Source organism: Carassius auratus, chromosome 42 (assembly GCF_003368295.1).
Source record: "Carassius auratus strain Wakin chromosome 42, ASM336829v1, whole genome shotgun sequence".
Taxonomy (NCBI): Eukaryota; Metazoa; Chordata; class Actinopteri; order Cypriniformes; family Cyprinidae; genus Carassius; species Carassius auratus.
This window is the reverse complement of record NC_039284.1, coordinates 9,447,943-9,509,713: the sequence shown is the minus strand read 5'-3', so window position 1 is coordinate 9,509,713 and position 61,771 is coordinate 9,447,943. Positions and strand designations below refer to the sequence as shown.

The 61,771-nt window shown below is 36.7% G+C and overlaps 3 protein-coding genes across 4 annotated transcripts; 1 reads left to right on the top strand and 2 right to left on the bottom strand.

The window, feature by feature from the left end:
- Window positions 1–1,200: 1,200 nt before the first annotated feature.
- LOC113060578 (probable E3 ubiquitin-protein ligase RNF144A-A) lies at window positions 1,201–32,413 on the bottom strand. Of its 2 annotated transcripts, none has more exons than XM_026229599.1 (8): window positions 32,305–32,413; window positions 13,693–13,843; window positions 12,383–12,487; window positions 10,982–11,042; window positions 7,961–8,171; window positions 5,549–5,696; window positions 5,267–5,356; window positions 1,201–2,549 (listed from the first exon to the last, which is right to left on the bottom strand). In XM_026229599.1, the coding sequence occupies exons 2-8, from the start codon at window positions 13,825–13,827 to the stop codon at window positions 2,418–2,420; spliced, it is 882 nt and encodes a 293-aa protein (XP_026085384.1). In that variant the 5' UTR covers window positions 13,828–13,843; window positions 32,305–32,413; the 3' UTR covers window positions 1,201–2,417. The 2 variants fall into 2 exon arrangements, with proteins under 2 accessions (XP_026085384.1, XP_026085385.1); XM_026229600.1 differs by lacking the exon at window positions 32,305–32,413 and adding an exon at window positions 17,690–17,946.
- A 1,950-nt stretch (window positions 32,414–34,363) lies between these two features.
- LOC113060577 (radical S-adenosyl methionine domain-containing protein 2) lies at window positions 34,364–38,196 on the bottom strand. Its single transcript, XM_026229598.1, has 6 exons — window positions 37,787–38,196; window positions 37,429–37,590; window positions 36,183–36,412; window positions 35,944–36,093; window positions 35,652–35,684; window positions 34,364–35,288 (listed from the first exon to the last, which is right to left on the bottom strand). The coding sequence occupies exons 1-6, from the start codon at window positions 38,124–38,126 to the stop codon at window positions 35,124–35,126; spliced, it is 1,080 nt and encodes a 359-aa protein (XP_026085383.1). The 5' UTR covers window positions 38,127–38,196; the 3' UTR covers window positions 34,364–35,123.
- Window positions 38,197–38,330: 134 nt separating this feature from the next.
- LOC113060575 (UMP-CMP kinase 2, mitochondrial-like) lies at window positions 38,331–43,913 on the top strand. The gene is made up of 5 exons (XM_026229596.1): window positions 38,331–39,513; window positions 40,242–40,356; window positions 40,544–40,745; window positions 41,974–42,207; window positions 43,102–43,913. The coding sequence occupies exons 1-5, from the start codon at window positions 38,932–38,934 to the stop codon at window positions 43,286–43,288; spliced, it is 1,320 nt and encodes a 439-aa protein (XP_026085381.1). The 5' UTR covers window positions 38,331–38,931; the 3' UTR covers window positions 43,289–43,913.
- Window positions 43,914–61,771: the final 17,858 nt, after the last annotated feature.

Below are 61,771 nucleotides of genomic sequence, written 5' to 3'. Positions count from 1 at the left end.
TATACAGGCCATACATTTACCCACGGTCTTAGAACCTGCTTGGCATGATTGTCAATATATACATGTATATATAAGCATTACTTTATATTATTCTACATGAAATGGCCAAATGTTGTAGAATAATGCGAGTACAATTAGATTCAGCTTGATCGAGTAACTTGTGTGCTATTCATAACTGACAATGATGCTGTGCTTTCATTTAATCTATCATGCTTGTCATAATCAGAAAATAATGAAGCAAAATCAATTCTGAGATGTTATTACTATACTATTTATCACGGCCATTTCATGTACAATGTACAAATAAAATAAAATCAAGCCCTCGGCTACAGGAGAGAAAACCAGTGAGGCACTCAAATACGTTAAGGCTGAAACGGGATAATGCTACCAAAGTATGGAAGTGACGAACATCAAATATTCACCAGAAATCAACTTTATGTATACTGTGAGTTTCAAAAGGGCAAAGAAATACTGTATTACAAAAGAAAAAGAAAAAACCCAACAATATTCGTTTTGTCACATCAACCTCCGATATGGAACATTTCCATTACACAGCAATAACAGAAAAAAAAACAGTAGATCAGGGAAAAAGATTTTAAAGGAACCTTACGAGCTACATATGATCCAGCTACACATATGGCAGGTGCTTTGATCTTAATATTTCTGAGTTACTTATGATGGCACAATAGTTTTTGAACATATGCTTGCTAGTTCAGGTGGTGCAGGCAAAATGTTGACATTCAGTAACATACCTCGATTTTAAAATCAGTCTATTAAATGAAAGAGATCATTTAAATGTTGAAATTGTAATGGCTTTTCAGAAACTGATCAACTCAGTTTTGAACATAAGTTGAGATTTTTTTCCTTTTTTTAACTAAGTTACACTAACTTGCCCATTGCAACCATTCAGTTCAAGACAGCAGAAACTATATATTTTTTAATCTTCAAGTTATTTGAACTTGCATAGAAACAGTGCTAGACTTGTAAATATGTTAAGCCAAACAGTCTTGAAATCTGCGTACAATCCCAGCCAGAATTAAGGACTGTTCCAAAATGTCAAAATGTTTTTGTTATAAAAAATGTATGCAAGTTTCAAACTATTTGACAAAATTTACAAGATGAGCAGACGTCACATTTCACTGGAAAATTAAAATAGAAATAAACAAAATGTAATTAAAGACAGGTTAAAAAATGTTTTAGTTGGTTTCTGTATTTTGACAGTTCTGGTTTAAGCATTGGGTGTTCAGATAAGGTTAAAGTATCGTTTGAGTGACACTTTCAGTAGCTCAATATTTGGCATTGCAACTCACAGAACAGCCCTACTTTGGAATCATATTTATGCTTTAAATGCAGGGAGGTCAGTGACTCAATCTGAAGGCAAAAAATTACACTTAAAGCAACACTATGAACATTTTGGCGCTCTAGCGGTTAATAAACAGAACTGCACGCATCCCGCGGAAGAACATTCGAACCGGAGCTACTTCTCCAAGTTTATGTCTAAGGCGATTCGCGTAGGTATGTGTTACTCCGCAGCGGTGACGATCCGACCAGGCTACAATAGTCCACAAATAATCACTTATTATAAATTAACCGCAGTGATGTGAGATAAGACAAAAAGGCGGTTTGGTAGATTAATTTATGATGTACTCGCTCATTATATACATTTAGCATATTTTGAACGCAGAAAAATTTGCATAATGTTGCTTTAAGTGCACTGAGCGAAATTTCAATGGTAAATATCATCTGATGACATCAACAGCCAAAATATCTGCCAAATTAAACTAGGGTTGTCAATAGTTTCAGACAGAAAGACAATAACTTGACATGAAAATACAAACATGCTATTAAAAAAAGGCTAAATTTAGCTGTAAATAAACATTTAAAGTAGCATTTTAGCTGTACATTTGACCCCAAACTGAAATCTACTGACTTTAGAGCATTTAAAGTGACAAAAAAGCCCCGTATCTGTGCAAAACATTTAATAAAGAATATGCTGTGTGACTGAAATGCTACTATGCACACAGAAACAGACATAAACACATTGAATATATGTTCTATTAGAACAGAACCCTCCTGAACAGCCACATATGAGAAACATTCACCAAACAAACAAGCGCCCGGATGGAGCAGCGCTGTGCTCCTTCAGTAACATCCCTTTTGTTACTGCGGAGGGAACCCCCACCTCTCGAATCCTCCACCTTAGCAAGCAGCAGGCTTATGAAGTCTCCTTTAGTCCCTGGCAGGATGGAGCCTACTGTCAGCTGTGACAGTAACCGTGGCGTGAGATGGCTCGTGTTGTGGCTTCAAATGCGCAAGTCCCACCAGTTGATGAAGAGCTCGAAGGCGGAGGAGGAAAAGAAAAACAATTAAAGGAGATGACCGGAATTCCTGGTACAGGGACTGCTCACGCCGGGCTGTTAGGTGGGTAAAGGGTCATCGTCACCTTTACTGCACTTGCACTTACAGCACAGCACGAATGGTGTAGCGAGCAGCAGGAACGGAGAAGCCACCAGTAAGAGGAGGCCGAAACCGGCGAAGATACCAACAACCTGTGGAGAAGGAGACGAAGACAACATATGAGTGTCAATCAGATATAAGATAAAAAAATAAAAAAAAACAAACAACAACAACAACACACACTACAGGACATGTACCAAGTTATCTTGTACTTGTATTCTTCACTGTATTCATATTGGCTTTGAAAAAACCTTTATATAAGACAAGTTTAATGCCATGTGGCTTAACCATCAAGTAAAAATGTACATTAATGTAAATGTACATTTCTTTACACATTAAAAACATCTGAGTGTATCTCAATCTTAAGATAAAAAAAAAAAAAAATTAATATATTTTTCAAATATTAAATCTATACTTTCTTTTTAAACAAATATAACTTGGAAATAAAATATTTTTTAATCATATTATATGAAGTATAAGAAGCTTTTAGGAAATTGCACCAGTGCTAGTGCTAGTCTCACCTTAAAAGGTCAAATTATCTGATATTTTAAGACAATTTGAAGCAGTTTTTTCTTCTTAAAAAAATATCAACAGACGTAATAAAAAGGCAAGATTTTAGATTATTTTAATGTGTTTTTCTTTATTACCATATCAGGACATGCCAATATATTTTAAATAAAGAATATTTATTTTTGATCTTGAATTGAATTTTTAAATATTGTTAGCTAAATTAATAGTTTATTTTTTTGATTGACACTTTGTCATTGATATGATCATATGAACTGTCGTTGTTTTGAAACAATGTGAAAATGATTCACGATAATCTTTTTTTTTTGTTTTTTTTCGGGGAAAGCAAAGCTATATATGAACACATCCGTTTCCTAATTTTGCTACCCCTTCTTCTCCCCATCATTTTTCTGCACTCTTTCTACTCTGCTGTCAATCAATAAACTGTGAACCCTGCACGCCTATAGAATAACTGACACCAAAAATCCCACTTGCAAAAAACATTTATTCAGAAACATTTTGAATCAAAATACATTTTACGTTGCAGAATAAATGTAGATTTTTTTTGCAAGCTGGAAAAGTGTGCATGTTTTTAGTTCTACTATGCTATCAATAAAAGTGAGAAAAGATACGAATAAAAAAAAAAATTGGGCAAAAAGACCCAAACAAACACATTTTTGATGTAGCATCATCCTCCACCACATAGGGGCATCAGATCCTAACAACTGATCACTTTTACAAACCGGAACAGAGACCGAGTTCATTTCATGCATGAACTATATATTTAAAAGCGGTCACGATCATGGGCCAACAAAATTCCACATACTCCACATGACTGTAGGGCAGAGCACCATGTAAAACAATTTCTGAACAGGGAATAGGATACAACTGACCTCTATCTCCAAGCAGAATCTTCTCAACATTCCGAGGAAGACAATTACACCCATTTATCATGGGACAAAGTTCAGTGTTGCACACTATTTCTGTTTCTATGTAAATTGCCCTCAATTTATTTCTCTCTTCCTCAGAGCAGAGAATGGCAGAGCAGCATAATGAAGAGTGTTGGCAAACCCGGGACCGGCTGAGCCCACCAGCTCCATCTTTACTAATTCATAAAGAATCTAATTTCTGATGCTTCTTGGCTGGGGATTTATAAAATGTAAATCTTGTGCGCTCTTATGAAGCTTAATATGACTCACTCCTCCCTGCAGAGCAACAGATGTCTTTGTGCAAAAGTACTGAAAGCTCCTCACAGTTTCACGGCCATCTCACCTTTATGATATTATGTTCATTATATGAAATGATGAGTGTGTGAAGAATCTTTCTGACAGTTCAAAAGATGAATAAGGGATTTAGAATTACACCTCAAAATTAAAATAAAAAAAACATTTTGCATAAAAGAAAATTGACAGTTAAGGTTATTTTAGATTTTTTTACATCTACATTTCATAATAATTAAGCAAATTTCCCCTTAAAACTGTCATTATTATAAATGCAAAAAAAAAATAATAGTAATTTAATACTGAAAAAAAAAAACTGATACATGTTTTTTATAATTATTATTATTTAAATCCAATTTTAGGTTACACCATTACAAATGGCACCATGATGTATATTTATCTTCACACAGAAATAATATTACATAGTATATTCATTCTGTTTCAAGAAAGAAAATTAGGAGCGAAGTTCCCAATTTGCAAAGCAAAGTTTTGGAGGACTGTTTCAAACCCCATGTTTCTCTCAGTTCCTAATGAAATCGCTTCGAGGCTTTTCCCAACGCTATTTGTGCTGATCTCTGAACCATAAGAAAATTTATTATTTCAAAGCTATTAAGAAATACATAATGGACAGTGGGTCTAATGAGCCTTATGTTGAAAACTGTTGAAAACTGTCTTTCATTCAAGGACGAAGTTGGCGTTATTAGTATACTTTCATAAAATTAGCCTTTTTCAATGTAATATTCTCCTATTATTATTTAGTCTAAGAAATGAAACCCAAAGAGAGGAGGGAGTACCCGAGTCTGAATTGCTCTTCTAAATATATGTCTGGTTATACTCCTCTTCTGCATCATTTGATGAATAATTTTAGTGTCTTTGTGCCAAAGTGACCATCTTGCATTATAATCTGCTGTGAAACAGCAGGCATCACTTGCTCGAGAACAGACATCCACTCACTTCCTGAATAAACACTGTCTGAATGGATGCCTGTGACTCCGTCACGTGTAGGCACACGTGCATTCATTCTGATCTCAGAGGAGAAAAAAGGGGGAAGAAAACGTGTGCTCCTTCCCGTGAGCGCCCACCTGCGTTCTGTGCCAGATCATGGAGGCTCTGGAGTGGCCTAACTTGTTCCGGCAGGGTCCTTTGTCATAATGGATCAGGAGGAAGTCGTCCTGTCAAACACACAACGTTACCAGAGGCCGGTCATTATTTACGTGGGTGTTCGCAACAGCTGTGTGAAGGACACTGATTGCATTCACGGCCTTGATTGAAGGACTAACATGCAGCAGCCACTTGACCATAAAAAACACAGTAAGATAACAGCACGATGTTACTAGTGTTAAGCTGAGTTATTGAGCACTTACGTCCAGAGACTCCAGGCAGTACCAGCAGAAAGCATGCTTGCAGTTCTTACACATCATCTGGGCACAGCCCTCGTCTCTTTCTATATAGACTTTACATTTGGGACAGCGTTTGATGGGGGCGTCGTCATCGTCAGCCTTAAAGAACGAACTGGGAAAAAATAAGTAATAGTAAGAGTTAAATTAACCCTTTTCTTGTTTTGGGTTGTGGGGTGCAAGACAAAACACTGGTACCCATCATATAGTGCACTCATTTTCCCCACCCAGACAGGTCCTTCTCTTGTATATGTACTAAAGAGTTGTGCGCCAGGGACAGTGTTCAGTGGTAATGGAGAGGCTGACCCACAGGGACCGAGCTGACAGGTACAAGCCCATTCATTTCCAGGACAGTTCCCAATCTATTGATCTGAGGGAAGTGGCACTGTGCAGCAAGCTTCTCACGGCCTGTTAAACAGAGTCTGACTCAGTACTGCAACACTGCAGTCTGGTAAAGTACAGTAGTATTAGTGATCATGAGAATACTAGCAATATGATTATTTCTGATTATATATACACTGCTGTTCAAAAGTTTGGGGTCAGTATGATTTGGTTTATTTTTTTGAAAGACATTGATTCAAGGACACCTTAAATTGATTAAAAGGTGTCATTAAAAACATTTATATTGTTATTTTAAAAAATATTTGAAATAAATGCTGTTTTTTTGAACATTCCATTTATCATAGAAACCTCAATCCACAAAAAAACATTAAGCAACATGATAAAATATTAAGCACTATTAAACTCATTTCTTGAACACCAAATGAGAATATTAGAATGATTTCTGAAAGATCATGTGACACTGAACACTGGAGTTATGGTTATATATTAATGGATATACATTGAGGACAACATTATATGGCATGTGAAATGCATTTAAATGTAAACCTTTATTTTTTTTGGAGGGGGGTGGGGGAGATATTCAGCAGGAAATCCTTTAGGGTTAAGTGAGCTTATGAACTCTAATAAGGTAAGACATTATTGATATTTGTTCTCTGCCCACACAGCCATAGCAGGGCTCAACAGTAAGGATGGCTGCTGGCCTGAGGCCAATGTGAGAGAGTTTTAGGCCAGTTGCCAATGAAAGTTTTACATTTACTGATCTTGTTCATCCATTTTTAAGCACTGTGATCTATTGTACAATGTTGATGCAAATTCTGTTGATTTGTCATCCAGATAATGTTATCCAGCTGGCTAACACAAAAATGACCCAATGATCCTGAAGAATGTATTATTTGAGTAATGTTTGTCAGTGATGTTTTGAATTGCATGCCATTATTTTTCACTAAAAAGTGCTGTATAATTTCCAGTTTGTTGGAAATTTAATTTTTGTGTGGATTTTTTATTTTTTTTTAATGGATAAATTAATGAATAGAAAAGAAAGCTAAACATTTCATTAAAAAGTGAAAATGTTAGTAGAGCAAGTAAAAATGTCACTGGCTAGTCTGGGTCAGCCAAAAATATTCATAGTTGAACCGTGCTTTTTTTGCTTTATTATTTCAAAATTGAATTTAAAAATGTTTTATAAAACTATTTAATATATTTAAATACTTGAACTTTTTTAAGAGTCTGGTCAGCTCACAGTTCCTTAAGGAACCAACAGCCCGTTTAAAGAGTAGATGGAGTCTAATTTGATTTCATGCTGTCTAAAAACGGTTTATTTCACGCTGAGATATACTTTGGAGTTTAGGCTCAATCTCAAACATGAAATGATATAAAATTAAAAGGCTCTCTGCAGTATTATCACTAGTGTGCATTATTGAAGCAATTCACTTCAGAGCAGGGGAGACTGTTCAATTCCTGTATGACCAAAGATCAAGGATCAGAAACTCTGCTCAACGATGCTTTTGGTTTTGAATAAAGTGTGCATGTGACAGGAATGTCAGATAACACCTGTGCATGAATCTCTGGCTTACTGAGCAAAGAGAAAAGCGCTCTTCAACAACCAGAAGCAGAAGATCCATTGTTAAGACTGAATGATGAGTACGTTCAATAGTGCAGAAAAAACACAGACGGATTACAGTAATTCATTTCAAATCTCATGTGGACTTATCAACATTGAACATCATTAGACGGAACATGCCTCATCGTGACAGCTGGATCCACATAAGGACCAGTCGGGAGGATGGGAGCGTTTAAATGTACATCAAAGAAACAAAACTACACCGAAGCGCAGCTGCTGATGAATGAGGAGGAGAAAGATTTAAAGGAATATTCCATGTTCAATACAAGAAAAGCTCAATCAACAACTACTGTGGCAAAATGGAAGTCAAAAGATGATTATTATTAACTCATCCTTTGTATTTATAATACAAGTGAATCAATACAACTGATTTTGCTTTAAAGCAAACGGGTTAGAATTTTAACTGGCCGCAGTACCTGCTCTCTCCAGGTAGAAATGTGGTGATGGGAAGGTTCTCTTGGCAGTCTTGGTCCGGGTGCCAGCTGGCCTTGCAGACAGAGCAGAACTCGAGTGTGCAAACGCTGCACCGCACCAACTGTGGAAGCGCCGTGTCAGACTCCTTCAGCTTGCACACGGCCTGGCACGTGGAGGACGGGCACCAGGTCCGGCTCGGGTCCAGCAACACTTCTGCAGGGGGTGAGAGATGAGAGATCAGACGTGGTTTCCGCAAGTGTATTTTAGGCTGCTTACTAGAGACGGAGGGGTGATAGGAAAGAGCAGCTATGGCCTCATAAGCCCCTCAGGAACAAGATACCAGAGCTATTACCAATCATAGCTGTGCATAATTTCAGTAGATACATTAGATTTCATTAAAACAAAAAGCTGCATGAGGTCTTGGCGTTGACATTCTATAAGAATGTACATTGATAGTGTACGTATAAGTCACGTCGCTGAAAACTGAGTAATCACTGTCCCAATGTGTAGCAAGCCAGGGTCTTTAGCGTTTCCCAGATTCATGTACACGATATACTGATTCACGAGCTTGGGAGCTAGGCAGCCGATTGAGAAGCAGCCATTGTTTCTAGGTTGTTCTTGGTGGTTGCCAGGTGACCTGGGTTTGCATCAGAAGAGCCAACCCCTATGTCCCTATGATATTCTGGTCTCTATATATAGCTTTGAATGATGCCAATTCAATAAGAAATTAGAGACATAATTATACGTTTCATAATGGTTTTACAGGTTCTTCTGCCAGACGAATGCATAAAAGCTTTGTTAGTGATATATGGCTAAGTTCGGTTATGTATGTAATGTGCGGTTGGGGGTAATTACGTTAGAAAGTGGCCTTTTATAATATCCGCTGACTGCCATTTTTAGCTGTCTTGTTGAGTCAGGAAGGCATGCATTTTCATCGGTCCCCGAGTGCACGGTGAGGATCTCACAAACCGAACACACTCCCGCTCGTCCTCTCCATCTGACACGGCTGTCCACGCATGGCTCTTGGCTCAGTTTCTGGGAGTGTGGTTATGTTATAGCCACCATTCCGCTCCAGTTTTCTGGAACACTGATTGGCTAATGAACGCATTTTAATTCTCTCTCTCTCACTCGCTCTCTGCAAGTCTCTCATTTATGATGATGTTGCTGGAATGGTTCTCATACGAAAGCATGAAAACCTTGAATTCAAACCAAAGAGACACAGAAAGGGAGGATCACAGCATGGGACCTCGTAACTACATGTATTTTTTCTCCCTTTTCAAAAGCAATGGAATGACCTGGAAGGGGGTGAACAGAGAGTATATCTCAAGCAAAAGTATCCTGTGGTGAAAAACTACTGGAGACTATCAGAGTCTAGAGTCTGGGATCCCCTACTGATGGAAATAATGAAAGAAGATTCATATGGTACAGAGCCTCTGGTCTTTTCTGTTTAAGGGAACATGCATGCAAGCGTATCCAATTAACACGGGTTTAATTTACTCTAAGTTTTTAATCTTGCAGATTTCTGACTTGAAGCTACATTTGTTAAAAATGTAAGGCATTTGAGGTCAGTACACGGACCGATTCAGATACAGGGATGGAACACAAAGACTCTTCATTTTAACTTCACTTAATTCTTTTTAAATCCCAGGTTAAGTCCACCCTGAGTTTGACATTTGTAATTTTGACAGAGGGCTTAAAAGCTTTAAATTCTGGATAATGTAGCCAAGAAATTGCACTGCCAAAGCTAGCCAAAAAGATGGGCCTCTTGCACTTCTAAATTGTTAGCCAAGGATAATTTTTAACCATAGATTATTGTGATCCTGGGTTTTAACACTGTTCAAAGTTTACCTTGGGTTACAAAATTTCAGAAGAACTGGCCAAGTTAAGGCTGCTCTCAGCGGGTTCATGGGTGCTGAATGGCCGCTGACGCCCTGGAGCATCTCCCAAAACTCTTAAAGCTACATTCCGTGACACAAAAACAGTATTATTTATAAAATGATAAGTGTATTTTTCCCCCATGACATGCTGTGAGAAATACTAAAAAGCTGAGTTATACAAACGGTGAAACAGTTGGAGTAGTTTTATCACTAGAATATGAATTTAAATAGGCAAATTAATATAATAGATTCACTGAGGTATATACCACTGTGGATCTATCAAAATATTGCCATTTATCCTGACGTCATCCTGACCAGCTTGACATGGCTGGCTCAACCAATGGTATAAGTTTGGGGCGGAGCTATTTGCTGTCTGGGGGAGTGTTTTAGAAACCTGTTTGAAAACAATCATTAATCACTCTTCTGAAACACAATTTCCACCATCTTATTTTTAACAGAAGAGCAGGTATGGCCATTTCTAGCTTGAATGTCAGTTATGCTTCTTGATATTGCAAGCTGGTATTTGTTACTTGTATTATTTCAATGTATTATTGGAATAATCATCACACTGGTTTTTAGCTATATCTAGTGTTTTGTGTCCTTATGTTATTCTTCTAGTTATTTACCTATACTGGCTAATGAATCAGAAGTTTCGCACATGCTCAAGAAAAAAAAAAAAAAGATGGTTAGAATATGTTTTAAGATTCAAAACTGAATGTCAGGAGTGTGGTATGGTTGTGTCAGCATTAGTTTTGAAACTTCGGTGTTCATGTGGACAAAGCAGGTTTTAATCTGGCATTTGGTTTTTCTTTCACGCAAATGATAAAAAAAAAAAAAAAACAACAACAAAAAAAAAAACAGTTAACACAATGAAGCAGAGTTAAATCAGGTGTCGGCAGGTGTTAAATCAGGTCTCATTGTTAAAAATGCAGAGAGCACAGGTAAAAGCCTCCATTGTGTGCCAGCATGAGGTCAGCTGGACATAAACAAGTCCACTCACATCCCTTTCATCCTCACATGTACACCTGTGCCGGTCAATTTGACAGTAAGCATGGAGCTCACCATCAACAAACACACACGTGCCTCATCTGCTGCTTTCTGATACTAATTGCCCCCCTGATGAACAGACATCTGCTTTCCACTTACCCTTCTCAAACTGCAGCTTCCTGTACCTCTGCATTATCTCTGCGGCCACCATGCATTCAATCTGAGAGAGAAACAGAGAGAACAATCAATTATGAAACAATGTGGTCTGCCGGATCCGAAAGCACTCTTCGTTTCGCACTTAGCATTTCAATTTGATCTGGATAAACACACAGCCAACATTAAATATGGTGTTCAATCTAATCACTGTCTCAAGATCAAACAACACAGCAGGAATATGCTTAGTGAATTTTTGCAGTTGAGTTTGGTGATGCTAGCGGTGCAGAAATGACATGCTTCAGTTTTTAAGGATAGCCAAAAGACACTTTAGTGGCTCATCTGGGACTGACTCATCTGGTTTAGCTGCTTTGAAACGGAACGAGCCAGCCATCCTCACAATGAGCCTGCAGCGCAGAGGAGGAACCCTGCCCTCCGACTGACCTCATACATGGAAGGATTTTGTGGTGCAAGCCAACGAGGGGAGAGTCCGACAGGAGAGGTTTCAGCATCCAATTTATACTAAAATGGTTTTAATCTCCTCTTGATGAGATACGGATACGTTTTTAGATTTTTATTTGGAAAGTAATGTATTTGTTTTTTATAATGTGTGTTTTTTTTTTTTTTTTTTCAGAGGCTGTGACTAAAGCAGGGTTTGTTGAAAAAAAAAACTGATTAGCATAACTACAGCATAAAATGTTTAACAGATCATAAGCTCTGTATTTTTTAATGTATTTTAGTTCTTATAATTTGTATTTTACATCTTCAAGGCCTCCTAAAACTGATTTGTTGAGAACCCTGGTGCTAAAACTATAAAGTCCCTGCCATGAATGCTGCTTTAAAAAAATTAAGTAAAATGTATACAAAATTCATGATTATGTAGACTACCATTTAACATTTGGGAGCAGTAAGAAAAAAACGTTTTAAATGTATTAAAAGTCTCTTATGCTCATCAAGGCTGTATTTATTTGACCTAAAATAAGAGTAAAATAGTAGTTTTGTTAAATATTATTATATTTTAAAATGTCATTTATTCCTGTGGCAAAGCTGAGTCTTCAGTGTCACGTGATCCTTAAAAATCATTCTATGTTAATTTAATGCTCAAGAATCATTTATTATTATTATTATTATCGTCAATGTTGACAACAGTTGTGTTACTTAATATCCACAAATGGTTTTTTTTCATTATTGTTTGATGAACAGAAAGTTGAAAAGAACAGTGTTTATTTGATTAGAAATATAACAATGTAGACCGGTTTTACTTCTTTTTTTTCACTTTTGACTAGTGCAGTTAATGCTTCCTTCCTGAATAAATTTAATGATTTCTAAAAAAAAAAAAAAAAAAAACATAATTGTACCCACAAATCACGACCTACTCTTATGAACAGTAGTGTATGTTGACATTACCTCATTTTCTTGTAAATGTCCACGTTTTGGACAGGCTGAGTCTGGACAGCTGATGGCTGTTTCGAAGCCCTCCTTGATGAGAAGTTCCACATAATGCTTCAGGCACTAATAAAAAGACATTAAAAATCCGTTAATAAAAAGAAAATGTCAAAAAAATATATTATGGGTAAGCAAATTCAGCTTTTAACGACCTGTTTAAATTGCTCAATATGTCTGTGCGAGTGTGAGTACAGAAGCACTTAACCACTAGTAATGAACTGTTAACTTCCTCAAAACAATTACGATGTGTAACATCTCAATTTAACGAAGACGCAGTCACTTGTCCAAGACTAATTATCCTTCAGTGTTAGCAATTTGTGAACACACTGTTTTAATAGGCTGAGGTTTTTTTATGCTTCAGGAGAGAAAAAGAGGTAAATGTTTTTCTCTTTCCCACTCTCTCTCTAAACATAAAATACAAAAAAATTAAATTAAATTAAATTAAAATATCAGACAAATAACATTTCGATCCAAACAGACCAATAAACTAAATGGATTTGAGCTTTTAGGAAAGCTCGCCAAGGACAATTCTGAGGGAGTTGTTTCCATAAACATTCTTCGCTTAAGACACAAAGGCAGTTTTGTCTTTAGTGAGCTCACACACAACCAAGACAAGGCCTCTAAGAGTCAGACGAGGAGGTGATTTCCCTTTACCCTACTTCAGAAGATTCCCTTTCCCCAAATGTTGCTTGTAACCTCAAGACATAAATAAAACTGGCCTCAGATCAGTGTAAGAACACAGCAAAGGGAAACTGCAGAAGAAGCCTCAAATATTTATCAATGGACTGTGAATCACATTGCAAACCCCCCCCCCAAAAAAAAACAACTCAGCTGGCCTGTAGAGAATCTGTCTATAGCTGTGATCTCGACTTAAATATAGATATGGTTTTTTTTTTTTTTTTATGTCTGAAGCTTATGTAAGGATCCCACTTATTTATTTGTAGCTGTTCTGTACCTAAAACAGTGAAAACTAAAGACAGCAATAAAAGAATGAAATAATCCAGAGGATTATCCTTCATTCTTAAAATAAGGTAAAGAAATTTAATAAAATAAAGCACAAATTATTTTAAATTTTTATTGGAATCACTCAATTACTTTTTTTTTCAGCTTGTATATATAACTTTATCTCTTTATTCATTATTTATGTTACTTAACTTTGATAACATAAAATTACAAATAATTCTTAATTTATAATAATTATTAATATTGTTAATCAATCATTTCTTGAACCTGTTTTTGACCCCTGAAATCCATGTTTCGATGTTACTCACCAGAGTGCAGAAGACACATTGGCACTGGGTGATGGTGGTCATTTGCTCCAAGGGAAACTCTCCCAGACACAGTTTACAGGACACTAGCGGGTCCAGGGCCAAATCCCAGGTGGGACGGTACCTAGCTGTGGTCATGACGCCTGCCGCAGAGCTGAAAAACCCAGAATAGCTGCTATTAGAGAAAGCCCACACTTTAATACACCTATGCAACCAGTGCAAAGCTTTTAACCGCTGTCAATCTGAAGTGCCGACTGCTGCTGCAGCCACGATAAGTGCTTTTGTGATGCTCAGCGCTAATATCCAAGGCATCACAAACACCAACCCTCTAAATGCACATTAAATTAGCCATATTTCGTTTAGAGAAGGTCTAACAGAAGCGGTGCTGAAAGGGTCAGATACATTTACCCCCATTTATATTATATAGGCCTGGCCACAAAGTGCTTTTCTGAGATGCATTCGCGAGTCTACTCTGACTGTAATGGAATGAGAAGTCAGGACGGATAGATGAAGCAAATTTTCCTCTCCTGCTGCTGAATGAAAGATGACTTCACGGTGTGGTACTCCATAAATGAGAAGGTCGGGAGAGAGAGAGAGATAGAGAGAGAAAAAAAATCGTCCTTTACTCTCTGCCTACGTCTTTCCTTTTTACAGTTTTTCAGAGGGGGCTATTTTTGGAAGTCTCGACTATGAGACACTTCCATTTTCTGATGCTGAAGTGGGCTGTTTTCACAGAGAGTGTTTACAGGAAGTGCCTGTGAGGACATCACCGCTCTGCCTTGGCTGCTAGGCAACAGGGGGATGGGGAATGAGGAAGATACGCTTCTGCTGATGGTGGTACGAGTATTTAAGGCAGGTGCTGTTCTGCACTTGTGGCAGGATGAGGGAAGAAACTTTGGTCTGCATTTCAGGTATCTTGTGCTGAGAATCATTTGAGTCAATGCTGAAGTGGTTTGGTGAAGTGGTTAAGGTTTAGTACTAGCTACCGAAAAACACTTACTGTCACACCAGGTTATGCAGGTGCTGTTCTCATTTTATATGGAAATGTGGCACAATTGTGAGCAAATTGGTTGTCAAAGTCTTGTAGAGTGCAATAGTAATGCTCTGGATGTAAAAATGCCATTCATTTTCTCCCCAGGGGAACTGATAACTATTTCTTATAAACCGTTAAAGACAGTACTGTGAACTACAAGGTCATTGATCAATGGTAAATGCTTTTGGTGAAGCCATCAGCCTGTTATTTAACCATATTTTTTAAATAATAACTTTTAACTGGGGGAATATTGGAAGGAAACATCATTACCCATGATTCTGTGAAAAATCTCCACCCATATCAACTTTAGCACCCACCCACTCTTATGAAACACTTTGAAAGATTTAATAGTTTCCCCACACTCTCAAAATACTTCAATATTTAACAATAAATGTAAAATATGATCTTTAAAACTAGTTATTTCGCTCATGTAATCCACTGAGTACATGGGGTCATTCTGTCTTTTATTCGTATACTTGTTTTACTTCAGATCAAAGCTTGTAATGTTATGATTTACCTCGTAGCTGGTATTTTGTTTGGTGAATAGCTTATAACTCTTTAATAAAGAATTATTTTTAAAGTCCTAATGGGAAAAAGAATTGAAAAAATACTTCAGGAAAGTGGTCAGGTATAGATGTACATAGCGCAACACAACAAATTTTAATACTGTACTTAAGCACTCACCTTAATAGCTCTCATACGGAAAGCAGAAAGCTTTTGCATAAGACAATCAAATGTTATTTACTCTGAGCATAAGCACAGAATAAAAAAAAATCCCTTTAGTGCTACAGAGGTGGAAGTGTTCTTAAGATCTCACTCATCATTTCCACAAAAATTCTAGGCTGTTTCCACTTGATAAGATAAATGGGATGAAGTATTGATGGCTTGATAATGCACCAGTGTAGCCTCCTGTATCTCAAGAACAGAGATGCCAATGAAAGCAGATTTTGCTTGGTCTCGCTTGGCCCACATCCATCCATCAGAATTTTTGGCCAGGGAATCATATATGTGTGTGTGTTAGATATATATATATCTATATCTACACACACACACACAATGGGCCTGTTGAATGCTTGAATCTGGTTGGTTGATGAATGTTCTAAGTTGTGCAATTATTTATAGTAGTTCTGGGCAGGGCTTGACAGCATTATATGTCCATATTACTTCGCCAAATGATTTCAGTTATTTCAAAGGTCTTTACAAACTACAAAAGCAAAACAACCAAAACCCACAACACAAACCAAGTAATTATAGTATACAACAATATAAAAACACCAAATTATTTGCATGTTTTTGCCACAAAAGTATGTTTTATTATGTATAGAAAGCATACCCTAATTCTCCCACTCTCTCTACCTTACAAAGGCACACATATACAGTACGGACACAAACACACAGACACTCACACAGAATAATAGATCAATAACTTCAATTGCTACATGTCATTTCTCATAATCGAGTTCTTGAAGCAGATAAACTTGCAGTTTCGATTTTAGTAGAGTCGCTGCTGCCGATCACGGTTGAGAGATGCACAGAGACTCACAGAGGTAATTCACACACGCTTAATCTCGCTCTCTCACCCTCTAATAACTGTATTAATTGCTGCATTAGTCAGCTATCAATGGCTCCAGCCTCTGTTACTAGGTCTAAAATGTCATTTTGGAAATGGCAATGGAGGCTTGGAAATGAATCCTGCACACAAGTGTGTTTTAAGGACAAAAACCTGATGAATGTCTTGAAATGCTCTGCATTATTTGAGTTGTGGTAACCATAGTATAAGTGGAATAATTGACTCCAGTTCGTTGAATTATTAGAAAATAATTCACACTCCTCTTTGCATCGTGGCTGTATCACCACTTCTAATAATTCAATGGTCGTAGTCTATTAATCCTTACGATTGTGTGTGCATGTGTGTGTTTAGTACATACTGTACTAAATACGTGTGCTTCTGTAAAAGCACTAAAAGAATCTTTAATGGAATCATTAACTAGAATAATTAATTCCAAACAATTCTTATCCTACTTCACTCACCCTTTACATCAATCATCAAGGTGACAAATGTTCTGTGAGAAAAGGTGATGCATGGGAAATCTCCCTGAGCTGCGTTTCTCAGAAAGCAATTACCACTTTCCAACACTGAAACAATAACAAGGAAATACACAAGTAATCCACACAAAGCAGCCTCTAGAGAGAACATCACTATGACCTCGTCTCAGTTTCTTATCAGATCACTGAACAAAGAAAACAATCATTTATCATGAGCTCAGGCTGCAATTTGATCTACAACATTATGAAATAACTTACATTAAGGGACTGTTCACACAAAAATGACAATTCTGTTATTTTCTCACCTGCATATCAATGAAATGCATTTCTTTCTTCTCTGGAACAGAAAATGAGATTCTTAAAAGTGAAGAAAAATAAAAAGCTTTTTTGTCCATACAGTGAAAGACAGAAGGGTCTAGACTTGTTTTGGACTCCACTGACCTTAACTAGATGACAAGACAATCTTCACTATATATTCTTTTGTGTTCCAGAGAAGAAAAAAAGTCAGAGGATTTAGAAGACATGAGGGCAAGTAATTCAAGACAGATTTTACATCTCAACGACTTGTGACAGCTGGATGGACCATTAAGTGAAACCACACTCATTATTCAGGGTTTCAAGACCAAATTAGCCATCCAAATTATCTTGATTGGTTTTGAAAATAGCACATAACAGTTTTGTACGTAACAGTTACCACAGGTTTCATCACAATACCACACCAAACATTGCGGTTACTATCATAAACCAGTGGTAACTTTCTAAAACAACAAATTAAACAATTATTTTTACATATTTCTAAAGAAAATGTCATGTTCATCCAAGCATCAATAACTAGGGTATTCTGGCTGACAATATGATTTCCCTGATATTTGCTATTGCTCAGATAGTCACAAACATACAAGTAAATAGTTATTCTATTACCTTATCTTCTACTACACAGTTCTTTTTCTTCTTTAGACGTTCAGATATGAAATAGGTGCAGAAGGTGGAACCTCTCAAAGGTGCTGGTCTCCAAATCTCCCCTCCATTATTTATTCTCAGATAGAAATGGGTCAGTCTCACAATGAAAGCTGAGCAGTACAGCTGCCTGAATATTTCAAGATATGGATGTCTCAGTCCTAGCCTCCACAAACACGAGCACAGTGTTCCCTCACTTAACTTTATCTGACTTATGGGCTCTACTCAATCATTCTTGAAAATAGCAGAAGCATTTACCTGCCCCACAGGCTCAGTTCTTCCTCATTTATCACAACATAAAAGCATCATATTTCACAATCAATCATTGTGTTGTAATACTGTAGGGTTTCATAATGCTGTCAGACAGATAACTGCCCAAACGAGATCAGACAGATGCCAAAAAACACAGCAGACTGGGATGGGAACAGATAAAATGTAATGCTTTTCCCATGCACATTTAACACTGAAGAATGAACTGGCAGGGATTATTTGATTATTACCCTGAAACATTAGGCACAGAAAATAGGCCTAAGTGTCAACATCACATCTTGATCTTAATTGAAGCTTTATAAGTCCAATGTGGCTTTTTTAAATGTCGTTGAGTTTTATTTCCTTCCACTGGAGGTTGTAATGACCTGCAAGATTTCAAGATTTCAAGATCTGGTAAGGTCAAACTGAACTCAACATTATTTTTCACTTTGTTACTTTTGAAAAATCCAGCATGTCATGAGTTTAACCATTTACTACCATTAACAGTTTATGCCATGTATGCCAAGTATTTTGCTCAGAACACCTAAATTCACTAATTCCTTTTTTCCCCAAAAGTTTTTCAATGATTATCAGTCTTCAATTGTTAATCAAACACTGGTGTTTTTCATATTGCTAATAAAACAGAAATACAATAAAAGGCACCAAGGTTCAGTGAATAATTCAAAAATTACTAATGATAAGAGTCACAGAAACAGTTTCCCCATTAAGTAATGTTGTTCATTACAGCCTAATGCTGCATTCACATCATATCAGAACTACTGTAATTATAAGATGACAAGAGATTCCACTCACAGTGGTTCACTCCTTTGGACTCCAAATTATTTGCTTCTATGACAACAGTAAAATATTTAAATCATCACATGAATTCATTAACTCCATGCTATATGCTCTTGTAAAATAATAAAGAATAAAGAAATCTCTCCTGTTAAGAGGGTATAATAAAATTACATGACACCTAACTTTAACTTTGGAGGCCGCTGTCATTTTTGGTAATTTTACATGACATCAGGACAGTCAAATCAGAGCTTTACGTGTGCAAAGTGGACTTGAAGTTATACTTCAGTTTGCATATCTGTAGGCTTTGTATGTTTGCCAAGAAGCATAGTACTTTAAAATATAATTAGATTGATGTGTGCATATCAAATAGCCTTGAACAAGGCTCATCTAATCACATTTTAGAGTCTGAACTGTCTGATCTGTTTAAATTGAGCTTTTTAGATGTATCCACCATAGACCGTATAAAAACATGGACGTAGTGTCCGTGACGTCACCCATAGGTTTCTGAAGAGCGTTTTTTTAAAGCCAAAAGTGTGCAGAGCGGGCTGTCGCCATGTTGGCAGCACGTCACCGCGCATCCCTCCGAGGCAATCGAAAATGGCCAATAAGGCGGGAGCTGGTTGCTGAAGCCACGCCCACCTAGTGCCCCTGCGGTGAAAGCAACCGCAATCCACCTGTCACTCTAGTGACCACGCCCTTAATTATGCAGAACTTTAATAAAAATAAAAAAATCACCCCCTCACAGTTTTCATGAAGGGCAAAATTAGCTAGATATACTGAAATCATTTTTTGCACCAGGCTGTAAACATTTTTTTTTTTTTTTTTATGCTGTAAAGTTGAGCATTTTAACATGGGGAGTCTATGGGACTGACTCACTTCTGCAGCCAGCCTCCAGCGGCCAGTCGATGAATTACAGTTTTAGTCACTTCCTTGTTGGCCTCACGAGAGACAGCGGGAGGTTGCCGCTCGGTATCGACATTCAAATTCTGACCAATATTGATCAGTAACTAACACTTTCTGTAAAGCTGATTTGAAACAATGCGCATTGTGAAATGTGCTACATAAACTGAAATTGACAAGTGATATTTTTTCATGTTATGGCTGATAAAACACTGATTTTAGAATTCTATATTATTTTATCTAAATAAATGCAAAAATGAAAAACTAAAAACTTAAATTGTTTCTATTTGCATCACATAATTACAATGAACAGTATATTTGGATTCTGAAAAGGATTTGATGTGAAAAGATGGGAATGTCCCTGAATGGAGAAACCCTGGTGGTTTTTCTTTTAGCTGCATTGCTCTCTGACTGCAGGCTGTGTGTCCGCCCACTGAGGTGGGATGTCAGCAATGAGTCTGTCTATCTGTAAAGGTTATTCCTGGACTCCTGAAAAAAACTATAACCCCATTAAACCGCCACATTATCGATTCTGAGCTTGTTTTTTTCCTGCATATGACACGTGTGTGCTAGACTAGAGACGATCGTGGAAGGATTCATTTCACAAGATATGTGCTGTGAGACACGTGCTCATTGCTTGACAGTGTGTGCATCCCCCCTCCATTATTTCAGCATTTTAATTTAGAGATGCTTCCATTTATATCGTTTTGAACGCAGTATGAAATAGATGCACGAAACTCACGTACTGACAGACTTTCACGTGCGCTTTGTGTTTGTTGTCCTGACAACAAACACAAAGATTGAGGCTGTGGTTAAATGCACGTGCATCTCTGAATACTTTTATGATACGAAACTGATGTAAACAGTCAGATATGTTTTTAGAACAAGGCAAATCATATATGTCGAAACAGATCTGTGCATTAGTGTGAATGCAGCTGCCACTGTCTAAGATGTCATTAGTAATAATTTCACAGCAATAATGCTGAGAAAAAAAAGAAAAACCCATATCTATGATTGTCTGTAAACTTTCGGATACTTAAAGCACTCTCAGATACTGAAAGTACTTTTTGTTTATCACTTGTAATTGTATCCCCCCCATTACTTTTTGCTTGTATGTTTTGAAGCTATATTTAGTTGGTTAAATTCTTAACAATTGTCTTAATATTATATATATATATATATATATATATATATATATATATATATATATATATATATATATATATATATATATATATATATATATATATAATTTAATAAAGGCACAAAATACATTTTATATAAAATTTATATGAAAATGTAGCCATGTACAGTAATATTTCAAACTGAGGATGCAACACATTGTTATGCATTATGATATTGAATTGAATCGAATAGCTGACATGAATCGCAAATCGAACAATATTTTTTTGCTTTTTTATTTTTTATTCAATACTCTTTACGCAACTGGTGCGATGAATAAGTAAAATATGACAAAAGTATTCGTTGATGACTAGAGGAAGCCATGTTCAAATGTATTTGACAGATGTCACAAGTCATTTTTTGGAGCATGTTCAAATAAATATTCATTTTAGACTAAGCAAGACGTTTTAATGGACGTTTAACGGTATGAAGACCTCTTGTAAGTCAAAAGATCAAAAAAATGTATTTGTGATGTAATGAACTCTTTAAGGCAAATCAGTTCACTTAGTGGCCATCTTGCAGCCATTTTCTCAAATTCATATCAAGATATTTATTTCACAGTTCTTCCAAGAATGCAACCGTAACTGACTAACACTAGTATAAGTAAAAACAGATTTTAGAATTTGTCCGAATTTACATGGAAGACAAGAAATTAGTGCATAAAAGCTAAAAACTTCAAGTCACAGTAACCCTGTGCAGACCCTGAGCTGTAAGTTCAAAGTGAAAAGCAAGCACATGTGCAACTGTTCCCTCACTGTTTGTTTGCCCTTGCCAAATGACCCACATTTATCACCCCAAGTGATTGAGTGCTCTTTTATTTTTGGCTCTGTGTTTATAAACTTTGGGATCCCAGAGGTGAAGCATTCCCAGTGCGCACAGAGACTATTATCTTCCGCTCCCAGCAGTGAGATCAAGACTGAAAAATCTACAACAGGCTGCTTTACTGAGACGATACATCAAGCCATCATCCTCCTCTTCATTCATCAAGGGTTATTTTGTAGTTCAGTGACTCAGACAAGGCTACAATAACAAGCTTGCATGAAAACAAGGGCCAATGCCAGCCTTCAACCCTGGCATGCGTCATTTATGACACCAACATTTCTCTCAGATTAGTTTCCTTGAACGTCATGGGCTAGATTAATAGTCAGCACTTCCAAAAAACTAGTCTAAATAAGAAGGTTGTGTTTTTGAGCGCTCTAGATTGTAAAAACATTTTGACTAAATCAGTTCATTTCAAACTTCATTAAAGATAGTATCCTTTTTGGGAATAAAGCATAAAACCAGGTAGCTGGTTGAAGCTGGTTCGAGATGGTTCAGGAGTTTGATCAATTGGGTTAAAACTCAAAAGGGCTGATATAGACCTAGTTATTGGAATGAGTCAAGATGGCCAATTAGTCATGCAACAACTGTCTATTAATTTAGTGACGTCCATATCCACACACATTGAAATTGGGTGTCTTACCCTGCATTTTGTACTTTTTTTTTTGTCCAACAAACCCCAAGAATTGTCTTCTCTAAACAACCCATAACAAATAGGCTACATCAGATCAAGATCATGGGAACACAGAACAAGTTCATACAAGCTTCTACAAGCTTCCCAAAGACAGATTACTCATTTAGACAACCCACCGACTAGTCAAATTCAAAACTATGCACTTTTGTGCATGCCTACTTGGTAGACAAAGGGTGTCCAATCCTGTTCCTGCAGAGTGTAGCTCCAACGATCTCCAACACTACCGTCTGGAAGTTTCTCATGAATCTGAAGACCTCGATTAGATGGTTCAGATGTGTTTGACTGGGGTTGGAGCTAAACTCTGTAGGACAGTGTCCCTCCAGGAGCAGATTTAGACACCAATTTGGTAGACAATCTTGGTTGACCTGATCAGACCGTGGCTCCAAAATTGGTTTCAAAATTGACAGACCGGCTAAAATAACTTAACCTGGTATGACCAGGTTTCTCTAGCAGTGTAAGAAGGAGAATCAAGATGTGTTGATCAAAGAAGCGCAGTTTGAACATTTCAGACAAGTACTGACTTGGTAGAAAAAACAGCTGAATAACGAGGAAGAGCTCTCAGACAGCCTGAAGGAAGAATATCTTGGAAAGCAAAGACAATCTGATTAAAGTTACAGGAGTATGTTCTGTAAAGGTCAATCGTCCAAAATAAGGACAGGATTTCTCTAATGTTCTGAGGTCACTCTGCCTAACATTTCCAGATGGTCGGAAACATTTTCCAGTGTGACTAAAAAGCATACCATTATCTCCAAGGATGAATATGGTTAAAGCAGAATTAAAACAGTGAGAAATTTAGCCTCTATGTAGTGTGAAAACAAGGATTTGAATGAAAAAAAAAACATCAGCTATGTCAGAGTAAAAGTAAATCAAAATATGAAGAGACATCGGTCTTCTCAGAAGCCTTGTGGCACACCATTTGTGCCTGAATAAATAAAAGGATATGACAAGCATGCTGCGGAGTACTTATTTCTATTGACACGATCAGAGACTGAGAGCCTGAGGTTATCTATGAATTCCATCTGTTGTCACTCAAGGTTCTGCTCCTCAAAAAAAGAAAAAAATAAAAATGAAAAATAAAAAAACAAAAAAAAATTACGTTTTATCCATTAAACTTCATACCAAGAACATTTTATGTGAGAAATAGAGAAAATAAAGCATTTAGCCAACAATAAAACATAAGACATGGACAAATATGTTTGCTTTTCATATAGAAAAGGTCTTTTCACCATTCACATGCTTCTTTTCTCTACCTTTAGTTGGAAAACACAGTTATGAAGTGTCGCCCATAGACAGTAGTTATGAATAAGCTTTGAATCACAGATGCTGAGGTCATGACATGCCCAAACTTCTATTCTTCAGCAAACACACCCACACTGGAAAACACTTCATACACAATGTACTGCATTGTCTTGGATTGACACTCCGGACACACACGTCCATCTCATAGTTTTGCTGAAACTGAAACGAGTAGCTGAAAATAAAATTATTTTAACATTATTGTACAAAATAATAAGCTGGCACAAAATGTTCTGCGCCATTAAATAATGTATTTTTCTTTTGCAGCTTAACGGATAAGTCAGGCTTCACTAGTTTGCTGAGGCAATCATGAAAAATCTTCATGTTTTAAAAGTTATTGAGGAAGGTTATTGTAAAATAAAGATATTAGGAAGTACAGTGACTACGTAAGATAAAAAGCTACAAATGTGAGATCAGAGTCTGAATTATAATATATAAAATTGCAATTCTAACAAATTGTTACATAATAAGATAAAAACTTACCATTTACCACCAAATGTGAGATCTGCAAAATCTAATCAGTTCCATACGTCAGTGGAAAGCTTATTTATTCAGATGATGTATAAATCTCAATTTAGAAGAATTGACACTGAAGACTGGTTTTGTGGTCCACGGTCACACACACACACACACAAACACACACACATATATACTCTGCCCTCCATAAGTATTGGAATAGTAAAGACAAAATTGCTTTCTCTGCTTAGGAGTCAAGACATTTGCAAATATGATTAAAAGATGAATATGTGACAAAACTACAGAATGTCAAATTTTATTATTAGGTCTTTCGATACATGCATGCTTTACCAAATAAAAAAGGACAGCACTTTTAGAGTTCATCCCACTATTTGATGTGAGCATAATTATTGGAACAGCTGAATTTAAGGCAGATGTAAAAGATTAAAAGCTAATATTTAGTTACCGATCCCTTGCATGTAATCAGAGCAACCTGCAACCCATAGACATCAGCAGACTCTTGGTCTTATACTTTAATGCCTTTAATGCAGCCAATTCCAACTGTTGTTTTGGGGAGTTTCTGTCTTTAGTCTCCTCTTCAGCTGGTGAAATTAATGTTCAGTCGGATTTAAATCTGGAGACTGATTTGGGGCCACCTCCACCAAGCTTTACAGATGAGATATGCTTTGCAGTTCACTTTTTTTTCCACACTTTTGCTTTCCAATCACTTAGATAAAGGTTTATCTTTGTCTCATCTTGGTCCATCAACTCTCACATTTGTGAAGAATCTTGCCTTTCTATTTTTGGTGCTGATCTGAGGTTTGCCTCTTGCTGTGTAGCTTCTGTAATTCTGTGTCAGATTCTCCTGCTGACTGTAGATTGACAGAGCATCACCCCAGCGTTCTGGAGGTTATTGATTTTACAGACATGTATTTTAAGGGTTCGTTTTCACAGCTTTTATCATGATATGATTCATCAATCATCAGCCATCAACTACTGTTGTTTTTCTCAGCCAATAAGGTCACTGGTTGCTGATGTCGCTGGTAGTTTCCAAACTCTTGATTTCTCAAAGACCTTTGTTGTTCCTATAGTTATAATTGACAATAACTTTTCTTTTAGCATCCAAATTGCATGCTTTTCTTTCAGAGTCAGCTTCCTGTCTCCATCCTGGTTAGTCTGTGTCATCGCCGAATGCAAGACTTAGAATGTAGAATCAATGGATATAACTGATAAGACACATTCCCTGCTTTTAATATCTGAAAAATTAAAGCAACAGGACACAGCTGAACTCGTAGAAAGACCTGTGAGGCATCTGTTCCAATACTTGTGCTCACATCAGATAGGGAGATGAAACTCTAAAAGTGCTGATCTTCTTAGCTGGTAAAACATCTTTGTGTTGAATCACCCAATAATAAAACGTGACATTCTGTAGTTGTGTCTCATATTCATCTTTTAATCATATTTACCGATTTCTAGACTCGACAAAAAACAGAACAATTTTGTCTTTACTGTTCCAATACTTATGGAGGGCACTGTATGTCCAAGTCACAATTGTGAGCTGTAACGTTGCAATTCTGAGAAATAAGTCACACTGTGAGATAAATTGTTGCAATTATAAGAAATAGAGTCTTAAAATGTGAAATATTAAGTTGCAGTTAAAAATGGTTATGAATGATGGAATTTGGTGATTCAAAAACACGGCATCATGTATGAACATACCATTTTCTTTGCACTGAACTGTTGCTGAATTATTGGTACATCTACCATCATTGTGGTACCAAAATGTTGTGCAGTGCTGTATAATGTGGCAAAGCCCTGCAAGGTTGCAGCCCTCAATGCCTGATGAGTTCACACATTGCCATCAAGCTACTAACATGCAAATGTCTCATTTTATCACCAGCCACATGCGGCAATGCTTGATTCTACAGGACAGGGTGAGCTGCCAGGTTTTGAGTGGGTACCGTCTGTGAACTGGATGAATAAAAAATTATACCTGTCAATTAGACAGGTACTGCAGTTTAAATTCACATCAGACAAGCTTGAAGCAAGCTTGCTTAACAACCATCATACACAAAATTAACAGGTACTAGTCAGTTACAAATATTAAGTTATCAACTTGATAACAGTGGACAGTGACTGATCCAAACTTGACTTGTATGAGTCTTTTGGTGTGACTCGTTTATTTTTATTCTTTAATGAATCCCAAAGTGGTCTTGGCATGCTCACTTTGGAAAATCACCTTGTGCATAAGCAACTTTTATACACGATGCTACTGGGACTCATCCTGCAAAATATCTGACTCAATCAGATGTGATCCCAGCTGAGGTCACCTTCTGCCATGAGCCAGCCAGTCTCCTGATGCATTACAGTGCTTTGCGTTAACTGCTTTCTCATCCACAGCTGGTGGGCAGCAACAATGTAGCTTTTGATATCACAGATAGGAATAACTAACAGAGAAAACCATGGTATGTGATTAAGAGGCTACATTTAGGAAATACTCAATTTCAGAAAAAAAAAATCTTTACCATCTTGTGTGATAATAGCAACACAGATTGGAATCCGGAGGTATTCAGTACAACTGCTACGGAATCTTTAAGAAATTAATATATGATTGGAAAAGCTAATTGTCATTCATTATTTATTAATTGGTAAGGCAAAAACAAAATCCTATCTGTTGTCATATCTCAAAATTAAATTGCAAAATGGTCCTTGCATCTCAAAACTCACCTACTTCCAAATGCTTGCCATAACTTAACAGCTTTAAGTGCTCTGTAATGCATTTAGTGCATTGGATGTATGCGTGTGGGGGCTGAGAAGGTCAAACAAGGCCATATTATGGTTAAATATATACTATTCTTGTCTGTGAAGCTCACCTATAGATTAAAACACATTAGCAAAGCTAATAAATCTCTTCATGGATTTCCAGTAAAATTTCAAGACATAACTGCGGTCCCAAGTCAGTTGGATTAAATAAGAGTTATTAAATAATACAGCCAGGTCAAGCTATTCAGCGTTCTTTTGTTATTGAAGAGTTATTTGCAGCACAATTAATTGTATTTGAATCATTATCATGACTTCTGCTTGGTTTGAGTTATAATTAATTGTTTTGAGCATAATTAAGCATACATCTTTTTTTCTCATATGAAGTTTCTGTTAAACATTGGTAACAAGCCTCCATGAGCTTTCATGCCTGACGTTCCCAGTTGTTAAGAGTTAGAGCTTTTCTTTTCACTTTCTGACTAGTGCTTTACTTCATTTTATTAACCTGGCAACCCTATGCAAGTGTTCTCTCTGGATATAATCAAGAGCCAATGACCTGAAAAATGCTACATAATTTGGAATTATTGAAATTGATATTAGGAATTTTATGGTTTAAGCATTTGAGAGAAGTTTGTTAAAGCTTTTCCAATTTTCCAAATGTAGAGTGTGTGTTAATGTATGATCAATACATTTAGGAAACTACATAAGGTCATATAAACTTTGCTCATGAGTTGATATTTTCTGGATTTTTGATGGTGAGAAAGTCAAAAATTTTGATGAAACGTAAACAAATTTCTCAAATGCAAACCTTCGTGATTATTAGTTATGAATATGTGTATTATCAGTTTAACCATTATAGTCTAGCCTTTAAGTAAGCCTCTGATAAGTGCTTTTTAACACTATGCACACAATTTGTCTTCTTTTGTCTTGAAAAGGATTAATAGTCCAGAATCATACATTAAATCTTTTCACTAGCCTGACACATAGCTAATATTTATTGAGCAAAAATTTTTATTATTATATTCTTTAGACATAATTTGTACTTGCTGCTGTGTCACCACAACCTTTGGTTGAACTGAAGCATCTGCTATAAACAGCGAAAATAAAGGCTATTAGGAAAAAAAAAAAAGTTTGTTTTCTGGTTACCATTCAAGCCACCAATTTGATTCAAAGGTTTCTGATGGACGAATAGTAAAAGTTATACTTCAGATTGTCTGTTCTGGTAAGGAAAGACAAGAGGACTAAATTTGGGAGTGTCATTTTGACAGTTATGTGTAATGCAATTACTTAATCTCTATTAAACTCAGCCTGCATAACCCTGTCATATACAGTGCACTCGTCACTAATTTTGCGGTTTAAGTATATAAATGATACAAGTGCAGATAATTGTTCTACAGTCGATGTTAAAATGCAAAACATGGAGGACAAAGAGCTGGATGTTAATGATTCAAATGCACAGTCAAGCACATAGTCAATTCCAGAGATAACACTCATCAGATAAGGACTCTCCTCTACTGTAAACAGACCGCTGTTATCCCATTTACAAACCCTTCTGTGTATGAGCCTACAAATGTTTTAAGATTATTATAATACCAACAGACATATTCGGCGAAAACATGAAACAGACATGTCAAAGAGTATGATTTATACAAAGTTGAAAATAAGGATGGATTTTCACAAAATTTTAGACAAATAAATCAAAAGTATGCAATGTTTAGTAGAGAAATAGGTAGGTTTTCAAATGATTAAATTTTAAAGGGGTCATAAGATGCAATTCAAATTTTTCCTTTCTCTTCGGAGTGTTACAAGCTCTTGGTGCATGAAGAAGATCTGTAAAGTTAAAAAAAAGAAGACTCTGCCTCGCCCCCTAAAACGGCTCATTCAATCACGCCCCACATGTCTACATCACTATGTGTAAATATTTGCATAATGCTGCCCAAATGTTCACGCAAAAAAAGAAGGCTTGGTTTCAGTAACCGCAGTTAGTGTTGATCCAGCCACGTCAGGGAGATGCTGTGTGTTTCTAGGTGCAAGCAAAAGCACTTTATTTGGCTTGCCGAAAGTAGATGCTAGGGCTGTGCAAAAAATCGAAATCGATTTTCATGCACATCTCATCAGTAAAGACGCTCCTGTAACTAGAAGTATTATCTCCAGCACGTGTGTTCAGATCAGGGTTGCCAGGTTTTCACAACAAATCCTGCCCAGTTGCTTCTCAAAACTAGTCTAAAACTAATCGCGATTACAGGAGGTTCCCAGATAAAAAAAAAAAAATTGCTTCCCGGGGTTAAAATATACGGGGTTTTTTTTGGCATGGTTTTCTTGTAAAAAATTTGCATTTTAGGAGATAACGTTATTGGTATTGGGGTTGCTTCGAACCGCGGACATGTAAAACTACCGCAGACTTGGCAACACTGGTTCAGGTGGAGCGGCAGTTACTACACAGAGCCGTAGTCTACCGACAACTAACACAAAATTGCTTTCAAAATTGACAAAGAATCGCCACCAATTTTAAAATCGGTTTTAATGTTGCCAAGTCTGTGGTTATTTTTCATGTCCGCGGGTCGAAGCGACAATACCAATAACGTGATATTTAGACCCTAAAATGCGAATTTTACCAAGGCAACCATGCCATAAAACTTACATTTTAACCCCGGAAATCTATTTTTATCGGGGAACCTCCTGGAAACGCGATTGTGGACTAGTTTCGAGAAGCAGCTGGGCAGGATTTGTTGTGAAAACCTGGAAACCACAATCTGAACGCACGTGCTGGAGATATGCTTCTAATTACAGGAGCGTATTTACTGATGAGATGTGCATGAAAATCGCGTTCGATTTTTTTTGCACAGCCCTAGTAGATGCATTTTTAGGAATCTTTAAGGTTACTTAAAACAGAACGGCAACGCATTTTATGGACGACCATTTTGTGAACCTAGGAGGAGAGGGAATTCTGATTTTGCAATGATAATCTGGCACTTCTGAATCAGCTACTGTATGTTTTGTTATTAGTTTAAGTATTTGCTATTCACCGTTCAAATGCAGAGTTTTGTGTGTGTGTGTGTGTGTGTGTGTGTATGCACGCCAGGGTCACATTGTGGAGTCAGCTGTCTTAACGGTCAGTGGCTTTCGGGCTTGAACTGATGGTAAAATGAAGTACATTATTATCTGTCTTTACATTTATTTTGAAAGATGAAGCTCACGATTATGGAAAGGGGCGTTACATTTCTGACACGTGCTTGCGGTGTTCGTCCAATCACAATGCACTGTGTCAGTTGCCCAATCAGAGTAGATTACACTTGTCGAAAGGAGAGACTTTGTAGAAAACAATGAATTTGAACTTTAAAACTGGTCAACTTATTCTGTTACACCAAAAACACAAAATAATGATCTTTAAAAAAAGCATCATATGACCTCTTTAAATGGTTGATAATTTTTTTTTTTTTATTAATTTGATTACCACCATTTTTTCAAATAAATGTATATAAAATCATAAAACAATTAAAAAAGAAAGAATTTTGGGAAGGTTCAATATAATTAACCCTAATATTGTTGTTTAGATTAAAAAAAAAAATACATTGATTAAAGTTGTATCAATTCACTCTATAACATGCTTTTTGATGATTGAAATTAATGAAACCATCAATATTCTAGAAAAATTCAAACACAAAATCAGAACCATTGTAACCCATATAAATCATGATTTGGAGCCAGGTTACTAAGTGAATGCTGGGTGTTGAGTAAATACCATGCAGAAGCAGTGCAGTATAACATGCCATGTAAACATGGCAGTTAGCAACATTTGGTGTGTCAAACCTTAGCAGCCACTAGTAATAAAATAAAAATAAAAGTGCTTCACGTTGCCATAGAATAACCTTTTTGTCTAAATAGTTCCATTAAAAGAACATTTCTTTTTCACGAAAGGTTCTTTGTGGGAATAGAAGGTTCTTCAGATTATAAAAAGGTAAGAAAGAGATGGTTCTTTAAAGAACCTTTGACTAAATGTTTCTTTATGAAACCAAAAATGGTTCTTCTATGACATCGCTGTGAAGAACCTTTTGAGCACCTTTATTTTTAGGAGTGTAACAATGAGAGTAAAGAGTTTTTCTTTGGACACTGTCTATAACTGTTACGATGAAACTTTTTTCCAAACAGCCCAAGCTACCCTGAACAGAGAAAAAACACTGCGTAAACGTTCGGCAACTCATCTTAGATTCCAAGTTTCTCATTTTTAAATACGCATTCGCTTGGTCATTCATGTGCTCTGAACTTACGATATTCAGGGTTATGTTGTAGGATAAAACGCAATTGTTAACCACAGGACTTATCTTACTAAAGCTGTAAATCGAAAAAATCCACAGGAAATTCCCAAGAGAATCCACAGCTTGAAAATTCTCCAAAAAGCTGAAACCGCAGTCATAACTAATCCATTAGTCGTAACTAATAAACTAAACTCTTTTTACAACTAAAATGGAGAGGATTTAAAGTTGAATAACCTCATATCAGGAACAGGATTGGTATCCATATTTAATATGACGGGGAAGAAAAGAAAAAGAAAATGAGAATTGTGATACGAAGAAACAATTCTATTTCCCCCCTTTTACCATACTGTATATCGTCATTGCAATAGAAAATATATATATATTTTTTTTTTGTATCAACATTTTGACTATGATTAATCGGTTTGTTTTAAAAACCATATCCTCATGGTTGTGGATCACCTACCTAGTTTGACAACCTAATGAAGGGTTAGCAAATTCGACACAATCCCCCAAAAATCATGGAAAATCCCTGTAACTCAGAGCTACTTCAATGGAGTGTTCATCCAGGGTTTAGGTCAAAACTTAACAAGCTACTGTCGAACTATTCTAGACACGTACAGCACCAGCTCCTGAACTGGAGCACATCCACTCCATTTCATATCAATATTTGCATCTTCTGACTGCACGGGCCAAGAGTCCCATGATCCCAAAACCGAGTGTGCTGCCAGTTTTTTGAGCATTACAGACTCGTGATTATTAGACATTGTGATATCCTAAAACGCTGTCTAGGTAGGCAGCACAGGTTTTGAAAGCCAGTCCATTAGAACGCGATAGTAACCTATGCACACGTAATAATAATAAACAGCCATCTTAGACATCAATCGGGTAAACTATACAGGAGCTGCACATCCAGGAAGAAAGTGAGTTTTGTAGTTATAGCCAAATGTAGATCATAAAGCATTGCCAAATATAATAAAACCGAGATTACTATATTAAATTGAGCTGCTGACATAGTCGCTTGGCTTTAAAACGATGAACGCTGCACAAACCCTACTGCATTACAGAAAGTCAGTGTAGTGTCGAATACAGCGGATATTGTGGTTAAGAAAACATTTAGTTTAAGACCGATACATTCATCCCAGCCGTCTGTAATGACACGAGCGTATTACCTTCTGTCTTCATGTAGTTTTGCAGGCAGATATAAGAATCAGCTGGTCCGTCGGACGCGCTGTGAAGACGCCATATCTCGAGTGTTTCCTAGTGCTGTACTGTACAGCGAGTCTGTGTATGTCTGTATACGTGTGTGTCTCTGAAACGAAGGCGCAGCACTAGCGCCCTCTACTGGGTGCAACACAAATTGTAATTGAGCTCTTGAAATCAGACTTTGGGACGGGAGCTCTTGAGGTAACATTACCTTACTTGAGGGTGTCAACCTGAAGTTTATTCTGTTTTTGTATTTTTTACCATCCTTTAAAATATTGATAATTTTATACCGATTGTGCTTTATCTGAGCTTTTGCATTCAACATGGACATGTTTGTTGCTAGTTACATTTTGTTGGCTGGATATTACAAAAGACCAGCGAAATGAAACGTGGAAATATATACAAAAACAATATTTTCAAGAAAACATATTTTAGGATATGTCACCATAAATTGCCTTTTTTTTTTTTTTTTTTTTTGCTAAATTTTGCCTTTGTGATAATATATATAGTCGTCTCAATAAAAAGTTTTTTAAGGTGCATCACAATAAATTAGAATGTCGAGGAAAAGTTCATTTATTTCAGTAATTCAGCTCAAATTGTGAAATCTGTGTATTAAATAAATTCAGTGCACACAGACTGAAGAAGTTTAAGTCTTTGGTTCTTTTAATCATGATGGTTTTGGATCACATTTTACAAAAACCCACCAATTCACCCACCATTCATCTCAACAAATTAGAATACTAAATAAGACCAATAAAATAATAATAATAATAATAATAATAATAATAATAATAATAATAATAATAATAATAATAATAATAATAATAATAATTGCTGGCCTTCTGGAAAGTATGTTAATTTACTGTACGAGTATTCAATACTTGGTAGGGGCTCCTTTTACTTTAATTACTGCCTCAATTCAGCATGTCATGCATCTTCATGAAGCTGGTCAGCAGAAGGAAGCATGAAGTGCTCCAAAAGTTCTTGCTAAACAGGTGCAATGACTTTGGTTTTAAAAAAACACAATGGACCAACACCAGCAGATGAAATCCAGACTCCAGGACTTCGGTTTCCAAATCAAACACTTGCTCTCATCTGAAAAGAGGACTTTGGACCACTGGGCAACAGCCAACTTCTTCTTCTTCTTAGCTCAGGTAAGACGCCTCTGATGTTGTCTGTGGTTCAGGAGTGGCTTAGCAAGAGGAATATGACAACTGCAACAAACTCCTTGACACATTTGTATGCCTTGACCCCAGCCTCATTCCATTCCTCGTGAAGTTCACTCAAATTCTTGAATCGATTTTGCTTGACAATCCTCTTAAGACTGCGGTTCTCTCGGTTGGTTGTGCATCTTTTTCTTCCACACTTTTTTCTTCCACTCAACTTTCTGTTAACATGCTTGGATACAGCACTCTGTGAACAGCCAGCTTCTTTGGCAATGACTTTTTGTGACTTACCCTCCTTGTGAAGCGTTTCAATGATTGTCTTCTGAACAACTGTCAGATCAGCAGTCTTCCCCGTGATTGTGTAGCCTAGTGAACCAAACTGAGAGACTACTTTGAAGGCTCAGGAAACCTTGTTTTTAGTTGATTAGCTGATTGGCAGGTTACCATATTCTAATTAGTTGAGATTGAGTTGGTGGGTTTTTGTTAAATGTGAGTCAAAATCATCACAATAAAAAAAAAAACAACAAAAAAAAAAAGACTTAAACTACTCCAGTCTGTGTGCACTGAATTTATTTAAAACACAAGTTTCACAATTTGAGTTGAATTACTGAAATAAATAAAATTTTCCATGACATTCTAATTTATTGAGATGCACCTGTATACTAGGATGTAGCCTATATGTTAGGGACATAAAAATGTACTCCATACCAGGGATTACCTAAATATTTCTGAGAAACGAAAGCTTAAAGACTTTAAAGAAATTAAAGGTAACGTAAAAATAGCATTGCTTATGCCCATTTCACTTTCAAATTTGACGCTTTGAGCAGTTTCAAGAATTATGAGATTAGAAACCACAAGATTTTGTTACAAATATTTATTTTCAATAAAATATAATATGAAGTTTCAACATTGTTTAAAAAAATAAAATAAAAGATACTTCAGGAATCTTTTTGTTTTCTATATATTCTTTTTCAGGGTGCCTCATGGTCTTCACTATATATTACACATGCCTCAAAGCTTTTTATTTTTAATGCTGTTACAGGAGAAAGTCTAGAGCTTTTGTAAGTTTTCAAAGTTGCGATCTGAGGAGCTGCAAACTAAAATGTCAATTCTACACTATGGCAATTAAAGCATCTAAGGTGTGCTTTAGTCTGAATTATAATTCAAAGTGCTTTCATGCTTTCAAAGTGCAGTTAATCAAACTGTGTAAGCAGATAATTTATCAATAATTTTCTTCCAAGATTATATTAAATCAATTACTTCTGATAAGAATGTCAAGACAAAGACAACCATAGCATGGTCTGTAAAAATTAAAAAACATACTTCAGGTTATGCAAATATTCCAGATTCAAAGCAAGCATACCATAATACACATCTTATAAAAATCATACATAAACAATCATACATAATAATCTATATATGCAAGCATTTCAGTGCAGTAGAATCTCATAAAAATACTGAAAAACAGACATTTACACACCAATGTATCCAACCAGCTTTTTTTTTTTTAAGCTTATGTTACTACACTGTACAATTGTTTATTACCATATATTTTACATTTATAAATTAGACCAAGTCTCAATGTAAAAACAGAGTAAAAACAGCAATACTGAGACAGTTCACCAGTCCAGTTTCATATCAGCTTTGCTCCACACATATTTCCCCCCTCTTACGAGGAACATCTTCTCATCAAAACCACTAAACTTGATGGCCTCTTCCACACCGATATCCAGAATTGACTTTGACGGATCTTTCCTCCCCTCTCGGCAATCCAAGAAGCGCATCTGCGGCATCAGATATGCAAGATTAAAAAAAAATCTATTTATGATGATTGCTCTTTCTGATGATGTAGCGTAGACAGCATGATTATTAATAGAGATCAGAGATTATCATGGGAGGGAAAAGTAATTTGAAGCCTGGAATGAGGCAAATTACTGCAGGCCTTATTATATTCCTATCCATAATCCCTCGGCTACTGATATGATAGCATAATGTAATTTCACAGAATAATTTAAACTGCAATAATAGTGTAATCTAATATAAAAAAAAATAAATATGACAACATAATCGAATATATATATATATAAAAATCCTTCACAGGTTAATGAGATTAATGGATGCTGAGAAGAAAATATGAAACCACTTACATATTCATCAAGAATCAGGTAAGAGTCTCTCATCTGTAAAAGAAAAATAAATGAATAAGTAAACAATTCATATCAAGTTAGCAGTATATTCAAGTCCCAGGCCTATTTTTATTTAAATTCAAATCTCGTTGTGCTCACTTATAAGTCGTAAAAGCTTTGGTAATGAATTGAAACTGAAAGTTTATTGCTGTATTACTCAAAAATTTACACCACTTTATTTTCCAAATTGTAAGCTACTTTGAAATGGCGATCTGAATCGAGCTAAAGTATGGCTTCTGTTCCTCAAAATTACCTTTTGATTGGACTCTGGAACCAGACACTTCACGCTCTGGTGGCGGTCCAGGAAGTCTTGGAATTGCTGATCGCTAATGATGAATTTCTCGGCCTCGCGGAGGCTGTTCTCCCCTGCGTTTTCACCTTCAATTAGCAGACACTGGAAGACCTGCGTGTACATTGCATTACAGCCTTAAACACATGCTCAGCAGCCTGGTTAAAACGATAGTGTCTGTAGGAAAGGAAGTAACTGTATACCTTCCAGCGCACTGGGTTCAGATTATTGATCTGCTCGGTCATATCTTCATCCACATTGTAGGTATTGATAACTGAGTTGATTTTGAAAGCCACCTTATATTCCCGGCACCAGTTCTGAACTTGATGTAGTTTGTCCAGGTGACTCTTCTTGCCCTGACCTCGACCTATGACTTTATTGGTGTCCTCGTTAAAACTGTCACAAGATATGGCCAGGATGTCCAAGTAGTCACCTATAAAATACAGAAACAAATAAAAATTTAGCAATTTTGTCACCATATGTAAATACCTTTGATATAACAAAGTATTTTCCTGTAATGTATTAAACAATGTATATATTCTGTTTAGTTAATATACAGTTTAAAAGTTTGTGGTCTGTGAGATTTTTTTCCAAAGAGTGTAATTATTTATTTGATCAAAACAACAACAAAAGTAAAACAATCAAATATTATTTCAATTTAAAATAACTGTTTTCTATTTTAATATATTTCAAAATGTTATTTATTACCTGTGATGACATTTAATTAATGATCATTAATCCAGTCTTCAGTGTCACCTTTCTTGTTATTAATGTTAAAGATAGTTGATAGGTGTTGCTTAATATTTTGTTGGAGACACATTCAAGATTCTTTAATGATATTTAATGAATTATTTGAAATGTTTTATATATATATATATATATATATATATATATATATATATATATATATATATATATATATATATATATATATATATATATATATATAAATAACATTAGAAATGTCTTTTACTTTCACTTTTGATCAATTGAATGCATCCTTACTTACAGACACCAAACTTTTTATTTTTGTCTTATCACTTTATTTATTTTTTTATTTTTTAGGATGGCCATTCTTCACAACTATTTTACCTTTCATACACTCTGTCAGTTAAATCACCTTTATTTTATTTATTTATTTATTTTTATTTTGTGTCATAGGCCTACAGGTCATGACAAGTTTGGTCATTCTCATGTGCAGCAATAAAATAATTATTAATAGTTAGATAAAATCACTTCAAATAAGATCTCACTGTATGTCATTGCACGCAATGACCTGAAACAAAAAATGTAGTGCATAGTGACAAAAAGGCATTGACATGAAAGTGCAGTGGTGGACTGCTGCTACTGTTTTGGAAAACAAAAAAGTTCATTAGATTTTTTCTATATATTGGCTATATGTGTAACTTCAATCTCCGCCGCCCTCTGCTGGTCATGAATGATTCTCACCGTATTTCTGGAACCAGGTTTCTCTGATCAGACTGCCGTTGCTCACGATGCTGACGCTGGGCAGCTGCAGCTCCTGCTTGCAATATCGCACCAACTCTCCCAGAAAATTGCCTTTCTCGTGAATGAAGGGCTCTCCGCCCGAGAAGTTGATCTTTTCCATTCCTAAAACATATCAATAATATTAAAAAAGTTTGCGAATAAAAATGACAGTCAGCATTAAGACAAAAATTTTACGTTTTGTAATGTAATTTTTTAAATCAGTTTTAAGCATCATCATTATTAGAAATTAAGTAGCCGAAAAATAAATAAATAAAATCTATTGTAAGCTACGTTTGTCAGTTAAATGCAGATAGCCTACCTGCTTCTTTGAGAAGTCGTAAGCCTCGCTTTGCTTCTTCAATGGGCAGGACGAAAGATGTCTTCGCAGTGTGGAAGCAAAAGCCGCATTTGTAATTGCACTGCCGGGTAAAGTGGTAGTTTACACTGCTTGGAGTTCTAGTCAGCTGAGTGCTGGAGCCCTCTTTCTGCTCTTTGGTGCCAGTCTTCGGGCGACTGATGTTTCCAACAGGCGTATGTTGCATCTGCGTGCCAGACACCCGCAAAATCCATCCCAAAAGGGCTGCTAAGAAGCTGTTGACATTCTTGAAACAAAATTGCATTAACATTGCAGCAAAACCAACTTGGTTTGATGTCAACATGTTGACGGTGTGCAGAAACTGACGTTCAGAGCACTCATGTCCCTTTATATACGGGGCAGTCCCAAGATGTTTTTCTGAGTTTCGTTTCTTGCTTGTGGAACTGTAAAACGAAAGATAAACACTGTCAGCCGAGTCCAACACGGGCGTGGCGTTTCATCCAGTCATCTGGAAGAACTGTCCCTGTCCTAACATTTCAACATAAACTATTAACAACGACAACAGCAGCCTACGAATAACAGGCTAAACAGGCATATCCATTAAGCCTTTGATTTGATATATTTACTTGTTCTGGGAAAATGATTGCTAGTCTGGAACCGGATTGTCCAACAACTACAGAAACGAAACCTAAGAGTCCAAATTCTGCTCCTGTCGCAACAGTTGCTATGGCTGCAGATTATAACAACAAAGTCCTCACCGCTCAGGCATTCAAATATGATCAATAAACCTGAAACCAACCAATCTTGATCGTCTGGTTCCAGCTAGCATATTACAGGAAATTCAAATTTACACTGAACACTTACTGCTCAGTCATCGCTTATTATTATTAAGGCTGCTTGTGATTATTTAAAAGCAACTGCAATAAAATGTTTCCTAGTTTAATTATTAACACGCAATTGATTGCACCCTGCACTGTTGCTATCTCGCTTGATAGACTCAGTCAGCTCGGGCTTGTTTACGTAAACAGTTGTCTTTCGTTTTCGGGGAACGTATAGTTTAGTTTCGTTTTTCAGCAAGCGCTGTCCTCCAGATCAGTAAGATTGATATTTCTCTGTATATGCTACGTACTTAATATGTAATACGGTTCATGTTGCTGAAAAGAGCGATGTTTCGCTGTGGACAGCTGTGTTCGCGTGTGTTCGCGGTGGAGTTTGACCTACGCACTGAACCTCTTTATTTCACGCTGAGCTCAACCCCGCAAGAGCTTCATCAGGCTCATCAGCAGCTCTTTGGAGGCGATGAGAAACTCTTCTCGCTACATGTCCACAGTGACAGCAGAACTGAGAAAGCGCGAACGCACGCCGAAATAAAACACAAGCTGTCCGTCGCTCTGTCGCGCGACTGCGATGTTTTTGAAGCGTCCGCTTTCATACCGGACGTCAAAAACAGCGTCGATAAGGGATTTTTTATACGAGACAAATCCACTACAAGCCTTTCGGAGGACGTACTGAAGACGTTGCAGCAGAGTAAATCAGTATGTGTGTTTTCATACAAGCGCGAGGGTCAGTACTGCTGGCAGGAGCTGTGGTCACCTGTCAATCAAGTGGAGGAGTCAGTGAGGCAGTACGTCACACCTGCAGCAGCAGCAGAGCATCACCCGTCCACACTGAACATCATGAGCTCTGATGTCTACTACTGTATGAATGACGCCTATGAGGTTCTTCAGGAGGTACAGTATGTTAGGATTTATTTTTAACTTTTTATTTTCATTATATATATTCAACCTCAAACAGATATCAGATTATAATATAGATCCCAGCTAGGAGGTGTTGGGATGCATGGAGGATTTAAATAGACTGCTGTGAGAAGTGTTGAAACTGGACTGGTATACGTCAAGGACAGCTGATCGTCAGCTGATGCAAGATTGACTGACATGGCCTCTCTGAAATAGCCCGATGCTCGATTTATTATACAAACGCATCATAGAATTCTGAAAAAAATGTCACTATTTCCACAAAACATTTTAAGCAGCGCAACTGTTTCCATATTGATAATAACAAGAATATTTTTGGGGCATGAATTATTTCTGAAGGATCATGTGATGCTGAAGACTGGAGTAATGGCTGCTGAAAATTCAGCTTTGCCATTGCATGAATAAATGGTATTTTATAATAAACTGAACTAGAAAATAGTTATTTTAAATTGCAATGATATTTCACAACATTACTCTTTTTAATGTATTTTTAATCTTTGCACTTCTTCCCTTAGCATACCATTTTGGATGCTGTTTTATCCAAAATGAATGACTTGACCAGACTTCCCAAAAGTTTTTATGTATTTAATTTTATATTTGGGCCTATGGACCTTTATTGTGCTTTGGCTACACTAGTTCTGTTGTGGACAACAACCATGCATATCATGCTTGAATTTTGCAATACATCTTCCTGCCCTTTCCAGTGCACTGACATTATCCCTGAGTCAAAGGAAGTGCTGAAGCTTGTAGACGAACAGTTGGAGACCAGCAGGGGTGATGCATTTCCTGTCATTGTGATCGAGGGACTGGATGCCACAGGTCAACACTGAGCCTTTGACAAATACTTTGTTTAGCAAATTAAAAAGTATGCTGTCAAACACAATATTTTCACCAAGCAAATTCATAGGTGGCAATATGATAAAAAGCATGCACAAACAAATAGTGAGCACTTAAAAATTCTGTTGACTTCTGTCTATGTGTTTCCCTGATTTCTCCATGTACCCAGGTAAGACTACTCTCACAGAAGCCCTGCGGGAGTCTCTGAATGCTACTCTGCTGAAATCTCCTCCCCAGTGCCTGGCTCCTTTCAGACAGCGCTTTGACTCAGAACCACCCCTCATCCGCAGGGCCTTTTACGCTCTGGGGAACTACATCACTGCTGCCCACATCGGGAAAGAGTCCCTGAGGGCTCCCGTCATAGTGGACAGGTAGAGATGTGTGCGCCACAAATATATTTTGGATATATTTGGCTGGATTTGTGGAAATTGAGGCTCAGTCAACCATAAATGTTTATTTGAGGGTATTTTCATTATATAGGAATACTGATTGATATTGATTTATTACAGATATGTTTGTAAACAGAGCAGGATCTACAGTATATGGCACAAAAACAAGGAGGATATTGATTAGGGAATCAGCATTAAATTAAACAGATGAATTTATGCAAAATAAAATGAATAAAGTTAAAAATATGTTTTACAGGTGCATAAACAAAATACAAATGTAATATACTATCAGAAAAAAGGAACAACAAAGCTGTCCCTGAGGCAGTAAACTAAAGTACAGTAGCTAAAGCTAAGGCACTAATACACTTCTGGACTTTTAACGTAGTATTATGCGCCTTTACTAATATGTACAATTTAGGCATAAATAAGGTACAAAAAATTGACCTTTTAGTACTAGTACCACCCCATTGACATATTTGTATCTTGAGTGTTGCAACAGTTATGGACAGTACAGGGAAATAAATCATTTGAAACATTTTTATTTCTAATATTTTTTGATAATTTAAATCAACTGTCTCATCGTTTACTCACCTTCATGCCATCCCAGATGTACAGGTATATGACTTTCTTTCTTCTGTGCAACACAAATGAAGATTTCATTTGACACATGTCTGACAGTTGACCAGAAGCAAAAAAAAAAAAAACTATTAAACATTAGTATTTTTCTTTTGCTTCAGAAGGCAAAGATTCATCCACTAGGGTCGGATGGATTACCGGTGGGTTTGCTTTGTGTGGTTTTCGAAGAATCACATTTTTAGCTCATGTTCACCTGGATTATGTGGATTTACAGAGATACTGTAGATTATTTGTCTAAAAATCTTTCTTTGTGTTCATCTGAAGAAAGAAAGTCGGTAACACTTTAGAACAGGGAACACATATTCACTATTAATTAAGAGTTTTCCCTCAATACACTCCTAATTTGTTGTTTATTAATAGCTGTTAAATTTAGTTATGGGGTAGGATTAAGGTATCTAAAATGGACTATCCCTTTAACAAACCTGGTTCACTAGAAATGTTTCACAAAATATTACTTAACACACATATTTCACTGGTAGGAAAAGTAAGTAGCAGTGTCTCTACTTTAGCACAATTATAGATAACCCTTAAAAAGTTTGTATTTATTTATTGATTGTCTTGTTGTCTCTGTTAGGTACTGGCACAGCACAGCAGCGTATGCCATTGCCACAGCAGTTGGTGGAAGAGTTGAAAACCTCCCAAAGCCAGGCTCAGAGCTCTACCAGTGGCCAGAAGACCTGCTCCAACCAAACCAGGTGCTGCTCCTCACTGTCAGTCCAGAAGAAAGACTGAGAAGACTCAGGGACAGGGGACAGGACAAGACCGTCGAGGAGGCTGAGCTAGAGATCAATCTGCTCTTCAGACTTAAGTAGGTCAACTTGTTAAATGTGAGGGTGTTTTTCAGGAACATCCCAACATACCCTATAATGTTATCGGATGTTGTTGTACATCTCTAGACTGGTTGTGCACCAGCTGGCCTAAATACTCCATAGTAAACTTCAATAGCTACTTCTAGGGGATTTTCAGGTAATGATGCCATTTGTGACAGAAAATGTGTCTTAAATGCCGGTTTTAAAGTGTCTTAAATTAAACTTTACTATGGAAAAAAGAAATAACTTTATATGAAACATTATTGATAATTAATAATGGAATTTCTCTTTGAAACTAATTTGGTGCCAACTGCAAAATTTTTAGCTTAATTTTCATTTTATTTTTTTATTGTATACATTACCGTTCAAAGGTTTGGAGTCAGGAAGATTACAAAAAAAAATATATATATTTTGTTCCGCAAGGATGCATTAAAGACTTTTACATTTCTATTTCAACTGAATGTAAATATATATAGCCTATATATATATATATATATATATATATATATATATATATGTGTGTGTGTGTGTGTGTGTAATGTTACTAGTTTTACTGTATTCATGACCAAAGAAATGCAGCCGTGATGACTTCTTTCAAAAACTAAAATCATTTATAAATTACCAATCCCAAACATTTGAAAGGTAGTGTGTATTCTATTAAGAATGCAAATTTGTTCATCAGATGTAAACAAATATTTGTAAATATTAAATATTAAGTAAAAAATTGTGATTTATCTTTACTTTTGCGTTACAAGAACACATGTGAAACACAAAGGCTCTGTTTTCTGAGGAAGATCCCTGTACTAGCCAAGTTTTAAGTTTTCTATTGTGTTTCAATGCAATCATATTATAAAGACAGTTAGCATTTATGACAAATTGCTCCTTGTTTTCAGAGTGGAGGAAGCTTACAAGAGAATCCAGAATCCTGCCTGCATCATCGTGGATGCAAGCCCCTCTCCACGAGAAGTGCTTCAACAAGTGGAGCATTTAATTAGGAACAAATGTCACTTGAAAACAACCAGCTCTCTACCCGACGAGACAAGAAGCCATGCAATCTCTCCACACACCACTAGATGGTAGTGTAGTGTTACGATTCCACCCCCAATAAACTACCTCTACTGTAAGAGCCCCAGTCACAGTCAGATGAGCCTGGGGATTGAAAGGGAGGCTGGTGGCTAACTGCCAGCATACATTTCAGGGTTCGTATCAAGACATGTCACAGCATATTCCCCTGCCCACCGAGCTTCAGTGATGACGCGAGAGGCTAAGTTATTGCGGGTGCCGTGGCTGGACGTCAGCTCTCATACGCAGGGTCACAGCATGAACTTTTCTCATACTGACTTATTCCCATCGAAACACAGGAACTCAGCTAAAGAGGTTTGAGAATACATCAATCACTTCAATTAGATTTAAACACAAGAACTCATTGTTGGTCAGCTCGATGTTCACTCCTTTAGGAGATGGAATCAAGGGACCTTATGGAGATATTAAAAGCAATAGATCTACAGGCAGTTTAAACTTGGTTTGATTTGTTGCTGTTGCTTTTGGACACAGAATCTGATTATTAATTAAGAGTGATTTGCTAGGACAAAAGTGTACACTTTAACTCAGCTTTCAGTTCCAGATTCCTTAAAGTCTGTTTATTATCCTAAAATGATCAGCCAAGAATAAATTGTAATCTAATATAAATCTTTTAAATACGTTTCTCAAGTTTCACTTTATTTTAAACAGTTCACCTATGAAAATGCTGTCATGAAGGGAACACACTCCATCAAGTATGAAAAAGTAGTCCATATGCTATATATCTATATTCCTTATGCTATATATCTATCTACACACACACACACACACACACACACACACACACACACACACACACACACACACACATTATATACTGTCATGTCCACAAATATTGGCTCCCTTGGTAAATATGATCAAAGAAGGCTGTGAAAATTGATCTGCATTGTTAATCCTTCTGATCTTTTATTTAAAAAGCTAACCTTTTTTGTACACAAAGAATTTAAAATGGGGGAAATATATTTATAAAATAAAATGTTTTTCTCAAATACACGTTAGATTACACAATTATTGGCATCCCTAGAAATTCTTATAAGTAAAATATCTCTGAAGTATATTTCCATTAATAATCACAATTTTGAGCACTCCAGGGTGATTATGAACATGAAATTATCCAGCCATGGCTTCCTGTTTCACAGAAATATTAAGAGGAGGGAAAACGAAGCCTGAATTCCCTTAATCATCCATCACAATGAGAAAAACCGAAGAATATATTTCTGATGTGCAGCAAAATATAATTGAGCTTCACTAATTAGTGAAGTGGCTTAAAGAAAAAGGCTAGAGCAGTGAAAATTCCCATTTCCACCATCCGGCTAATAATTAAGAATTTACAATCAACATAAAATGTTACAAAACTGCCTATGTGACTATATCGTCCTCATGCATGATAAAAAAAAAAAAAAAAAAAAACTATTTTATATATATATATATATATATATATATATATATATATATATATATATATATATATATTATATATATATATATTAATCTTGTTTACAAGCCATTCATAAGATTTTTGAGCAAAACACCAAAAAGAGAGAAAGACGCAAACACCAACAAAACCTCATCCATGAAAGTAGTTTATATGTGATATTCTAAAATAAGCAATAGTTTTGTCTGAAAAGATTTTTTCATTTTTTCTATTCATATTATTAATTTTATTATTTATTATTATTTTTTATTTTCTAATTATTAGTATTTTTATCCCAATACAAACACTAATTAGATTTCAGAGCTTCGGTGGAGGGGAATATTTTGAGATGGTCCCACTACAGAACACAAGATCCAGGGGGCGTGGTTGGATCAGATCTAACTCCTCCCATCTTACGTATACCTAAACCTACCTGTCTCCTCCCCCTGATCCCTAAACCCACCCATCTCCCCCCTAAACCTACCAATCACCACCCCCAAACATACCCATCTTCAGCCCCACCCTCCCTGGATCTTGTGTTCTGCAATAAGGGGCTACTGAATATCAGCAAATATCAACTTACATTTCAGTCTGGACACCAGAATTTGATGATGACTTTAAAGAGTTTACATTTTTGGATTAACCAATCTTGTATTTATGCATCTGATCTGCAATAATCCACATTTAGCACACATGCATACCTTATGCATGCATGCAGACACCCATTTGCCCTCATGTGCTAACTAACAATACCACACTTACCTTATAATTAATTTATATGGTGAGCACGCATTTACCTAGTGATAGCAAGATTAATTAAAAGTTTTAGTAATTATGAGCTGAGTGAGTATACGGGCCGGGAAAGAAGGAGTGACCTGTCTCTCTCACATTGATGCCTCAGCAGAGTGGAAAAGAGAGTGGGGTATATTCTTAGGGCAATTAATGGAGTCCTGTAGATCACTGTCAGACGGCTTTCCACACCACTGCGCAATTACACACTCCCCTTAGCTAATTATTGAAAATCTTGCTATAGATGCAATTATATGATTATTTTTTAACATTGCATATACTCCATATATGCCCAGAGGTGGTTAATATTAATGCCTCACAGGCCTAAAAGGCCATATTTAAATGTACAACATGAATAAATTATAATTCCTGAGATTTTCTGCTTTGAGACCACAGTGTTCCCCAGTGGTTGGACAGCAGGTTGATCAATTTTCCATCTATTTGCTGTTGCTCTCTGTGGGGATATACAGTGTTTAAGGATGATATGTTTGGTTGTTATGGACAGACACTCCTTCAGTGCAGTCCTTATGAACTAGGGAGGGGGTCTTAAAATACTCTGGGTGGTTTGTAAGTAGTTTGCACTGTGCTTAATGTATTGTCATTCTTCACTGACAATAAGTCTTTCTTGTGGTTTATTATGATTTGAAAATAAAAATATATACTATTGTTAAAAAAGTTTGGGGGCGGTAAGCAATATAACATTAACATTTATAAGAACAGTTTTCTATTTGAATATATATTTAAGTGTGACATGACATACAGCCAAGTATGGTGACCCATACTCAGAATTCATGCTCTGCTTTTAACCCATCCAAAGTGCACACACAGCAGTGAACACAAACACACACCCAGAGCAGTGGGCAGCCATTTATGCTGCAGCGCCCGGGGAGCAGTTGGGGGTTCGATGCCTTGCTCAAGGGCACCTCAGTCGTGTTATTGAGGGTGGAGAGAGAACTGTACATGCACTCACCCCACCTACAATTCCTGCCGGCCCAAGACTCGAACTCAAAACCCTTCGATTGCGAGTCTGACACTCTAACCATTAGGCCACGACTTCTCCCCAGGTAATAATTTAAGAAGTAATTTATTCTTTTAATGGAAAAGCTGAATTTTCAGCAGCCATTACTGATTTGGTGAAACAATGTTGAAAGTTATATTTGTTTCTCCTAGGATTCATGGAGGAAGTATGTATCTTTTGTAACATTATAAACGTTTTTACTGCCACTTTTGATCAAATCGTGTATTCTTGCTAAGTAAAAATATAAATTCTAACAAATTAAATTAAAATAACGTTCTTTTTTTATACATTCAAATTACTTTTTAAAATTAGAATTAACTTTAAAACAGTTTTTACTTAACCCAAGATTTTTAACGGGAGCTCCTCGGTTCTCAAATGGGACGCGTCTGAAAGAAACGGTTCTTGACTCGGGAATGAGTCAATGTTTTGTTCGTTATCTGGCTCGGCTCGGTGTTCATCTTCAGTTCTCTCATCACAGCAGTTCAGTCAGTGTACTGTTTGAGTGCATTAATTATTCCGGGATATCGGTTTGTTTTGAACTCTCTCTCACAACACACGGAAGAGAAGACAATGATTAATAAAGTCGTAGTTTTTGCTATTTTTGGACCAAAATAGATTTTCGATGATTAAAAAAATTCTAACTGACCCTCTGATGTCACATGGACTACTTTGATGATGTTTTTCTTACCTTTCTGGACATGGACAGTATACCGTACACACAGCTTCAGTGGAGGGACTGAGAGCTCTCGGACTAAATCTAAATAAACTGTGTTCTGAAGATAAACGGAGGTCTTACTGGTTTGGAACGACATGAGGGTGAGTTATTCATAAGATAATTATGATTTTTTTGATGAACTTACCCTTTAAAAGAAATATATTTGCATCAGAGGGATAAAGTTGCAATTACTGTAAACAAAGTGAAAATTGTGAGATAAAAAAAATATATATATATTTTTAATTATTTTTATATATTAATAATTATAAATATTAATAAATAGTTAATTATTTCTTTAGATGCCTTTAGATCTATGGATACAACATTCACTATATTATAGCCTATTTAATTAACATTATTTCTAACACACAGTTTATTTTAATACAATTGATATACTGCACAACCTCATATATTCAAAACCCTACAAGCAAAACTACATCACAACCTTAATTTTTCAATTCACTCTAAACTATTTATAGAAAAATCAGAAATATGAAAATATGAAAAATCAGGTCAGAGTGCACAGGTCTGTGCAGGGGGGAAAGGTAAGCCACCATCCTCCCCAGCAGGCCCCACGAACTCTACATCGGCCACTTCAATATTTCATTAGCACAACAAAGAACAAGACCGAGAAAACCTTCTCTTCAGTAATTAAAGATCCAGCAGGGATGAAGCTGCACAGCAGTCTGCGGTCCCCCCCACCTAAGTAATAGATCAAATGAAAGCTGTCCCTATGAACATGAATAATGAGTGAAGTGTGCTGAGAGAGGTGGGGGTGGTATAGGAGGGTGGGCTGGAGTAGGATCTAGAGACCTGGCACTGACACCCTCCTTCTCTGGGCCCATAGATGCTGCCAGCTGCAGGGGGGTGAGGGGGCAATAGAATCCTATAGGAGTCTATGGAAGAGATGGTGGGAGGAGGAGCAGAGAGAGACTGTATGTGTGTTTTGTGCTTCTATAACTCTAAGCCCATGTCCATATGTACACAGGTATTTTTCCTTCTTCTGTTTAAAAAAAAAACTCAGTCCACATGAAAACGCAAAAGCATGCTATGAAGCACTGTCAAGAGAATGCCAAGCCAACAGGTGGTGATATAATCTTAACCCTAAAGCCATGTTGGCCATTCAGAAGCCTGCAAAGTTTCCATTTGGCGGAGATAACAATGCATGCTCCGACATCACACTCCAAAAACTCCGGTTTCGCTGTCTACAAGATAACACTGCAACTGGAGTTTTCGAAAATCTTCACCCTGGAAAATAAATCTGCCAAATACACCAGATGATAAACAGGTGAGGTTTAGACCATTCAGGTTACACAGTGACCTTAAACGGGTTATGATGAGGATATAATTTTGTGAGTTGAACTTAATAGAGTTGTATACATAACCATTTGCACATAGTGTGTTTATATAATTGTGAATTAATTATCATGGGTAAACCAATATATATTTTTGCACATGTTGGTTAATGTAAATTTATAAATATGCTCTTGTCAATTGTTGGGTCATGTTTGTTCTTAATGATTCTACCTAACTGTATTTAATAAAAATGATTAAATAATCATTTTAATGGTATGAATAAGTAGCTTGTATTTTTGAGTTTGGAATTCACTTTGGTCCGAGCAAGATGGCGATGCATCTTTCCTACAGAAACATTTTTAACAGTGTGCATCAATTGTGTTTTTGCTTTTTAAAAATGTTTTTATTAAGTTTATGAAAGTGCTACAGTATATATTGAATAGACCTCTCTTCACATTACCGGGGTTCACAGAAGCAGAAGTCGTCATAGTTGGGTAAACTTCTAGAGAGGAGGCGAGGGAGGAGATTCTATTACTTTCCAAAGGAGAAAAAAATAATTAGAGATTGATTATGTTGGCCATATGCGAGAAATATGTCAAATTTGCCATCTCTCCCTCAGCTTTTTTCTTAGAAAAACTTATATAGCAATGTTACCATCCATTGTTTCTGTATGAGTTTATTCTTTCTGCTGAATGCAAAAGAAGATATTTTAAAACAGCCATTGACTTCTATAGTATTTATTTTCCATACTATGGAATTCAATAGATACCTTCAACTATTTGGCTAGCAACGTTCTTCAAAATATATTATTTTGTGTTCAAAGGCTGAAAGAAGTTACGCAGGTTTAAATGTACATTTTTGGGTGAACTTTCCCTTTTTAACTAGTTTTTTGTAAAGTATTCTGTTGTAAAGGATTCTGAGATTGACCAATCAGAATCAAGTATTCCAGAGACCCACATGATCAGCCATTGTTCATATGAAAATTTGGGCAAATATAGGCAGGATTTCTTTGCATTCATTGGTAGATATATCCTTAAACAGATGCACAAACAGAAAATGAGCCAAACATCAGTGTGAATGTCCCATTTTTGGAGCATTTCTCAGAATTGGGATGAAATTGCAATGGGTGTTCCTGACAGCAGATAGAGGAGATACTCTAGGGATTGTTAAATATTTAAACACGCTTCGAGATCTCATTAAAATCTGTACAAGTGCAGCCCACACCAAAACCCCCATGAGTGTCTAACGCAGTCATTTTGGATACTAGTCATAACTCAGTGAAGTGTGACACAACACTTATTATCTAAAGCTTCCTTGTCATACTAAGAACATCATATATCATCATTTCCAGTGAAATGAAGCAGCCTTTGACGGAGATTCATAAAATCTTGGAGTGATTCGCTCTGCTTGAATTCTGACAGCCGAAGGCGGAAAACAACAAAAAATGGATCGAGGGGAGAAAAAAGTAAAGGAAAAGAAAAACGCATGACAGCTTGACTTCAAGACTAACTCCATAGAGTAAACACAAAAACAGGATCTTGAACAAACTTGGGTTCTCCAGAGTGCTCTCTACTACCGAAATCATGCCAATTAATTCTTTGTATTCTTAGCGTTACTCTATTTTTAACCGGGATGCCCTCTCACATAAATTGATTTCCTGTGGTGAACTTGAATCTTCCTTGTACTCCATTCGAGATGTTCCCGTCCTATCGCTTCCCCTTAGGAATAAATCAAAGACCACGGCTGCCTAGTTGCTGCGCTGCTGTGTATCTTTTTATCCTTGAAAATGGTTTATTTTTGTTTTAGTGCCATTAATGGTGGGGCATGCTTTAAACTTCATCAGTGTCAACCGTCGAGATGAATCACTCTGGCTGTTTATTCCTCTCCTATCTTCTTGTTTATGTATTTTCTGAGAATGCGTGCATCGTATCGTTTTGATTTTCAAAATCCCAGTAACAGAAAATGAATGCAAGTTTGAAAAAAAAAAAACCCTAAGATCGGGTTGTGGAATGAAAAATGTTTAAACAGCTTCTGCTGCACACATAAATAAAAGTGGAGTGACTTCTTTCGCTCTTGTCTGAGGACCGGGGGGAAGCGAGTCTATGATGAATGCAAGATAGTTGGCGCTCAGTTGTCTGGTTGGAAAAGAAGGAAGTCCGATGCAGTTGAAGTTTGCTTGTTGCCTTTTATGGGAAAAACTGGAGAGCATATCCTTAATTATCACATACAACAACCAAGACCAAGTTAACTGTGTAGAAATATTTCATAAGTATCCTTTGCTCTCTTAAAAGAATAGTGCATCCAAAATTGAAAATTCTATCATCGTGTCATCTCAATCCTTTATCTTATTTTTAATTTTTTTTCACAAAACACAAAAAGAGACTATGCTTGTTGTCCCCCCCCCCCCCGCAATGAATAAATAAAGCTTTTGAGCATCAAAAAAGCATTCATAAGAAACATAAATGTATTATAAATGTATTCTATATGACTTGTGCTGTATATTTCAAATCTTCTAAAGCCATATGATAACTTTGAGTGAGGAACAAACCGAAAAGGTCATTAATTATTGATAATCTGAGCTGGACTGAATGTTTATATGAACAAATCTTCCGGATTGGTTTTGTGAACCATATCATAGTTAAAAATAACGAATGTTCGTTCACAAATGGGCCTTAACTATATATATATATATATATATATATATATATAAATCAGACAATGTACAGTTTTAACTTTTTTTTATACACAGTGTGTCACCTCATTGTTGTGGGCTGTTGAAGGGTCTTTAAGAGGAAGCCCTGAGGTGGGAGGAAGAGATGAGTGAAATCCTCACACTTTATCCAGAATAAGCTTCATGAATCTCTTTACACCCATTTAGTTTTCTAACTGTGCGATTCTTTTGACTATGACCCAGCCATCTCCCTACTTTAGAGTTCACTCACTCCTCCTCATAAAATATGGAGCTTATGGTTGTTCATCTCTATAATCATCTGTGTGCGTACTTGGCAGGCGGCTCCAAGACAAGCTAACAAGAACCCAGGCTCCACGCCAGCTTCCTATAGCTCTGTTCAAAAAGTCCCCACTTTTCAAAAGGCAACACTATTGAATGTCCTGTTGAGAGAGCACGATTTCAAATGCTATCATTCCTAAATATAGTTTTATAAAGAGAAGCATTATGTTGTCACAAAGAATAATGCACACAGTTCACACAGCGAAAACATAAAGCTTAAATCAACAAGTCAAATGCTCTGAAAGCCTCGAAAACCGCAGTAGTTTGAGGTAGGCTTTTTTTTTTTTTAAACAACTAACTGTACCACAAAGACATCCTGCAGTAAAACAAGCGTCTACCCCAAGCTGAGCTGATGTAAAATTCAAGAGCCATATGAAGCCTTCTTACCTGAAAACCACAGTAGTACATTACATCAACATTTTAAATGATGATTATTGCAATGTACAACTGTTGTGCCATGGAGCCAGAATCTAAACTTTGTGGCTTATAGTACATGACTGTTAGCTTTAGGTCCACCGTTAGGTTAGTGTGCTCCTAATTTAAAATTTACAGATCTAAATTTACAGTTTAACAGTTAAATGGAGTTTATATTTAAAGTTTTTTTTCTTCCTGGAAAATGGAATTTAATGTAGAAAAACTATAATATAATATAATATAATATAATATAATATAATATAATATAATATAATATAATATAATATAATAGAGAGATTGCATTTATATATAATTTTATTTTATTTTCTATTTTATTTATTATTTTTTACATTAAATCATTACTGTGAAATATAATAAATGAGGAAAAATCAAAAGAGGAAAGAAATCTGCTGCCACTATTTCATGGTTTCTTAAATTGTATTTTCATATCCTGATATGAAATACACTACTCTAGCAAGTAACAAATGAAACAAGTCAAAAGACGAGAAGTGCCCTTTAAGTGCTCCAAGAGGCAAGATCTTCATCCTGGGACCACAGTTAGGGGCCATTCACACAGCATGCACTTGCACTGTTTTAAAAATAGTTTTTCTATGTACATAAGAATCAAATGCATTTGACCTGTCTGACATGAAGCGGCAGGACTGCCAGTTTGTGTCAGGTTAAAAATAGTTCGGTCTGATGGCCTAGCGGACGTCTCAAGGACAGTCAGACCTGTGCAAAATATAGTTATATATATGGTGCAACACAGCAAATACAGAGAAAGCGTCAGTATGCTCAGTCACACTCACTGTCTGTCACAGCATCGGCTGTCCAGGGATTGTGACATGGCACTCAGCAGCGCAGACACTAACGCGTGAGCTCGTGAAAGTGCCAGCAGGGGCACAGCACCTGATAGCCAGAGGATTTATAACCAGCAGACTGAGAAATAAAGAGAGATAGAGAGAGAGAGACAGAGGGGGAAGGGAAGGGAAGAGGGAATAGAAAGCATGTGTGTGGGGAGATTGCTGCAGGCATTTCTCAGTCTGACCTTTAGTGTCCCATCCCAGCCCAGCCGAGTTCTCTAAATGAGTCTCTACACTACCGGCGGCCAGGCGGCCAGGCGGCCATCCAGCTGCGAGGCAGGGGACCGGACATTTTAGCCACCCATTCACGCTGCTGATATGTCCAATTTTCACCAAATCCCCTGAAGAGCGTGTTCTCAGCAGATGCACTAAATGTATTTCAATGAATAGAGCACAACAGCAGGGTCCTCTATAGAGAAAACAATAACATATAAACCTTTCAATACAGACCAAACATGAGCTCAGAGATTATTAAGGTACATGCATTTGAAGAAGCTACAAGTGTCTTCTGCTTTACACTCTTAAAAATAAAGGTGCTTCACAATGCCAAGAACCTTTTTGTTTAAATGGTTCCATAAAGAACTTTGTGGTGAAAGAAGGTTCCTCAGATTGTAAGGAGGTAAGAAAGAGATGCTTCTTTAAAGAACGTTTGACTGAATGGTTCTTTGTGGAACCAAAAATGGTTCTTTTATGGCATCGCTGTGAAGAACCTTTTGAAGCACCTTTATGTTTAAGAGTGTCCTTAAAAAAAAGAAAAAAACATTTATAAGCCAAATTCAGTTAATACATTACCCATAATTCTGAAGACAAATAAGGATTTGCTGCTACTGTGGAAACCACATTAAAAGAGCTTAACTGCCATTGCAGATATATCTGTTATATAAACAGAATAGACAGTGACATATTAGTTATTTATCAGTCACTTACTGTATATGTTTGTACGTGTATTAATGATGATTTTTTCTCTGTATCTATTATTTAAAAGTATGTTAAAATATAAACCTAAAGTGTACACCTCTACTAGTTTAAAACTGAATGTATTTATTGATTTATTGTTTTATTTATTAACTACTTAAATAATGATTTATCATAAGTCGTTACGTTTTGTGAGGTTTAAAAAATGATATGCAGATGAGGTTATGCATAGTAAAACTATAAGCATTGTAAGCCCCATATATGGGTATTTCAGGGAGGAGACTGGGTGGAGATGCACATCTTTTAATATCTACATTAAAAGAAATGGGAAACAACCAGGCTGCTGAAAAAGTGTGAGGTTACAATTGTGCTTCATTCACAGACTGATAAATTTACCCTTGAGAAAAACCAATCAGAAATGTTTCTGAACACAATGCTGTGGTGGGTCTTTCCTGTTTGATACAGTTCGGACCACTCACAAATGAAAAGCAAATGATTTAGTGAATCGGTCCTGATACCAACAGAAGTGTAATGATGACTATGCTGAGTAATAGACGCGCATAAAAAATGCTGTGATACCAGGATGCTTTACAACCACAGGGTCTCCACTGAGTCTGCATGGCCCTGCATACAGAAACCAGATAAGATAATGCATCTGTGTTTGTGTGTGTGCATAATGCACATGATAGGCATTTTGGAGACCGTGGCTGATCTCTTTCGTTTATAGGGCAGTCACAACAAAGCATCTGGATGTAAGGTTGTGTGTGAATACTTACAGAATATGGTCAAAGTTTACAGTGTTATCAGACATAGTCATTATTCAGTCTGCTGCTGGCAGCACAGTGTTGTATTGGGTTGAAAGGGATGGGCGTCCCGACAGGTTCACATGGGGGCTTACTGCTTCTCGGCTTTCAGCTGCTCATGTTACACCCTGATGTGCTGAGACGACCGTGCTGTGGCCCGTCTGTCAGTCCCATAGTCAGACACAGACATCCTCACTGCTTCCCTTTCCAGCCTGATGTCCTGGGCCGATTGTCCTCTGTGACCATGAGACAGGTCGGCAATACACTTCACTTATTAAAGATAAAGAACTCAAAGCTAGGTTATAAATTCAATTTTAATGGATTATTCGATTCATTAGGAAAGATGCTGTTGAGCTATTCAGTGTATCCTTTACAGAAATAAAAGACTGATGAGTAAAATAAAAAACAAGATGAGAAGTATAATAAAAAAAATATTATTATTATTCATAGTTATAAACAAGAATAGTTTTTTGATACTGTTTTTTTTTTTACTTTTGGATTCTTTTGACAGCCCCAATCCTCAATCACATTTGATTGAGCAGGATATTCTTAAAAAATTAATGGTTTGAAACAAATTCATATGGCCTGGGAACACTAGGAGGGTGAGTAAATGATGACAATGTTCATTTTTGAGTTTTCCCATTACAGATGTTTTTTTTTTCATCTCTTTGAATCAATAACTTTTTTATTTCTACCCGGTCTTTCTCTTTTCCCCCTCATCTGACTCTCTGCTTCAACTTCTTTCTCTCAGACCCCGTACTGTTCTGCCAGCCTTGCCTTTGCCCTGTCAATGGGGCTGCAACTGTGATTTAGCAGGCCCGTTTGTGAACAGAGGAGAGATTGGAGCAGCTGTTCTCATAAAAAAATGCAAGCAATGAGCCAATTTCTTCTAGCCAGAAATCAGAGTTTAATGCATTCATTTTTCTTTTTTTTGCCAAAGAATGTTGCCCCAAGTCATTTTACAATGGCTAGGTCTTCACTATAGGTGAACATGGAAAATGTATCATTACAAAACACCATTGTACTGTACAATGTTCTGTAGGGAATTGCACACACAGATTTTTGGTTTTATGATATATTTTTTTTTAACTGCTTACAGAATAACTCAACACATAAAACTGCAAAACACACACAAAACATCACACAAATCTTGCAAAAGCAAACACAATAATTAAACATTTTATTTTAACTCTACAAAAATTTGCTAGAGCTGCTTTACAGCAGAAGTTTTGAGTTTTAATGTTTAAATTTGAATGATTTTTATTAAATTGCCATTTGCAATCTGATTTTAAAACATATATAATATAGATTCTTTATAATAAGATTCATTAGTTAACATGAGTTAGCTACATTAGTTAACATGAACTAAGAATTAACAATAATTCTACTGCATCTTTGTTATTGCTAATTTCAGCATTTATTGATGCATTAAAAAATTACATTAGTTAATGCCCAGTGAATTAGCATGAACTAACAACGAATGATTGTATTTTTATTAACTAACATGAACGAATATTAATAAAAAATGTAATACATTTTCTGAACATTGTCTGTTCATGTTAGTTAATACATTAACTATGTATTAACTTATTGTAAAGTGTTACCAAAAATCTTCACATAGAATCAATGTCTGTAGCTCTACATTTAAATCCACGCTAAAAAATATTTTTAACTCCATAAATCCATTCCAGAATGCTGCACATTTTACCTTGCACAGAAAATGTGCAAAAAGTCAGCAGTTTCCACCTAGGCATATGGCTACCAGATCACACACAATCAAGGCAATACAGCTTTCATTTTCTTTTCTTTTTTTTATCTTTACTTTTTGGTGAGTGAGCATTTAGTCCTTTGGTGAAAGGCAGAATACATCCAGGACATTCTCTCAATTTTCTGCTGACACTTCAAAAAAAGAAGTGAGATACAGAGGAAGGGAGCGTAGCCTTTAAAGTGGAGAACCGATGAACTGTACAAGAGGGCAACCTAAACAGGCGGTGTGCAGAACCTCCCAAATCAATCACCATCCACCTCTAACCCCTGCAGGAACTTCACAGCAAGAATATGAATGCTAAACCTGCAGCTCTGCACAAGGTATGCCGCCATGTTACATATTGTCAACACAGGATGCAATCTTTCTCAAACTGTCTAGGGCTTGGAGAGTTTAAGGGGATTTCCAGACTGGATGGGCAACTTCTGGTTTTCTTCAAGCAGCTGCTGAACATGGGGGTCATTGGAGGTGGAAGAGGGGGTCTGATGGATTACCATTTTCACCTTTGAGATGGACTCCATTAGCACGCCCCCTCTGTGCATGCAGATAAACACACATGCATGCACCAGAGAGACATTCAAACCTCGGTTACAAATCAGTTTCTTAGTCTTGTTTTGGGACATGGAGAGACATGACCGTATGTGTGGTGATTTAATGTTACATCAATATAACACCTTCCCTCACCAATGTATCAAAATGCTTTGGGGAAACACAATCCTTATAGGTCATTTCTGAAAGTAAATTCTTGTTTGAATGGGGCTATTTTTCCATTAAGATATGTAAATCTGTGTTCCATAGATTTACTTTGTGATAAAGTATAATATATGTATATTAGTTTATGTGATACTTTCCATAAAACCCTAGATACTTTCATGAAAGTAAAAACTACAGAAATCCCAAACTCATCCGGATAAGCAGGTCACAAATATCCAAATGTCACTAGTGTTAATAACTACACTTTTAAAAATAAAGGTGCTTCATGATGCCATAGAATAACCTTTTTGTCTATATGGTTCCATAAAGAACTTTTAACATCTGATTAACCTTTCTGCTTCACAAAAGGCTCTTTGTGGTGAAATAAGGTTCTTCAGATTATAAAAAGAACCTTTGATCAAATGATTCTGAATTGATTCTTTGTGGAACCAAAAAATTGTTCTTCTGTCAACCTTTTAAAGCACCTTTAATTTTAAGAGTGTACCTCAGATTATATTTAAAAAAAAAAAACTAAACCAGTCTAGAGTGCAGAAAGAATTATGGAAAGAAGCAAGGAAATGCTGTAGATATGCATTAAATAAGTAGGGAAGGAAGTTGTCAAGTAAGAAAGGAAAGAAATAAGGATGTAGACTGAGACTGCCTTCGTGGATGACTCATGTTCTGATTGTGGGGACATGACCATCTCTGTGTTAAGATCGAGACTCGACTACCTTAAAAGGTATAGAGTCCCCTCTGCCACACCCCGTTGTAGCTCCTCTTCTCGTAAGAGGGCTACTTTGGCTGGTGGCCATGGTGATTTGAGGCTTAATGTGTGGGCTTCCCTGATGAGCCAGCCTCCTCTGGCCACACCCCCCTCACAAACGCCTCAGCTGGTTCAGTTTCCAGATGAGTTTCCTGGACCCTCTCAGGCTCCTGACATCTCATTTGGGGCTCGGGAAGAAGACCTAATGTCGATGCCTCAGAAGGGAAAGGCTGTCTCCAAGCTGAGGTTATTGGAAATCACTTTGCCAGCGCTGTCGTTGAAACTTCCACCCTGCGGGCTGGTTACCTCAGAATTTGTGTGTATCACCACTTCTCGGTTGATACCTGCCTTTGTAAGTCCTCCTACGAGCTGGCAGCCTGCTAGCATACATCCAGTTGAAATATGCTACCCAGTGCATTCTGTGCTACATACGTAACCTAGACATTCTCTATAATATCTGGTGCCATCCAGGTGCCTCTTAAGCACTATGTAATTACGCAGAGGTCAGTGTATATCTTTCTTAATGGACAGCATTAGGATGGGGTGTTAGGTTTTAACTACAATAAAAGCTAATAGTTTCTCAAGGGATTGATATTTAAATGAATTTGTTTGCAAATAGCTTTAGCAGACACCATCATGGAGAGGTCTGTGTCATTGTATATTAAAAATATATATTATTGGGTTCTCGGGACACAGCAGCACACTCCAGAAACCCTGCTTGAGTGTCACACTACCTTGACTGATTTATGAGAGTTTTCCAGTTCCTCATAAGACCTCTCAGTGATTAATGGCTGCAATATCAGGTGAAATGTTCCCAAACAGTTTACATAATTCACTGTATTGCTCCTAAAATGGTTTGGTTGTCATTTAGTGGATTATTGGAGGGAAGACTTTACCCTCATCGCTGTGCGACGGTGAACCGCATATACTGTAGTCAATAAACCAAATGGCTACTATGAGGAACAGATTGTGTTGTTAAAGCAAATGTTGTTTGTAGCTCTCAGACACTTGCAGAAGTTTAAAATACTGTAAAAACAGCAATAATGTGCATTTTGCAAAGATTTATGGATTATCACCATCTTGCTTCATACATACAAAATATTGCTAAGTAGCAAACGGAAATAGCAGCACTTTTGTCATAAATGCACACACAGAAATATTGCCTGAGTAGATGATATGCAAAATGTCTTGTCAAGTGTCAAGTCAAGTGTAGTGTTTATAGTGGTAAATGAAACTTTTAACAGGCCTTGACAAATGAGGGATTTAGGTGTGCTAAATTTCTTGCATTATTATTATGTTAGCAACTATTGACATTAATATTATTCACTTCCCCTCACCGCCAGTACCGAGACTTGAACCCATAATCATTATCATAATGATGATAATGATAATCATTATTATAATTATCACCATCATATGGAGGAATCTTTTCAAACTGCTGTGGATGAAGCAATAGTTGAATGCGCATCTTGAGAGCTCTGGGCCGGGCTGCCTATATCACCAATGCCGAAATCCGCCGCTGACCATAAAAGTTCCTGTTTTAACATTTTTTTTTAGCTTCGTTGTGCACACTAAGAAAAGTTAGTTGTACATTACTGAATAAAAAGATCACAGTTTTGAGGTTTAGGGTACTTGAGTCAGACTGTGAAACCCTCTCATATCACTGCCTGAATGAGAACATCAGCAAAGCTTCTTGAACCTGCAATTTAGAGCCTAACCACTGAAAATGTTTGGAATGGTATGTTGACTTTACTGCCCTCTTCACACATTTTTAATTTGGTTAAAGTGATAAGTAAATAAGCTTTCATCGAACCAATAAACTATTGCAGTGTTTGCTGATAATTATACTTCCATACACAGATGCTCTCTCCCTGATATCTCTCTCTGATAGATCCGAATAACTCAGTTCAGGCAGCTGGTTGGTATTAAACTTGATCCCCTGATTCCCCAGCATGCTTTGGGAGGCTAGCTCATTATAAAAGCATCTCTACAGGCCACTGCCCAGTGGGAGAAGATGGCCTTTAGCCAAACCAAGTACTCTTTTGCCAACCACACCCAAACCGTGGCACCAGCTTTGCTTTTCCACTCAGCTCCAGTTCTGACGGTGGGTCACATTCACTTCCACGCGTATTTGTTCACAGAACTGCATGTGTATAAACCTCACCGGTGTCATTAGAGTAAATAAACCAATTGCTTATTTCAGGAACCTGCTCAAGTTACAAGCTCATGCTAGGCAGAGGTTCATTTTGTTTGGATGGGGCCTTGTCCAAATTGGAGATTTCCTCTCCGATGCCTCCGATTTATGTTGAAACCCATAAAAGCCCTTGTAGAGCACTATAGGTATAGAGTCCACTCTGGGTGGACTGAAAGCCAATCTTAGTGTGTGTGTGGACAGCTGCTGTTTTATGTGCTGGGCTCATTTTATCACCGGCTTTAGTTTGTGTGAGTACATTAATGCATGGGATCACCCATGTTGATCCAGAAACAAAGAGAGGCAAGAGCATAGGAGAAGTGTGCACATAAATGTGCTGCTGTTAATCTTTACAGCAAAACATAAATGTGTGTTTGCAATTTCAGATATTGCCTTGAAAAACAATCATGTAAGCACCATGGTTGGGTGGAATTCAGAATTTAAGGACTGGTTGCTTTTCAGTTGATTAGTTGGAATTTGATTTGAATTAGCAACGGCCCACTGGAGGTTTAACTGGAATGTGAATTTGAATGAGAGGAAAAGAAACTTACTGAATTGCAATCTAAAGAAATTTGACAGTTTGAGCATGCAAAAGCAAGATAGCTTCTAGATAACATCAACGATTTTCATTCTGTAAGCCTGATTTACATTATTTTGCTCATCTAATTTTCCTCTAGCAACACTCTCATGAGTATAATATTGCTTCACTGGTTCAATAAACAAGTTAATATTCTGTTATGTATGTTTTAGACTGGTTTGGCAAGTTTGTTTGTATATTTATCTTCAGGAAAAGTGTACTTTTGTATATGAGTGGAAGTGTAATTATCCAGGTCCAGCTTCACTTCAGGTCTCCCATTTCCTGTTTCTCTTTGATAGAATTTCTGCTCCAAGTGATAGGCTAATGGAGAGAAAGAATGGAAAGATGCGGTGTCATTTAAATAATATAATATCTACAATATAAAGTATATTTATACCAAATAAATAAACAATTAACATGTTAACAGGCAAGGTGAAACAGTTGCAAAGAGGTATAGGGCCCTATCTTGCACCCAGCGCAATTGACTTTGTACACCGACGCATGTGTCATTCCTATTTTGCACCCGCGCAAAGCGCGCTTTTCCCTCCACAGAAGCATGTCGCTAAACCAGTGAATGAACTTGCGCTCTCTGGGCGGTTCAGCGCAAAAAAGGAGGCGTGTTCCGGCGCAAACAATCCCTGGTGCTATTTTGCTGTTCCATTAAACAATTGTGCCACTGACCAGAAAAAACCTAGTCTAAAGTCAGTGGCGCGTTGTTCATTATGCTATTTTAAGGGCGCATGCTTGACCATAATGTACAGCGTGCACAACGCGCATACACTTTGCTCATGTAATCTACACAGATGCAACAGTTATTTTTGCAAATCATAAATTGTTACACTAAAAAATATTAACACGTGAGATGATGGAAATCATTGTGGTGTGCCACGAAGATGTGAAAAAATAGGCATAAATCTAGCTTACAAATTATTCAGGCTAATTGTAGTAATTAAGGATTAGACCTGTTGGCCAAATAGTGGCAAGACATATGTGTATATAAGGACATCTGACAAATTGTGGCTATTTCCTCCCACACCTGTTTAACCGACGCTATTTTGGGTGGGTTTCTCCCATCCCCATACAACACAACTATTCTGTCTTTCACTGCTCTTACAAGAACATCAGTCTCCTCGGCTGTGAACCGCTCCTGGCGTGCGCCTGGTAAATACGCTATAATAATAGCAATCCATAATGGAACTTGCGCACCTGCTTTTAAAGGGAATGTTGGATGAAGTTCTGATTGGTTTATTTCACGTT

Excerpts from the sequence above, each read along its gene's own strand:
- LOC113060578 (XM_026229599.1), bottom strand. The coding sequence starts at position 13,827 with ATGACCACAGCTAGGTACCGTCCCACCTGGGATTTGGCCCTGGACCCG. Across the intron at positions 8,172-10,981 it reads GAAGCTGCAGTTTGAGAAGG|AAGTGTTGCTGGACCCGAGC; the intron begins GTAAGTGGAAAG and ends CACCCCCTGCAG. Across the intron at positions 5,357-5,548 it reads ACTGCCTGGAGTCTCTGGAC|GACGACTTCCTCCTGATCCA; the intron begins GTAAGTGCTCAA and ends TGTGTTTGACAG.
- LOC113060577 (XM_026229598.1), bottom strand. The coding sequence starts at position 38,126 with ATGTTGACATCAAACCAAGTTGGTTTTGCTGCAATGTTAATGCAATTT. Across the intron at positions 37,591-37,786 it reads ACGACTTCTCAAAGAAGCAG|GAATGGAAAAGATCAACTTC; the intron begins GTAGGCTATCTG and ends GATATGTTTTAG. Across the intron at positions 36,094-36,182 it reads TGAACCCAGTGCGCTGGAAG|GTCTTCCAGTGTCTGCTAAT; the intron begins GTATACAGTTAC and ends ATGTACACGCAG.
- LOC113060575 (XM_026229596.1), top strand. The coding sequence starts at position 38,932 with ATGTTGCTGAAAAGAGCGATGTTTCGCTGTGGACAGCTGTGTTCGCGT. Across the intron at positions 40,357-40,543 it reads CGAGGGACTGGATGCCACAG|GTAAGACTACTCTCACAGAA; the intron begins GTCAACACTGAG and ends CCATGTACCCAG. Across the intron at positions 40,746-41,973 it reads GCTCCCGTCATAGTGGACAG|GTACTGGCACAGCACAGCAG; the intron begins GTAGAGATGTGT and ends TGTCTCTGTTAG.